The sequence below is a fragment of the Bidens hawaiensis genome, unplaced genomic scaffold, assembly GCF_021521415.1.
Source record: "Bidens hawaiensis isolate Kalapana, Puna unplaced genomic scaffold, B.hawaiensis_p1.1 tig00014142_1, whole genome shotgun sequence".
Taxonomy (NCBI): domain Eukaryota; kingdom Viridiplantae; phylum Streptophyta; class Magnoliopsida; order Asterales; family Asteraceae; genus Bidens; species Bidens hawaiensis.
Window position 1 is genome coordinate 62,803 of NW_027492218.1, and position 72,089 is coordinate 134,891.

General features: G+C 37.3%; 4 protein-coding genes and 1 pseudogene across 5 annotated transcripts; 3 read left to right on the plus strand and 2 right to left on the minus strand.

Moving 5' to 3' along the window:
* The first annotated feature begins 27,002 nt into the window (after positions 1-27,002).
* Positions 27,003-28,649, plus strand: LOC143546005 (uncharacterized). Its single transcript, XM_077037762.1, has 4 exons — positions 27,003-27,464; positions 27,756-28,162; positions 28,254-28,352; positions 28,419-28,649. Exons 1-4 carry the CDS (start codon positions 27,036-27,038, stop codon positions 28,630-28,632), a joined length of 1,149 nt encoding a protein of 382 aa, XP_076893877.1. The 5' UTR covers positions 27,003-27,035; the 3' UTR covers positions 28,633-28,649.
* A 3,155-nt stretch (positions 28,650-31,804) lies between these two features.
* LOC143546011 (methyl-CpG-binding domain protein 4-like protein) lies at positions 31,805-32,976 on the minus strand. The gene is made up of 4 exons (XM_077037768.1): positions 32,911-32,976; positions 32,287-32,772; positions 32,011-32,207; positions 31,805-31,925 (listed from the first exon to the last, which is right to left on the minus strand). The coding sequence occupies exons 1-4, from the start codon at positions 32,974-32,976 to the stop codon at positions 31,805-31,807; spliced, it is 870 nt and encodes a 289-aa protein (XP_076893883.1).
* Positions 32,977-35,425: 2,449 nt separating this feature from the next.
* On the plus strand, positions 35,426-49,586 carry LOC143546012 (uncharacterized; annotated as a pseudogene). Its single transcript, XR_013137539.1, has 14 exons — positions 35,426-35,438; positions 38,861-38,915; positions 39,018-39,197; positions 40,236-40,347; positions 40,432-40,474; positions 40,556-40,611; positions 40,697-40,746; positions 40,916-41,068; positions 41,160-41,335; positions 42,374-43,594; positions 43,734-44,501; positions 48,855-49,113; positions 49,182-49,229; positions 49,342-49,586. The product of XR_013137539.1 is annotated as an uncharacterized LOC143546012 (transcript).
* Positions 49,587-53,905: 4,319 nt separating this feature from the next.
* Positions 53,906-54,379, plus strand: LOC143546013 (uncharacterized). The gene has a single exon (XM_077037769.1). It carries the CDS (start codon positions 53,906-53,908, stop codon positions 54,377-54,379), a length of 474 nt encoding a protein of 157 aa, XP_076893884.1.
* An 11,230-nt stretch (positions 54,380-65,609) lies between these two features.
* On the minus strand, positions 65,610-68,907 carry LOC143546007 (uncharacterized). The gene is made up of 6 exons (XM_077037764.1): positions 68,794-68,907; positions 68,582-68,698; positions 68,032-68,068; positions 66,461-67,922; positions 65,851-65,959; positions 65,610-65,692 (listed from the first exon to the last, which is right to left on the minus strand). Exons 1-6 carry the CDS (start codon positions 68,805-68,807, stop codon positions 65,668-65,670), a joined length of 1,764 nt encoding a protein of 587 aa, XP_076893879.1. The 5' UTR covers positions 68,808-68,907; the 3' UTR covers positions 65,610-65,667.
* Between the last annotated feature and the right edge of the window lie 3,182 nt (positions 68,908-72,089).

The following is a 72,089-nucleotide window of genomic DNA, read 5'->3' on the forward strand; positions in this document are numbered from 1 at the left end:
TGGGAGGCGTTAATTGAAGTGTATGAAGGAAATGAAGACATGAAGAGAAGTCGCCAAGATTTGCTGCGACAGAAATTCAATATGTTCAATCATGTGTTGGAAGAATCGCTGGACTGAGATGAGATCCGCAAGCATCTATCTGGCAACTTCTGAGATAAACAACAAGTTGGTGAACTCATTGCCCAAAAGCTGGGATATGAATGTTGCGGTTATCAAGAAGACAAAAGATCTCAACAGGATGTCTATCTCTGAGATAATGGCCACCATCAAGGCATGTGACATGGATGACAAGCAACGTGTAATAAACCATGAAAACTCCTACAGTGCTGCTGGTTACAACGTCGCTTCCAACAATGCCCTTATCTCACAAGACAGCTTTTCTATGTTTAAAGCCACTCAACAACTTCCACCTCAAGGAAACTTCAAAATGTTCAAGTCCACTCATAGCCAACCGTCCTCCATTCCATCTCAACAAGCTCCAGTTTTCTTCACTAAACCTGCTCAAAGTGGTCAACCTCAATCATCTGGTGCTGCTCCCAATCAGAATTCCAGTCAGATTCCCTCTATCTCAAAGGAAACTCAAGAGAACATAGCTTTAATGTCAGGATTCATGAACTGCTACAATGCATTCCTGGCTGGAGATTTGGTTCAACCTGTAGTTGCTGCTGAGCTTGATCAAATCCATCCAGATGATGTTGAAGAAATGGATATCTGGCAATTCGCCATGGCAGTGTTTCGGGCCAAGAAGTTCGCTCAGAGAACGGGAAGGAACAATTGGAACATGCCAAACAACCAGAAGGTGGGTTTTAACAAGGATACTCTGAGATGCTACAACTGTCACGAGCCGGGTCATTTTGCTTATGAATATACCAACCCAGCAAAGGAAGGAAACACCGAAAGGGCGCTGGTTCCAGTGGGAAATGTTAGAGAAGTTGGGGGGAGCTCGGGAAATGGTGAAAGAGGTTTGGTTGCTCAACAATTTTCTTGGGATGATCAGATGACTGCTCTCAACATTGGCAATCAGACTGCAAATTATGCTCATTTTAAGGATGCTGAGGAAGAACACGCTGCTGAGGAGCAGATCAGGGAACTTCAATTTGCGTTCATGGCCTTCACTTCTTCCAGCACATCTGAGGTAAATTTTCAACCACGCTCTCAAGATTGTGTTGATAAAATTAATTTATACAAACTCCACAATGATAACTTGCTTAGAGATATGGAGAGAGTGAAATATGAAAACTTTAAACTTAAGAAAAATGAAAAAGCCTTTTTAGATAAAATTGAAACAAATCAGAAGGATTTTTCTAAGCTTAAATCTGAATTCAGCATAAAGTGTTGTCACCATCTAGATGCCAAGCAGGAGATTGCTGAATTAACCGCTAAACTGGAAGCCTCCAAAATTGAAATTTTAAATCTAACTGCTAAATTTGAAAGAGCTGAGCTTGATTTTAAAAAATTCGAGAGTTCTAGTAAAATAGTTAGCTCAATGATTGATAATCAGCTATAGTGGAAAGAAAATGAAGGTAGGGGTATAGGTTATAGTCAGGTACCCCCACCTTACAATAACAACTATGTTCAACTTCCTGTCACCAAAGAACAGGAAGAAAAGGTACAGGGCATGAAGTACGGTAAACAAGATGAGAATGACAAGTCTGATATTGTGAATACAGATGTATCCACTTCAGGAGTGAACGATTCTAACGTGTTTACTTCATGTGCAGAAAAGGTAGTTGTTGAGGATTAGACTGATGAGGATGATGACTCCTGTGTTTCGTTTAATAAAGACATTAACTCTGATGTTTCTTTAAAACTGCCTATATTGAATTCTGTTATGTCGACGGCTTGTGTGGGCTCTGGTGTTAAGGGCAAAGACAATTGTGTGGTAGATTCTGTTAAAACTGTGAAATCTGATGATGTGGTTTTTGATAAGAAAACTAAAAATAAAAGTTTAACTAAAAACTGCTCACCACCCAAGTTCATTAAAGAGGGATGCTCAAATGAACTAAAGGAGGTCGAACCGAACAATGTGTCAAACGATAAATATTAAGCAAAACGTACTGACCCACACAATAGGTCAAGAGAAAAGGTTCACCATAATGTTTTTTATTTAAAACGTCAAACTTGTTTTAACTGTGGGGTTCCTGGTCATATTGCTAGAAATTGTCCACATCGTCCATATGTGCCTTACTATGCATTTTTCCAGAGGAATATGCCTCGTGATACCTATCAACGAAATTTTTAGTATCACAAGCCAAATCCTTCTGACGGTGATTGGAACAGGAACAAAACTGGTAGGTTTAGTCCTCAACAGACCAAGCCTAACATGTCTAGTAAAAGGAATAGAAACTATGTTTCTACTTCAAAAACGAACTCGATTTCCAAGCCTCGGCCTGTCGGGAGAACAAATTCATTTGTTCCCTCTACACGCAAACCAGAGATTAAACCATCCATTCGTACAAACAACATTAAATCTTTCAATGGTAAATATAAATGGATGCCGAAGTCTCCGGTAAAGAAGGTTTCTTCTTCCATTTTAGATAATCGAGAAGATATGTCATGGTAGCCCGTAACCAGGATAGACGAGTCAGGAGTACCTAGTGTCACTATTGACTGGGTGCCAAAATCTAATTAATTCCACACTTTGTGCAGGAGCAGCTATGGAGGAATATCATCAGACCTTTGTATGTTGATAGTGGTTGTTCCAGGCACATGACAAGAGACATTTCCCAGCTACACGACATTCAAACTTTTAATGGTGGGTATGTGTCCTTTGCGGGTGGAGAAAAAGGGGAGATCGCACAGAAAGGTACTGTAAGTAACGGTGTTCTGAAATTTGAGAATGTTAGTTTTGTTCCAGAGCTGAAGCATAGTTTGTTGAGCGTGACACAAATCTGTGATAAAGGGTTTTCAACTCATTTTACTAAAAGGGAGTGTTTGATTTTGAAACCGGGTATCATTATACCTGAAGACTGGATTCTTGTTCGATCACAAAGAAAAGATAATGCTTACGTGATCGACATGAACAAAAATGTTCTTGATGAAATAACCTGTTTGTTCTCAAAAGTGTCTGAACATAATGCAATGCTTTGGTATCGTCGTCTGGGTCATGCTAATATGAAAAATCTGAATCGTCTTCCTAAAAATGATTTGGTACGTGGATTACCATTAAATATTTTGTTACCATTGAAAAATGTGTGGCCTGTGCTCTGGGCAAGTATCATCGAAAATCTCACAAGCCAAAACTGATTAATACCATCTCATCAGTTTTTCAGCTATTGCATATGGATCTTTTTGGTCCAGTTCATGTCTTAAGTCTTTCTCGCAGCTCTTATTGTTTGGTTATCACTGATGATTACTCACGTTTTACTTGTGTATTTTTCCTGTCAAATAAGAGTGAAACTGCAGAGCTGATCAAGAGGTTCGTGGTGCTGATGGAAAATCAGCTGAATCTGAAGCTGAAAGGAATTCGATGTGACAATCGTACGAAGTTCAAGAATGCTTCATTGAATTATTTTTGTTCATAAAAGGGGGTGCTTCGTCAGTACAGATCAGCTCGGACACCACAACAGAATGGTGTGGTGGAAAGGAGAAACAAAACTCTTATCGAGGCAGCAAGGACAATGATGTGTGACTCTAAATTGCCTCTGTTCTTCTGGGCTGAAGCCATCAACACGGCGTGCTATGTTCAGAATCGGGTGATAATCAACAAATCAAAAATGAAAACTCCGTATGAGATCGTCTATTGTCATAAGCCTACTGTTGCATACTTCAGAGCCTTTGGTTGTCCGTGTACTCTACTGAATCTTGAGTCTACTCCGAAGTTTGGTGCCAAAGCTGAAGATTGTTACTTTGTTGGGTATGCTGGTCATACCGCCTACAGAATTTACAATAAGTTAACTAAACAGATTCTTGAATCTTATGATGTTCGTTGGCTGGAAGAAAACTAGACTGATGCACGTGTTGGTCCGGACTGGCTGTTCGACTATAATGAACTCTTCAAGCCATTCAATGTAGTTCCGGTCATCAACACAGAAACTTCAGGTGGTGCCACTGCAGATACTGAGAGAGAAGGTTCACATACAGTATCTAACATATCTCCTCTGTTGGATGATGATATCACAGAATCACTTGATGACAAACCACCTGCGTCCGTCAGCCAATCGAAAGAAGTTACAGAAACCGTGCATATTCCAAACTCTTCAGTAAATGATTCAGCAATTGACGGGGAGAGTCCTATTCATCAAATCTTCGGGAGCACTTTGTTTCCCGATGTCATTCCGAATGAATACGTTGCCAGCACTTCGTACTCACATAGTACGACAGCTTCTGGATGGAAGAATCCACTCACTGATGTCGATGAAAATCTATCTAACTTATCTTCTGTTGGAGATGTTCCCGAACAGCCAATTCTGACAAGAACCCAACGAAATCATCCTATTGAGAATGTTATCGGCTCTCTTGAAGCAGGTGTGTCCACCAGAAGTCAGACAGGACACATAAACAGTTGTTTGTTTTCTTGCTTCATCTCTCAAATTGAACCGAAGTCGGTGGAAATGGCTCTTCAAGAACCAAGTTGGGTGGATGCCATGCATGAAGAGTTGAATCAGTTCGATAAACTGAAAGTGTGGAAGCTAGTTGAACTGCCAGAGGGAAAGAAAGCACTAGAACAAGATGGGTTTTCCGAAACAAGCAAGATAACACGAGAGTTATTGTTAGAAACAAGGCACGGTAAGTTGTTCGTGGTTTACGTCAGGTTAAAGGGTTAGATTACACCGAAGTCTATGCTCCGGTAGCTAGACTTGAGGCCATTCGGATTTTTCTGGCCTATGCGTCTTTCATGGGATTCACGGTATATCAGATGGATGTTAAGACCGCGTTTTTGTATGGTGAAGTTAAGGAAGAGATTTACGTGGATCAGCCACCGGGGTTTGTAGACCCTAAGAATCCTAATCATGTCTACAAGTTGGATAAAGCACTATATGGTCTTCACCAAGCTCCTCGGGCATGGTATGCTACGTTTTTGGCACATCTTCTGGGACATGGTTATGAAAGGGGACCATTGATCAAACTTTGTTCCTTAAAACAGTCGGAAAAGATTTGATTCTGGTGCAGATTTATGTGGATGACATTATTTTCGGTTCTACCAGTGCTGCGTTGTGTTCAGAGTTTGAAAAGGTTATGAAGAAGAGGTTCGAGATGAGCTCGTTGGGGGAGATGACAACATTGAGCTCGACGGGAATTTTGCTGCATCAAGGAAAGTACGTTAAAGATATGCTTGCAAAATTTGAATTTCAAGATTCCAAGAGTGCCGTCAACTCCAATGTTAGAAATGCCTCTTCTGACATCTGATCCTGAAGGGAGTCCCGTAGATCAAACGTACTATCGATCGATGATAGGGTCTCTGATGTATCTCACCGCAAGTCGTCCAGACATCATGTTTGCAGTCTGCCAATGTGCTCGCTTCCAAGCTAATCCTAAACTCTCTCATTTAATTGCTGTTAAATGTATATTTAGATATCTGAAAGGACAACCAAAGTTAGGTCTTTGGTATCCCAAAAACTAAAAATTTGATCTTTATGCTTTTGCTGATAGCAATTATGGTGGAGATGACATTGACAGGAAATCCACATCTACCGGATACCAGTTTCTAGGAGATCGTCTCATTTCATGGCAGTGCAAGAAACAACAAACGGTGTCCACTTCTACTGCCGAGGCGGAGTATGTTGCTGCGTCAGCTTGCTGTTCACAGGTTATATGGATGCAACATCAATTGCTGGATTACGGTTTGGAATTTCTTAACACTCCTATATTTTGTGATAATGATGCTGCTATTGCAATTGTTAAAAATCCCGTTCAGCATTCCAAAACCAAGCACATTGACATCAAGGTCCATTTTATTCGTGACTGTTACGACCGGAAACTGATTCAACTTGAACAGGTCCACACTGATAATAATGTGGCGGACCTATTTACAAAACCAGTCGGAATAGACAGATTTAATGTGCTTGTGGGATTTCTTAAGATGCTGCGTTTTGATGACTGAGTATTTTGAGGTGTAAATTGTGTACATAAATTTTTTTCCTTTATGTCATAATTTCTGTACAAATTTAGCGGGAGAAAAAAATACAAAAAAGTGTGTGTGTCAAATTAAAAAAAAATAGAAAATTTTGTTCCCTTGCTTAAAATCATGCCGGCCACTCAAGTTCAACGGACATATTTCATATGTTTGGTCCCGTCATCAATGTTTGACTCTAGGGATAGCCATTAACCTTAGGACTGAAAGTGACCGGGCCGACTGAACATTCATAAAATAAAAAAAAATTGTTTTGATTTATCTATCCCTTTAAATTCTCTCACTGAAAGTCATGTCGGCTGCCTAAAGTTTGAAGGACACATTTTATTATGTGTTTGGTCCTATCGTCTACCTGTAGACACATAGGATAGCCATTCACCTGAAAACTGAAGGCAGCTGGGGTGATTGAGTTTAAATCATCTTCGGGGTATCATCTGGGAAGTGATATTATTATTCAGCTAAAAGCTTTTCAGAAGCTTAACGTTTTTTTTTCAAATGAAAATTGATCCAACCTTTGAGAAATGATAGATAGAGTGATTTTGAGTGCCTATCGTGTGAAGTTATTAGGCTAAAAAGGCTTTTGATTAGTCAATGATGTGTATGGTAGCTTTCCATGATAATTAAAAGTTCAAAGTGATATAAACTAAATCTGTTAAACTTATTGTGGAGAGTCATTTTGAAGATATTTGTATGTCCCTAGATACATCTCTCGAATGATAGGCAGAAAAGCAATTACCCAGTCATACACGAGCCCGTTAGTGTCTTGATCACCAAAAAGATTATATTTCATTTGTGTTAAAAAAAATTATCATAAAAATGTTTTCTAAAAGCTTAAAGGGGTCCCAGGGAACTACATGGGTGGGGCATTCAAATAAGTCCTAAACATCCTGAATGTAAGGCTTGTAAGGCCGGATGACATGTAAGTCCAACGTTCAACCTTAAAGCTTAAAATCATTTTGTATAGAGAAAAGTATTTTGATCAAGTACTAAGAGGTTGGAGTCAAATTGGGGTGATCTGGGGAAAGCCAAATACGCCTTGAGAATAGATAAGGGGCATCAGAGGTCCATAAGTGATGTCCATGTAAGCTTTATGCCTAATCGAATATAATCATATCACTGGCGCAATGAAAATCATGAAAAATTTACCTGCTATCAACCTTTTCACTATGTCATAATAATGCTGAAAATGAATCATTGTGAAAGTACCCTAATCAATATGATTTCATGTTCGGATCTTTTCATAAAATGGTGGTTCGTTTTTTAAACAACTGAAATTTGATCCCAATATATGTTGATTTTCTAAAGACTGGATGGGTAAATTTTGTTTTAGTTTAAGTTTTATTTTAATCTTCCTATGTTTTTAATTTTGTTTTTTACCTCATGTTTACTCGTGTCGAAACAAATGTTTTAAGAAATCGTTTTTACATGAATCGGGTTAATTTTTTTTTGCACTGAGATATATTTTGTGTCTAAGAATAACCATTCTCGGTTAGTTCAAAATAACTGTTCTCGGTTATACATGTTCTCAGTTCTACACATGTTCTCGGTTTATCTGTTCTCGGCTCATATGTGTTTACTGCTCAAATGGAGGCGTCTTGGGAGTTTAAAAGGCACTCATTACCTTCGATTTATTACTCCTGATTTGTGTGTCTTCTAATAACTTCTAAATTCTTCCCACATCATATCCATCAAGTTCTCTCTCATCTACTCGCCGCCATCAGGTCTTTTCTTGTTCCCTCAAAATTTTCGAGCGACATCTTTGCAAGGTACAGTAAATCTTACTTGAGTGCTTGTATAATCAATATGGATGAAATATTTACTGTGATGATTAATTGGCATATTAGATACAATCGGTTCATGAGTTCGGTAAGCTTGGTCGTTTTTCTCTTCATGAAGTTACTGAATGTTGTGTTAGTTATCATATTTCAGTTATAGGTTTGGTCTTCAATGGTGATTGGTAATATGGAGATGACAATGAATAGTGTTTTCAAGTTTTCGGTGTGGACTGACCATATTCTTCTGATCAATCAAAGAGATCTTCGGCTCAAAGATGCTGTGAAGAATTCTCGGTCAAACCATGATCGAGGATTCGTTGGTTCTATCAAAGATACATTGTGTTTGACTTTTCTGTGTCAATCAAGCCTAATATTTGCTGCTTTTCATGATGATGAACATCATGTTTATCTATTTTATACGGATAGTAGCATGACCTGTGTTGGATTACTAGCCAGGTTTTAAATAAAGGCCCTAAATAAGACACTGAACCTCCAAGTGTTTATTTAGAAGCCACAGTATATACACCGAAAGGCCTAAATGAAGATATATATGTACGCTGATCGTCTACAGCAGAAGCAGTTTTGATCAAGCAGTAAACCAATGGGGAGAATGTTGGGCTATATTTTGTGGTTTATGATTGTATTTTTGGGCTTAGGTTAGGTGTATTATGTAAGCCGCTAACCTTATGGTTCTCGGTGGGCTTTGGGCTTTTGTTGGGCTGGTATGTTGGCTACCCTATATATAGATATATTGTATAGGGTTTAGGGAGTGGACGTATGTGTAATCTTGGCCGTCTAGTATCATAGATACATTAGACGAGTATTGTAAACATTGTGCTTAAGCACCCGACGTTAATCATAACGTGTGTTTTGAAGCAATATTTTGTGTTCTTTATACTTACTCTTGTATCATCTTATGTTGGATTTCCGCACCAATATTAAGATCAGTTGATATCATATTGAAAGATCCTCCACGGGACTTACTTCGTATTTTGGAGATAACATATGTTGACGAAAATTTATTTTGGACAGGGACTGGAACAACTATCCTCCTGCTTCAACGATCTGCATTATGAACTTCTTGATGCCAACACCCGCATAGCCGAGATGTTGAAGTCGCAAATGCCAAAACCAGCCTTCTTGACAAGAAGACAAAAGAGATTGAGGATTTGAAGCAGGAACTCTCGCTAGCCAAGAAGGAGCTCGTCCACCAAGAGGCGGATCGTTTGGTGCAGATCCAAGAGGTTACTGAGGGGGCGAAGAAGTCGGCTACTGTCTCCGTTTTCCAGTCCCGGCTCAGGATGGCTAAGGAGGCAAAAGATGCGGGACTGGAAACTCCTTTTTGGGATGTAGTTGCTTGGGAGAGAGTCTTGGCTGAGCTTAACGGTGAGAATATGGAGGATGTTGGTCCGAGTGGAGTGGAGAAGGCTGCGGAGGAGGCTGTGGACGTGGCGATCAAGGATCTGGTGAAGGCGGTTGGTGATGCCGATCAATTGGGCAGTGATGGCGGTAAAGAAAAAGCTTGAGCCCAATTTTTTAAGGTTTTTGGTGTTTGTTGGTTTGTGATGGCTTGTACTGGCTTGTTTGAACAATTTACTTTTCTGTTGTTTAACAATTATGCTTAAGATACATGGGTGGAGGGATCTTGGCTTTTCAAGAAGAAACCCGGGTGTTGCCTTTCTAATTTCCTGCACTTATGAATAGTAATAACATAATCTTTTGGTTTTAAGCATTGTGTTCAATATGTATGTTACTTTTACATAACTTATCTGAATAAGTTTTAATTGGAATATTACAAATCTTTCATTTTCTGAAACAAGTTATTTTAGGGACAACGTATTCTAAAAACATGCTTCTCAAACATTTTGAGGGTTATATATATATATATATTGTTAGAAAATATATCTTTAAGACTTATTATATATTGAAATAAAACATTTTAAGAATAACATATCATTATGCCTTGTGGTGGGTTGTCATGATCAAAGCAAAAGATCATGCCTTGAAACATAAATTGTGTGATAATACTAAGTGTAAAGGGTACCTTTGTGGAGATCATTCATAAATCAAGTTAGCTTACATATGATGTCCCCAACCGTTGATCTTTTTAAGCATCATGCTTCTGGGATTTTGCTAAGTTAAAAACAACTTAGTAACATTTCTGTTCTTAGCAATCTGGCCGATCTCTGACTTGTCAAGACAAAGTTAGATAATCCTGTCGATAAAGCCCATTTACTGGCGATAAAGCCTTTTCACTTGTGACTAGGCCTTTACTTGAGAGACATGAAAATGTCTAAACTTGAGATAAAACTGGGGAAAGTCCCAAACGTATGGACGTGATAATGCCGAAACTTTAGATAACATGAAAATGTTATAAACCTTAGATAACATGAAAATGTTATAAACCACATGTGTGACACGTATGCCACTTATCTTAAGGATTCGGTATATAGCCAACAACAAACGGATTATCAGCTGGTCTGGTCCGCCTGCCTCGAACTATATCCAAATCATCGTGCGCTCCAGGTGGCGTTAGAAAGGTGAAGACCTTTAAACCTTAGAAGATATCAAGGATGTCATATTCGTGCGCTCCAGGCGTTCGTTAGAAAGGTGAAGACCTTTAAACCTTAGAAGATATCAAGGATATCATATTCGTGCACTGCAGGCGTTCGTTAGAAAGGTGAAGACCTTTAAACCTTAGAAGATATCAAGGATATCATATTCGTGTGGGAGGTGATCAGCCTCTAACTGCTGTCGAGATAACATTTCCTTAGGATAACTGCAAAACACTAAACTCTTGATGAGGGGTGGGTGTTAGCTTGGCTAACACCCCTCCAATGCTTAAGTCAGTAAACTTGATTTAGAGATAATTAAGTTCAAAAATGTAAAAATAGATGAGGGAACATACCTTTATCCTGAGGATACGAACATACCAGTTAAGGATACTAACAAAAATATGCCTTAAGGTGAATAGCATTCCAAGCTCTTGGTATAGGAACACCTTCCATAGTGATTAACCTGTAGGCCCATTTTCCTGCTTCTGAATCAATCAAGTAAGGACCTTCCCACTTTGGAGCTAGCTTTCCATCTGCTGGGTTAGTGGTATTCTGAAATGCTTTCCTTAACACCATATCTCCTACTTAGAATCTTCGAATTCTGATATTCTTGTTATAGGACTTGGCTATTCTTTGTTGGTATGCTGCCATTCTGATCCTGGCGAGATCTCTGAGTTCATCAATGGTATCCAAGTCTTCAGTAAGGCTTTGGTTGTTGGACTCAGTATCTTGGATGCTGGTTCTTGTTGTAGGGATCACCATCTATGTAGGGATAACAGCTTTGACCCCAAACACCAAAGAGAAAGGTGTTTGTCCCTTTTTTGAAGTGGTCCTATCAGCCCAAAGAACAAATGGTAGTTCTTCAGCCCATTTTCCCTTCTTGGATCCCAATTTCTTCTTCAGATTGTTGATGTTGATCTTGTTACTAGATTCTGCTTGACCATTAGCTTGAGGATGTACTGGAGTTGAAGTTACCAGCTTGATTCTCCAACTTTCACAAAAGCTGGTTGTTCTACTACCAATGAACTGTGATCCATTGTCACAAACAATCTCTGTCAAGATACCAAATCTTGTCAGGATATTGCGTTTGATGAATGATATCACATCCTTTTCTTTAACTTAGACAAATGCCTCTGCTTCGATCCATTTGGAGAAGTAATCTGTCATGGCAAGCATAAAGACTTTTCCACCAGAAGCCTTGGGCAGTTTTCCCACAATATCCATTCCCCATTTCATAAATGGCCACGGGGATATGATAGGATATAATGGTTCAGCTGGTTGATGCAATATGTTGCTATGTCTTTGACAAGCATCACACTTCTTGGAAAAATCCATTGCATCTTTCTTCATTGTTGGCCAGAAGTAACATGTCCTCAATATTTTGGATACTAAGGCTATGTCCCCAGTGTGGTTTCCACAATCACCTTCATGTATATCCTTGAGAACTTCTTGTGCTTCATGATACTCCAAGCATCTCAAGTATGGACCTGCGAGTGACTTTCTATATAAAACATTATTTAGGATATTATACTGGGTTACCTTCATTCGAAAGGCTCTGGGATTTTCTCCTTCCGGGATCTTGTTATCCTGAAGATACCATATTATGGGATTGGTCCAGGATATTGGATTGTCTTCAGGTTTTGAAGTCTCCATCACTTCATGGTTTTCCTTTATTGCTGGAGTTAAAATATTATCTATGGGTATCTTGGTATCATCTGGTATCTTGAGAGCTGATGCTAAATTTGTTAAGGCATCTGCTTCAGTGTTCTCTTCTCTTGGTACATGTACTATATCAAATGTTTCGAAACACATAGCTAATTGCTTAACTATTTCTAAATATTTTGCTAAGTTTTCTGCATTTACTGCATAAGAGCCATTAAAATGGTTAGCTAATAATAATGAATCAACATAAACTTGAAGATACCTGACCTTTATATCCTTAGCTAATTGCAAACCAACAATTAAAGTTTCATATTCAGCCTCATTATTAGTAGCCTGAAATTCACAAGATATAGATAGAGGTAATATGTCCCCATGTAGCGATTTTAGCAGGATACCCAGACCTGTTCCTCTTATGTTGGACGCACCATCTGTATGCAAGGTCCAACTCTCCTTGACCTCCAATTGTTGAACTTCTTTTTCTACTTCTTTGAGTATATCCTGGCTAAATTCAGCCACAAAGTCGGCAAGTGCCTGTGATTTGATGGCTGTCATTGGTTCATACAGTATATCGTATGCACTAAGTTTCACAGCCCACTTTGTCATCCTTCCTGACATTTCTGGTTTTCTCAAAACAGCCTTAATAGGATAGTTAGTTTTTACATGAATAACATGAGTTTCAAAATAATTTCTTAATTTAGTAGAAGCAATTATAAGTGCCAAAATTAATTTTTCAAGATAAGAATACCTGGATTCAGCATCTAGTAGGCTTTTACTTACATAATATATCGGATGTTGTTGACCTTCGTGATCTTTGACTAAGACAACACTTATTGCACTTCCAGAAACAGCTAAGTACAAGGATAAAGGTTCACCATCAACTAGTTTCATCAGGAGTGGTGCTGAGGATAAGTATTCCTTCAAGGATACCAATGCCCTTTCTAGCTTTTTTCCCCATTCGAACTTTTGATTCTTCCTTAGGATATCATAAAAGTCTTTACACTTCTCTGAAGATCTTGAGATGAATCTGTTGAGAGCTGCTATTCTACCTGTCAATATTTGTACATCTTTAGCATTCCTTGGTGATTTGATATCCAGGATAGCCTTGATCTGCTCAGGGCTTACTTCTATCCCTCTCTTGGTGACCATGTATCCAAGAAACTTTCCTGCTTTGACACCAAAATGACACTTGGCTGGGTTCAGCTTCATGTTATACTCATCTAGGATGTCAAATGCTGTTGCCAAGTCTTTGAGATGATCCTCAGTCTTTCTTGACTTTACCACCATGTCGTCTATGTAGACTTCCATCGTGTCCCCAAGTTGGTCTTTGAACATCATGTTGACTAGCCTCTAATATGTTGCACCAGCATTTTTTAGTCCAAAAGGCATTGCAGTATAACAGTATATACCTGTGGGAGTCATGAAGGTTGTATATTCTTGATCCGAATGCTCCATTTGAATTTGTTGAAATCCTGATGATGCATCCATGAAGGTTAGTAGTTCATGGCCAGCAGTTGCATCCACCATTGAGTCAATGTGTGGGAGTGGAAATGGGTCTTTTGGACATGCCTTATTCAGGTCTATGAAGTCCACGCACACTCTCCACTTTCCGTTCTTCTTTTGGACCACAACTAGATTGGCCAACCATCTAGGATAATGGACCTCTCTTATCATTTTGGTCTTGAGCAGCTTCTGCACTTCTTCTTGTATGATAACATTTCTCTCAGGAGCAAACTTTCTTCGCTTTTGATGTACCGGCCTGAAAGATTTATCTATACCAAGTTTATGAGTAATTATGGATTTAGAGATACCTGACATATCTTCATGTTTCCAGGCGAAGGTGGAGGCTCTTTTCTTTAAGAAGGATATCAATCCTTGTTCGATATCCTCAGGAATACTTGATCCTAACAATACTTTGATCTCGGTATCTTGAGGATCCAGGGATACTTCTTTCATTTCTTGGTCACTAGCCTGCAGGACCTTCCCTGGTTGTTTCTGTAATTGCTATGCCTGAGTGGGCTTCGTAGTCCACTTCATTGATGAAGCATAGCATTCCTTGGCATCCTGCTGATCGCTTTTAATCTTGATGACCCCCCCCCCCCCATGGGCTTGGAAGTTTCACACATTGATGATAAGTTGTGGGTACTGCCTTCATGTTGTGGATCCAGGGCCTGCCTAATATCACATTACAACAAGACAATGAGTCAATAATACAAAAATTTTATAGGGAGTTAGTTCCTTCAATATATATTGGAAGTTTGATTTCCCTCAACGTATCCTTGGTCTTGCCACTGAATCCTACAAGGACTGAGGATTTTGGGATAATCTCCGTTTCCGGGATATCCATTTTCTTCAAAGCATCCATCTGGAAAATGTTCACAGAGCTTCCTCCATCAACGAGTATCCTGCGCACAAAACAGTTAGCTATACATAAAGTAATGACCAAACCGTCATGGTTGGGATCCACAAGATCACATCGATCCTCCTCATAGAAGGATATGATTCTTTGAGTTGTCAGAGTGGAAGTACGGAGAGGCCTTTCTCTGTTGTCCATCTTTGTTTCTTTGGAACGCTTCTTAGTTGCTGAATACGAGGTTCCGCAGATGTTAGATCCTCCCGAGATAAAGGATACAGCCTTAGCTCCAGGTGGTGGAGAAGGTGTCCTTTCAGGTATCTTGACAGGATCCTGATTCTTGTTATTGTTTCTTCCAAACAGTTCCTTTAGGTATCTTTTGCTGAGAAGGTATCCTATTTCTTTCCGAAGTGCTATGAAATCTTCAGTGCAATGGCCAAAGTCTTCATGGAATCCACACCATTTGGACTTGTCTTTGCTGGATCCGGGTTTTTCATTTTTCTTGGGTCATCTAGCCTTGTCACCTAAATCCTGCATGGCACATGTCACACCACCTATATCAATGTTAAAACAATAATCGGATATTTTAAGATACTATTCGTCTTCTTCCACAGCATTTATCCTGGGATTATCCTGCTTAGAATAAGGCTTGGGCCTAGAGAAATTCTATGGAGTGTCTGACTTTTTGTTGGTAGACTCATATTTCGGGATAACCAAGCTTACATGAGCCTTCTTGTCATTCTCTAGCCGAATGTATCTTAATGCCCTAATTCTGACTTCATCAAGATTCCTGCATGGAGTCATGACAAGGTCATCATAGAAAGGAGAATCCTTCCTTAGTCCCATCTTGAAGGCTTCGACAGCAGCTGCCATGTCAAGGTTGGGGATTTCCAAAGCTTCCCTACTAAATCTGGTTATGTAACCCTTAAGGATTCATTGTTATGCTGAACAATTCTATATAAATCACCTGTCATTTTCTCAAAAGATCTACTACAAGAAAATTGATTATTGAACAAGTTAATCAAATGAACAAATGAAGTAATAGTGTTGGAAGGAATACTTAATAACCATTTGAGGGTCGGTCCCGCCAATGTTGAACCGAACCCCTTGCATAGGCAAGCCTCTTTGATGTCAACGGGGATGGAGTTGATCTCCATCCTTTCTCTATACTGAGCTACGTGTTCCTCAGGATCTGTAGTGCCATCGTACAGCTTCATGTTGGGCGTCTGGAATTTCTTGGGGATCTCCACGTCACATATAGGCCAAGTGAACCTAGACAATCTGTGACTGCCTACCGGAACTTCAGCTATGGGACGGAATATCCCGGGGATATTGGAGATCATATCCTTCATTTTCTGCAATTCCCTGGCTATCTCGGGGGATATCCCCTTATCCTGCACAGATCCACGGTTAGTGTACAAATTAGCATTAAGTAAACTGTTACCGAGGTCGTGGTTAGGTCTCTGGTATACTGAGCCTCGGCGACTGGCATTTCCATTGAGGGTATCCTCAGGATAAGGTGATACATGCATAGGGATATCGTCCCCGATATGCACTTCTAAAAGGACAGCAGGGAGATCCTGACGAGAGTATGCCGGGTGGCATGGTTGAACGAGGCTGCATGTTGATGGATTCTGGCCTCGTTGGTCTGGGCAATTCCGAGGATACCGAAGGGTGAATTCCCCAATATCCTGATTGCTGATGAGATGGAGTCCTTGTTGATTGTGTCCCCAAGGATCCGGGATTCTAAAGGATAGATGATCCTAGAGAACCAAAATCAAGGACCCTGGGCATGATTGGAGTGGCCTCCTGCCCTGGTTTCTTTTTGATCCCTTCGATCTCCTTAAATAGCCTTGAGTTGGTCTTCTCTTGCTGCACCATGTGAGTTTTGACCTGTTTCATCAAAACAAAAATGTCACTGTTAGAGATTACCGGATCTACCCGTGTAAAGGATCCTGCGTATGATGGAAGTTCTCCTCTGGGCTGAGTGTTCTTCTTCAGCACTGGTGGAGGTCCTAGGTTCACACTTGAAGCAACAGTGACCACCGGAGCAAAGACAGAACTAGCTTTTGGTTGTGAGGCCATAATGGAGGGATGAAAGTGACGGCTGATGAAATAAACGGATCGGAAGGATTATAGCACCGTTAGCCCCACGGTGGGCGCCAAATTGTTTTGGTCAAAAATTAACAAATGTGATTTTACAACCAAATTTGTAAACGGGACCAGGTGCTTGCTTGAAATGAATGTAAAAAAGGCTTGAACACGAAGATTTGTTGTGAGGAAAAAACCCGTTATCCTGAGTATAACAAGAAAAAAACCCCGGGTGGTGAAAACTATCACCACCAGTTTATTAATAACAAAGAGTGGTTACAATTGGTGGAGCTCAACTGGATCGTGTTTACAATGAACGAGTACTGCTAACTCTCGAGTGTTAAAAAGTGTGTGTGAAATGATCAAGTGAGCTCTATTTATATAAGTAAATAGCTAACAATAAATCATATAAATAAGGAAATAATAGACTAAATCCTATTTAGCCGCCAATCACTCCATTAAGCACGTTCCCTTTCTCCTCACGTTCTATTAACGGAATGTCCGAGTCTTTAGGGAATCAAGGCAACGCCCATTGACCTGTTAAACAAGGAAAATAACGAACAATGTGTTATTTATATAACATATTTAGGATACCTGTCACCTTGGAGGATACCGTGTCCTGAAGTTATCCTAAACATAGTGCTTGCTGAGGATACTGAAAATCCAAGCCCTAACAGTTGACAGTGACGAAACTAGAACATGAGAACGATAGGTTCAACATATTGTATAAGTCAATAACATTCTTTAGCAATCAATGTAGTAATTGTAATATTTGGTTATCGCATCTTAAAATTATTGTAAACTATTTCATTTATTTATCTTACAAAAACATATTGTTTTGAGGTATGTAATATATAATTTTAGGACATCTTTGCATGAGCACAAAATAATATATCTTTTCAGTTATATATGTATATACTTTAAACAAAATAACTTAATATATAATAGCTTATGATTACACACTTGAAGCTACATAAACAATAAAAAACAAATTAGTATATATACAATTTTTAAACTTTACACTAGTATAATAAAGAAAAATTGGATACTATTAATCCAAACTATTGACTATTGGTCAATAATAATCCCAACTAACAATCTAACCGGTGACAATCCCAACTTTCAGTTTTGTTACCCACAACAATCCTAGTCTAACAAATAGTTAACCTCGTTAAGTTTTGTTGATCTGGTGGCCATTACATGGCAATGGTTTATTTATTTTAATGACGTGACAATGGAGTATATATTATTTTTATTAAAATAATTATATTTAATGAAATATTAAAAGAAATAACGTGGGACTCACTCACCACTAGCTTCATCTCACCCATCCACCATCATCTTCAACCATCTCCCTCTTCATCAACCACTATCACAACCACCGATCAACTTCTCCGGTGAAAATTGGCCTGCTCATACTTGCACCTGTAGAACAAAACCTTTCTTCTCTGCTAACCCGACATGTTCTCCAATAAACTCGCGGGGAAATCAAATATACCGTCACCACTACTACACCACATCGACCTAGCTCGAACTTACCGGAGCTCTGACCAGTTTATATATCGTCACTGCCACTGCATCATACCGGCCAACCTAGAACTTGCCGGAATCGGAGTTAAAACGAGATGGTTCATATGGCCGCCGGAAATTGACGATATCTCCAACCGGTCTTCAACGTAGGTTCGTTTATCAGATTTGGACATCTCCGGTCACCTCATTTTTCAGATCTGGACTTGCTTCCCTTCACTATATTCAAATCTGAACCAACGATAAGATGAGTTGGAGCTAACGTCGATTTCCGACGGAGATATGAACCACCTTGTTTAAACTAGTCCGATTCTGGCGAGGTCGAGGTTACCGGCGTCGTGGTGACGGTACATTCGATTTTCCGACGAGTTTGCCAGAGAACACCACCGGTTTAATAGAGAAGAAGGGGTTTCTCTACAATTGCACAAGAGAAGACGGTCAGGGTGATGGTGGTTGATGGAGAGGAGAGGAGGTTGAAGATGATTGTGAATAGATGGAGGTAGAAGATGAAGTTAGGGGTGAGTGAGTCCCACTTTATTTCTTTTAATATTTCATTAAATATAATTATTAATAAAAATAATATATACTCCATTGTCACGTCATTAAAATAAATAAACCATTGCCATGTAATCGCCACCACATCAACAAAACTTAACGAGGTTAACTATTTGTTAGACTAGGATTGTTGTGGGTAACAAAACTGAAAGTTGGGATTGTCACCGGTTAAATTGTTAGTTGGGATTATTTTTGACCAATAGTCAATAGTTTGGATTAATAGTATCTAATTTTCCTATAATAAATAATAACTTAAACAAAGAAATATAGTATATATACATTTTTATACTTTACAACTAATATAATAAATAACTTAAACAAAAAAATATTTACGTACCTAATTCGAATAATTTGAACAAAAAATAAAACTAAAAGAGGTAGAAAATGAAATACAAATATGTCTCGTAAATGGTATATACTATATAGAATTATACTAATAGGTTATCATAGAGTGGAATTTGAAATTAACCGTTGGATCAAAATCCAAGATTTAATATTAACCGTCTGATAAGGACATCCAAGATTGAATATGAACCGTCCGATAAGAAGATTGAATATTGACCGTTTAATAAGGATTAAAAACCTAACTCTTTTCTACACATGTTCAGTGTTCATGTTACATATTTTGTGGGAGATCATGGGTTATATGTGGTTATATGTAAAATGGGGTTAGTGGGTGCTAACATACGATTCAAATTTATGGGCGGCTATGCATAAATAATTCCTACACTTTAGACCCATGTGATAAATAACATACAATTCAAATTTTGCCTTATACTGTTTCTAGCTCCAAAAATTTAGCAAAACCTAACCTGCATATTTAACAACCATAGTGATTTAGTATTAATTAATTTTAAAATATACCATAGATCTTGCATAAAATATTATTAGATAGCATTTACAATTAAAAAATGCATATATATTAAACAGATAAACATCTAAAACTTTTGCAAATTTAAACCTAGAATCAATCAAAATATCCCATAAAAGATAAATTTTATATGAAACAGCTAATTTTTTCCACATTCTAATTATAGTAAATTAATAAATAGCATTATGACCATGTTTATCATTTTTCTTCTGAAAAATCAACTGCATATGTGAAAACTAAATTCATACACAATCTTTATACATTTTAAATATACTAAAATAAATGATAACATTAATACTATAAAAAAAAGTAATTTATAAAATAAACCACACAGTGGGTTATCTTTGAGTTATGCTTTATTTAAAATCTAAAAAATTTTATTTGCCTCCACTAAAAATGACGCAAAATTAGTGTTGCCACTCTTTAGTATAATTCAAAATTGAAGAGTAATGGGTTAGTGGATTAACACATTACTTCACTTCATTTGTTAAACATCACTATATATATATATATATATATATATATATATAGCATTGCTAGCAGTAAAAACAGCACACATGCATTTGTCTGAATCTGCTACAATGAAGATCACCAACAAAAACACACAATCAGATCTCACGATAATTTCTTAACCAACTTACATTTGGTAACTTCATTTTTTAAATTTGGTCGTTATGCTTAAGAGTGTTTTTGTTCATCTTCTATGTTAGCGTAAGCCTATCCACACAGCCTCAAACCAGGAAGCAGAAAAAAATAATGAGAAACTTAAAGAAGGAAAGAAAATCATACCCGGATCACCTTCTATAAGTTAACTTTTTAGACTTTTAGTTTCTTCTACCTGCATTCCGCTCTTCCATCTCTACAAGTTTAGCTCAACTTAAGCTGCAATATGAAATGCCATACAGATAATTATTTCATGAATATAACATTTGAATATTCAATTGTTGTGCAGACTAATTCAGATAGTGTTCAGATAATTTCATTTGGACCTAATTTCAGTCCATATAAATCTCACCTTCAACGGGAGTTTAGCATTGAGGTATCCATATTTCGTTATATTAATTCTTTTTTGGTTTGCTAATTTCAAAATTTGATAAAATTACAAGATCGGGAATTTGAAAAAAAGGCCAAAAGAATGAAAAACCTTTCAAATTGGTGTTGGAGTGACGTTATTGAAGTCGATGACACTGATGATGATGACCTGGCCGATTCAGCTGACTCGGGGTTAAATCTCAACTTTATGCTTAACATACCCCGCGTCTCAGTTCATAAACGCAACCGACCTACGCGTGTTAACACTTAGATCTTCAAATCTTACTTCTTTGTTTTGTTTAGTTTTAAGTTATCATATGCAATGTTAGATTTATTACTTTGTTAGCTTCTTTTAAGTTTTGTTTGTAATGACTTTGTTTTAAGTTAGTTTGTTTTGAGTTAATCTACAAAGTATGATGCTAAGGTTATGTATGTTTTTACATACTTTTACATAGTTATTTGTTATACAATAAAAAAAATGTTTACATGTGAGCATGCCTCTTTGAATTTTAAACGAAAACAAATTAGTTGGAAGACCAAAATACAACTCGTCCAACTTGCAAGTAAACAAATTGACTTGCCACATTATAAAAAATGTAGAAACTTTGTGACAAAATAATTTAAATATCAAGTCTTCAACTACGTTAAAAGAAATTAATTAATATCTTACCTGCATACATTCAGAGTCTCTGATGACTATGAAATGATCAGCTTTAAGTGCTTCAGTTGCTTCTTGCTTCTTAGCCGGCTTGGTGCTAAACACCGTAACTTCAGCCTCAAAAGTCTTGACCGCAACATGACCGAGCCCACAGAAACTAACCAGCCCGCCTTCATGCCAGGCTTGTCTAACCCAAAGTGTCTGAGCGAGCTGTAAGTTGTGATACCCGCACATAACAATGGTGCACCCGAATCAAGGGGCAAGTTCTCTGGCCACCTCAGCACAAAATGCTCATCCGTTGACAATGACATCAACTTTATTTTTTGCATTCTAAGCGATATTAGCATATGTTTAACATACAAGAACAATAGAGTTAGGTAAAGTACAATCCTATTCAATCATTGTGTATCTCCCAAATTTATCCAGCATCTAGAAACCTAGAAAAATATAACATTCATAAACAGTATGCATCACCTAATAAAGGTTAACATAAAAAATAAAATAGTTCATTGAGTTTTTTATATTTAATAACCCTTAAAAAATTAATATAAAAGCCTAATAACATTTTTTTTAATAAAAAATCATAAAACATCTTTATAAAATCATATAACTTTAATATAAAAGAAGTTTTTTTCAGCAATAAAAAAACTATACGGTTACACTTTAAACTTTAAAAAATGTCTTTATTTCCTATTTACAAGGAAACAAAGTTGGAGGTTATCACATCATGGGGTGCTGAGACTCCCTATATATAGTGATTAATTACCTCATTTGTCATATTATGTTCTTCAGTTCATTTACATCATCAGAAAATTTGATGAGGTGCGCTCTATTTAAATAAATACATATATTTATATTTTTTTTTGCCTTTCAAGCTTCTTATCTAATATATTGTTAAACTGATTATCATTTTTACAAGGTTTTAATATAAATCCGGTGACAAAAATTCGAGAATTTCTGTTGAGCTGCTTTGAAGAGGTGAGGTACGTTCTTTATTTGTTTTAATAGGTTAAATATTACAACATTTATTAACTTTAAGCATAACAAACATTTAAAGCTAACAACAGATACAATCCCAGCAAACAACCACTAGAATAATTAATCTTTTGCAACACAATTATTAGAATAAATTTACCTTGATTAACCCTCAATCGTTGAGCAAGAACTTCATCTCACCACTTGAAATACACCTATTTGTATGTATAAACGCACAACATCATTAGACACAGAATTAGAGTTTTGGATTTAATAATCGACGAACGAACATACCGACTAACACTAACAACGAACACGGCCATCGACTTACAAATCAAAGACCTCCCATTGTTTATCTGATGGATTCGCTAATATGGAGAGAGAAGAGGGGCCTGCCACCAAATGTTTAGGGTTTGTGTAAAACCTTTACTTACTTTGTGTTATTTATTTGAACCTGATTAACTCTTCCTGGGCAATTTGCTATCTCTGCTTAGTTAATCAAATTTTACAAAGCACAATTTTTTTATCACAACAATTATTATATAACACTATTGAACTATATTTTAAAATTTAAATTATACAATAGCCTTATCATTTTGTTACTTTAAAATTTTAACTTTAACATAAAACACATTATATGATACTTTAAAAATTTGCATTCAATGTTATTATGTTAAGATGTTAGTAAGACCGTATTCATTTGATGTACTTTCATATTTAAATGTTATAAGTTGCCCCTGTTATCTTTTTGATTATTATCACTATGTGCCATATATACATTAAACTATATGTATATTTGTCACCGACCGCACAACAGACGCGATTATGACTACTCTGGTATAGTTTTTATTTTTTTTGCCATATTCGTTTGTTTGCTGCGTTATATTTATGGTTGTCTAAGTCAAATGTTTTTTTTTTCATAATAAACAGTCAGCGAATCAACGTGACGAGTGTATAAACGAGCCTTTGAAGGATGATGTCACCGACAGCACAACATACGTGATTATGACTACTTTGGTATAGTTTTTATTTTTGTTTTCATATTCGTTTGTTCGCTGCGTTATATTTTTGGTTGTCTAAGTCAAATGCTTTTTTTCATAATAAATAGTCAGACGACAACACTACACAAGATCAAGATTCTCACATCACTTCACATCATGACGTCAATGTTGATGCCCCTGGTAGCACTACAACGACTGATGAAAGTCCTACAGTTGATTCTCCTCATCAACCAAGGCCCAAGAGAACAAGTCGAATGCCACAACATTTGAATGTGTAGAATAGCAGCATTTTTTTTATCAATGCTTTATTTATCTTTCATATATGTTGGATCTTCATGTTGCTTGCATCGTGGTTTTCTCTTCTTTTCTTTTTATGTTTTTCTTTGTGTGTTTGTTTTATCAGTTGTAATCGCCAAGGACCATTTTTGTTGGTGTCTTATCAGTTTTCATAAACCATTTGATGTTTTGTGTTTGTTTGTTGGCTTCTTACCTTGTGTTATGTGCTAAGTTATAAGTTTTACTTTATCGGCCCATTCTGTAACATGATTAGTACTAAAAAAATGTTTAGCCCATGACTTACAATCGGTTATACTTTATATTAGCCTATAATCACAATTGTTTTGATATATATATATATATATATATATATATATATATATTATATATATATATATGGGAGGGTTCAAATGAGAACCACCTCCTAAGTTAAAAACTATGAAAACCGATGTAAACCAATCACATAATTTTGTTTTTTTCTTTTTTATTTTAACTAAAAAGGGCATGTAGGTAATTTGCCAACCAATATTTTTAAAATATTTTATATCTCCACATCCATCTTTTTCTCTCATTATACCTCTCTTTTAGCAACAAGATCAAAACCCAAAAAAAAAAAAAAACCAGATGCAATTACACGTCGATACCGTCCCTCCCACCCTTTACGCCCCCATCATATTTCCGGCGTACCCGTAACACCCTCATCATATTTCCGGAGACGGTACGTGAGTTTGGATGTTTAGCCGCCCTAGGGTTCCTATCTATCTATCTATCTATCTATCTTATCTTCAATTTCTTTTGTAATATAAATGGGGTATGTGTTCCTTTGAAATCATGTGATCTAAATTGTCATCTGAAGTATCTATGCACATGGCTTTGTACGGTATAGTTTATTGGTGGTTTAACATATAGTTATTTAGTTATGAGTTTGACATATTTTTTTGTGATTCTTTTTTTTTTTGGTTTTTAGATTGCTGTGGCTAAACCAGTTATGGAAGAAGGAAGTATGATACCTCTTCCTAATTCATACTTTGAAAAGGTCAATTTCTCTTTACTATGCTCAATTGATTAATTGTTTCCATATTTTTGTTTCTTTTGTTCATGCAAATTCAAGATGTTAATAAAATATGACATTTTATTCATCACTGATATGAGATACTTTCTAAATTATTAATTACTAATATGTGATTCAAGAATTTATAAGTCGGTGAAAGTTTCAAATGAGAACCAGAAGACGATCGGTTATCTTGAGTCACATATATGTAACACCCTTACATTTTTTTTATCACAGTGTTATCCATATATGTATTTTAAGTAACGTGTATATATATATCTTGTGTTGCATATGTGTAGCTCATAATTGTTCACTACATAATATTCATGGTGTTATCCATATGTTATTACTATATTACATATATGTATTTTGTATTTGACGATTTTATATTATTTCATTTTTTTTCTTATTACATATATGTATATAAAGATTTTATATTATATTATTTTTTTTCTTATTACATATATGTATATCCTGTATTGCATATACGTAACTCATATTGTTTTATACATCCAATTGATAGTGTCATCCATATATGTCTTTGTGTTGTTTCATATCGTTTTTACTATTATAACATATATGTATTTTGTATATGACGATTTTTTTTATTTCATTTTCTCTTATTACATATATGTATATAACTTATGCTTATGTTACTTACATGATGTGGTATAATAAAAATTTTTCAGTATTTTATTATAAGGAGCCACTTGTTACGTATATGTATTCTGTTATAATGCATTTTATTTTTTCTTTTAAAAGGTTCACTACATGGTGAATAAAGATGAAGATGAACAAGTTATAAGAAAGATGAGAGAGAAGAGTAATTTTAGGAATTTTAGAAGAGATTAAGAGAGAAAAATGAATATAGTTTACCAAATTTGTCCTTTTACTCTTTAATTAATATTTTTTTAACTTATATTTATTTACAAGATTGCATTGTGATCCTAACCATTGATCTAATAGATCAATGGTCCATATTTAGTTGGATGGTTTTCAAAAAAACCATGGTTTTCATTTGAACATTCCCATATATATATATATATATCAAAGTTTAAACATGTTACGAGTAGTTAAACGAGTGTGTTAATTTCCTGTCATAACTAATGTAAAATATATTTATGTTTATTTACATGAATCTCTTAATCTGAAACATAGGTTGACAAATGTCTAAAATCGGTGTATCAAAAAATGTGGGCGCTCTTTTGTTCCAACACATAAATATATAAATAGGCATGAAGTAATACCCTTCTATTTGCAATTCCTGTGAATCCGTCTCTCTCAAAATGTATTGTACCACAACCAAACCGTTGCATATGTTATTGACTTAATGTTAGTATCACATTACTGTGTTTATATTCCCGTCCACTGGATGGGTAAACTGCTAGTTGAATGTAGGAATAGAAAAGTTAGCCCACGTCATCTACCTTCCTCACATTTCAAATAGCTATGTACAGTGCGTACCGTTTCATCGTCGAAAAATCCGCTGGCGAAGCTATTTCTTTTACTTCTCTCTAGACTCTCCTTTCCTTTCGTCGACCGACATGGTCCGACAGTGTGGACTAAGTAATTTTCGACAGTGGGCACTAACCAATTGTTGGCTCGTCGGATATTAACGAGTACCCGTAAATATGACACTCCGGGCAGGTGGACAGTGGGCACCGTCCCCTACTAGCTAAGGTGTGAATCCGTCGCTGACACCCCATCCGTGCTAGGGCTAACATGTTACTTATATAGTAATTCAGAATTCAATGTGTCAAGTCCATTAATGACAAAGACATTACATTTTACAATGAATACAAAAAAAGTGGTACAATTTACAATAAATGGACACATTAAACATTAAGATCAGTGGGTTCAATTTTCAAAATGGATAATTAGTTTCGGTTATGGCAGGAAACATTAAAATGAAATGATTTGTCATATATTATTGGTTTAAATGGTAACAAGGACTAACTAATTTCTTTATTTAAAGCTTTCATATTTTTAGTCATTCACATTTTTCTTCATAATAAGCCACGTAACAAGGACTAAACTAAATACTAATCTTTATATGAAGATAACATTTTATAAAATTTTGAAAAATAAATATTGTGTAATACAAGTCTTGAACCCAAGACCTCATGTTTCAAACTAAAGATGCTTACTAACTCCACTTAAATAGTTATTGTGTTAAATTTCTTGACTTCTAAATGATATATTGTTAATTCACTTATAATTAATGTATTACATATAACAAATTTTTTATTTTTATTATATTTTTCACCCTTGTAGAACACGGGCTCTAACCTAGTTTGCATTATTTCAATTTTAAATAATGTTGATAACCAATATAATGGCTAATTATATTTTTAGTCATTCACATTTTTCTTCATAATAAGCCACGATTAATGCCTATTATTTTACTTGATTTTATATATATTTAGTAGTTATATGACTTTCCCTTTCAAACAAAATTCAACCTACAATTAATTTTGTCATGGATTGATATGAGAATTTTGAATTAAAATTAACAAACATAGTAGTCATTATATATATGTGTCAAAGCGTATGATAGAGGCATAGCTTAATTAAGTCTTGAGCATGGCCCCTAGAAAAAAGCTAAAAACATACTCTGAAGAAATTGGTTTCAAAAAGTCACCAAGAGATATAGGAGACATTGCCATGAAAGCTTTATCTAGCAGTTGTCTAGTGGATGACAAAAGGTTGGCAACAAAGATCATGGGAATGAAGAGCAATGATTCTTTAGAGACTAACTCCTCACATTCGGTTGATGTGAAGTCGATGAAAATTGACGAAAAGAACGCTGCGAGAGTCTTGTCAGGGGCGATAATGGAGGTTGAGTTCTTCCCAACAAAAGATACGAGGATGGTGGCTGTTGGAAACACCTATGGAAATGTTGGGTTTTGGAACATAGATTCGGATGAAGATGATGATAATGGGATCTACGTCTATTACCCTCATACAGGATGTGTTTCCGGGATTTCTATTCATCCTTATTCATTGTCCAAGGTATTATTGTTACTTATTTGTTTGTTGAAACATATAGTGTCATACTCATTTTGATTGTTCATATACATATATTTTTAGTGCTTTATTATATTAATTTTGATCTATTCACATAAGCTAGTAATTGGAAAAAATGAAAAATATAGTAATTTTATGTAAGTTATGTGATAATATGAGATTATGACATCAAGATCAAGATCAGAATTATAGAATGATTAGAGTCAAAATAAAAAGAATATATACGTTATATTTAATTTATATCTAACTGATCTGTGATTATATATGTGTGTGTAGATAATTACTAGTTGTTACGATGGATTTGTTCGTTTACTAGATGTTGAAAAGGAGAGTTTTGGTCTAGCATACACAAGCGAGCATCCAATTTTCTCCATATGCAGACCGTATGACAATATGAACTCTTTATTTATCGGGGAGGAGCATGGAAGTGTTGGTAGTTTGGATATACGGTCTTCGAAACCTAATTCGTCATGGAAATTGCATAAGGAAAAGATCTACACCATCGATTTCAACTCACAGAACACAAAATTAATGGCCACCAGTTCGAAAGACAAAACTGCATGTATATGGGATTTGAGAAAACTTGACCATCTTAATCCGCAGCCCCTTAAGCTTGTTAATCACAATGGCGCCGTCAATTTGGCTTACTTCTCTCCTTCTGGGAACCTACTGGCAACCACAAGGTACACGCCTACACTTACCTCATTCATTCGATCACTACTTATCAATATTATCAACTTTCATGTGAATGCGCGCACGTATGTATATATATAGTAAGGATGATAAAATTGGGCTCATGAGCGGAGCAAATTATGATGTGGAGTGCATGATAAACCACCCCAACTACACATCCAGATTCATTTCTTCATTCAGGTAAGTAATCGACTTATTGAATTCGTATATGATATACGCGTGTGCATGATTTTTGATATTTTGTAGAGGCATATGGGGTTGGGATGATGGTTTCATCATGGTCGGGAATACGAAGCTGAAAGGGGTGGATGTAATATGTGCGGAGGAGAAGAAACTTACATATACGATGACTAATCGTGACATCAATGCAATCCCATGTCGTTTTGATACTCATCCGATGTTGCCTGGGGTGCTTGCTATATCTACCGCCGGAGGTCGAGTCTATGTATGGGACATATGAATATGTTTTCTACTATGAATGAAAGCTTTAGTTTTGTGGGAGGTTAATTGTTGGACTATAATCATTATCAATAAACAACTGAATGACTTGTTTTAATTTTGCACTTATATAATGTATGATAAATTACTATTATTATGCTTAGGCTAGCTTGAAGCACATCAAATACAATTAAATTTGTTGCATACTAACAAAAACATAGGGCTCATGCCTATATTTATATAAATGTCTTCTATTCCCTTGTTTAAAAAAAAAAAGAAAGACTTGTTGATTAACTAACCTTGTTTAAGGTATCAGAAAGCAAGTTTAGTTCAAGTTTCTCAATATGGTTGACAACGTCAAGAAACTTAGGTTCTTGTATACCAAATTGCCAATGATCACTTTGAAATAAAAACAAAACAAATACATTCTCATATTAAAGTATTAAATCTACATTGAAACTTTTTTAATATTTACCTTAACAAAACTAAGTTTTGGAAGACCTCAAGGAAATTAATTATTTTTCAAATTCTTGTAACGTAAATAATAGTGACTAGAAAGAAACCTTTTCACACTGAAACTGATGGAAAGAATTTCTCATAACATGTTGTCTGTAAATTGGCCTTTAGTGTGTCTCATGAAGTTCAATACTAAGTAGTAACTCAGCCTGAAAGTACGTCTGACCAGTAGCGAATGAACATATCCCCCCAGCGCTTGTTCTCCTAGCAAAATGAGCCTAAAACAATAGTTGGTTGCATCTTTTCTCCAAGTACACCGGGAGTGCTTGAGAATTAGAACCAGGTTGATGATGTCTTTCGGTCTTCCCACCGTATGCATGAATTCAATTATATGAAAAGTATCTGGTGTGAGAAGCCCTCACCAGTCCAACTTCAACAAATTTTTCAATATCCTAACCAACTTATAAACAAGATTTTGCATTCGTGTTGCGGTGGAACATCAGCCTGTGCTGGCCCAAAAATTAATAAAGAAAGAAAACATTACATAAGGTTAACGAAAAGATCATAACATTAATGTAAATCATAACTTTCAACTCGATTATTAAGTTATAATAATGTTCCCCTTTTAGCTATTCTACTTCACTTAACACATTTGATGTTAAATTTGACCTGAAGTTATGCATTTGAGTGCAAATAACAATAAAAGATATACACGGTGTAGAGCATCATATATGCAGCACATGAGTAGTTGGTAATCAACTCCTCTTTTGTGTTCTCATAAAAAAGATTTGTAGAGACCACAAAGGTACATAAAACCAAGGCTGCAAATAAAATTCGTTCTCAACGCCATCTTCTAAATTATCGGTTGCACCATGTTCATTTTAATGTTTAAAAAGAACACTAAATACTGTTAGGAGAAAAAATAACAAATATGCGGAGTAAAACACAACGTAGGTCAAAACAAAGAATAAAATGTATTTAACTTATAAAGGTAGGCCTGAGTAATTCAAATTCTCTAATAACACTATCCATTTTGAGAATCCTTCATTTTATAAAAAGATTAATAATTATATAAAATCAAATATTAACTTTTAACAACTTTGACACTTTTACCGATAATGCTTACTTGGTTTGCAAACCGAGAATCCTTTCGTGATTCAGCCTTGGTAGATTCTTCAAGCTTTTTTAAAACGCGTTCATATGAAGATGTTGACAAAACCCTCATTCGCTAAAAACTGCTGAAACAACTGCACAAAATAACATCAGCCCGTAGTTAGTCAAAAGTATGGGTTAAGACGACAATACTAAAAACCAAACACACAAACATGATTTCATACAATTGCCACATGGGACTCGAGACTAATAATTCCTTGATTTGCAGTTGTTCGCGAGTCCAAAACCCTATAGTTAAACTCATGTCCTGATTAACACGAACAAGTTGCTCTCCAGCCTGCATGATAATAATAATAATAATAATAATAATAATAATAATAATAATAATAATATACAAGAATGCATAAGTTGCAGTTAATACGAAACAATGTAAAGTTGCAAAATATACTTTTTACATATCAAGTTTGAATTCCTGATATCATACCTTTAAAGCCCTCTCAATTCCAGCTTCGTGTCTAGAGGCATCTTCAATATTTATAGGAATCACTGTCTACGGTATGAATCTTCCTCACTCACTAAAAGTATTATTTTTGACATACAAATAAAACAATTTCAAGTTAATATTTACTACATACACAACAATAAAAAACAGGGAATTCACATAATTACCATTTGATTTGCTGATTGCTAAAATTGAAGATTTGGACTTGGAGATCAGGCCACGTCTTTTGGGGTTTTGAAAGAGCATGTCCAAATATATTGTTGGAAAGAAGCAAAAGACGAAGAAATACCCGGAACGAAGAAAACAGATATAGAGAATGTGGGAGGTGAAAGGTGCAAATATGTACTATAATGTATAAGATAGATATAGATGGTAATATACTACAAAGTTCGTTTATTGTTTGTGTTATTTGTAATCTATTGTGCGTGGTCAATTGATTCATGAAAAGACCATCAATAATCTATAATCTTCCATAATAGAGAAAGTTGCTGATGTGATCAACTGCTTATTGTAAGTATTTACTTGGTAGAAGAATTTTAAAAGTTTTATGTAGCCATATATGAAAAAAAATTTGATATTTTCCGTTACAAATTTTGTTTTCGAATTTTTCTTATTTAAGTGCGCTTCGTTTTAGGCCCGTGCTTTTTTGTTTTTGCGCCTTAAGTGCGCCTAACGCATTTACCATCAGTAGTAAATTTAATCCTTCAACAATAACAGTTATAATCCTTATCAGTAATAATCCCCCACAGCAATAACACACTATTAGCAGCAACTTTCCTGCTCATTCCTAGTAGTTACTTTAACATAGTTCATGTTGAGCACCCACATCCTACAATCCACATAATTCATGCAGACATTAACTTTTGTTTCACTGTAGCACTATTTTCAACAATCTGCATCTTGGTGCAAAATCCTCCCATGCATAATATTCGCAAAAAAAGAAATAATAATAATTATGAATGTATACCACATATTATATTAGCATATGAAAACATCATACTTAGCCCAAAATTTTACACCAGACCTGACTACTAAATTGGTCACTGGCAGATCAAACACTCGCTACCATGCCCAAAACAACCAAAAATTGACACCGCACTTGTCATCATAACTTATCTGTTTGTCACGTTAATAAATGAGCATTCTGATGAAGAAAATCCCAGTACTTGTTTAGCATATGATCTGTGGGTATCACACGCCTCCACTGCCCTGTAACAAATATTGCATATGCATCTGCAGCATACCTAAACGAGACATACATATAAGACCGACGACCAATGCGGTGGTATCACAAGTCAAACAGGTTGAGGATTCAATTCAATCACTTACTTCCCAACGCCATGGAGTTGAGTGATGTGTGTCCAGTCATCCCATAAATATCCTAAAGAAAATCTATGGATCCGTTGGGACTTCACTTTTTGCAGTCCAAGTGATGTTATAAGCCTCTCGATAGTCTCTTGCGGGACCTCTGTAGCGGTCTTTGCATCTGGGCATAAGTCAAAGAAATCCGATATCACCCCTCTCACCTACATACAATACATACCACACACATTATTCATATATTTCAAATGTTGAAACAAGAATGACACAAACATAAAGAGCGACCTGAACACCCTGTGTCATGTTTAGTAGAATACATATGCAAACCACCCTCCAAGGGTCATGAACATGATCCTCCTGGATGAGATTATGATGAGACCGCGGAGGCTTCCACGTGTTATCTGGAGTCTTCCTTTTGTAGGCCTCGTCTTGCTTTTGTTTAGCAGTAAGTTGATCTTTCTTCTTCTTCTTTTTTTTCTTGACGATTATATACTCTTCTGTGTCGGTTCCCGGTTTGCTTGGGAAGTAAGGTGACACTATTTTGATTTTGACCATGACACTTTCAACAACAGGTTGAGGTTGAGGTTGAGGTTGTTCGTTTTCGTTTTCTTTTAGCGCCAGATGATCATCCGAGGCTGTTAGTTCTTTGACGGTGGTTTTGCAATGAGGGTTAGGTTTGTAGACAAATTGAGAAAAGGGATTATTAGCATCAATGGGATTGGTATTTTGGGGGCTAATTTTGGTCTTCTTAACATCATGAATGGGAGGAGTCTGTATGTATATGTGATGGTAAGTAAGTAAGTAATAAATAACCAACGAAGAAGAAGATAATAATAATAATAGGATGACACCTGTGAAGAAGGAGGTTGATTGTTGATGGCAGGAAGAGCCAGTATAAATTTTAACTACTTCTTCTTCTTCTTCTTCTTCTTCTTCTTCTTCATGGAAACCTTCGCTGGTTGTCTGCTCTGCCATGCTTTCCCACCAAGTTCAATGTTTAAGTTTTAAATAAGGAAATATTGGTGATAGCCGTAACACCCTGTTAATAATTAGCATAATTCTATGACTAATGTAACTATGCTTATGTAAATAATATAATATCATAAATATAGTTATATTATTTAGTCCAAAATCTCCAAACATATTTGAGATATATTTAATTACGTTCGAAAAGTTCAAATTTTGACGCGTAGGGAACATGCGTGAAACGACCGCTGGCGACGACTTAAAAACTGATAGAAGTCCAAACGTGTCAGGAGCAACTTGAAAAGTTAATTTTTTTATGAAAATATTAGCGATAATATATAAAATTATTTTCTGGAAGACTTGAATCGCGAAATTCAGAAAATAAGAGAATAAAAGCCAGTGTATGACACCGTATGAGCCTGAAACCAACCATTTCCAAAAATTGGTTTCTTAGGCTTGTATTATCTAGAATTCAATATTGGATCAAACCTGATAAAAATTATTAGAAACGAGATTTGTTTGATCTGTTAAAGTACGTTAGATGTTAAAACGGAAACTTAAGATTGTTGTTCAAACACCACTAACCAACCCAACCCATCCCTTCCCCACTCAAAATCAACGCCCAACCCACTCATGTCATTTGTAATCATCACCATAACACATGCATGAAAGCTTCTCTTTTTGACAAATCAACTCAAACACACACATAACCGAAAATTCAAAATGGGTCTGGTTTTTGGGTTTAAAAAGTAACGAATGTTACAAAAAGGGACCCCCTATCCGAGTACGTTGGTTGTTACCAACTGGAAAGGACATTGCATGCGCTTTAGTTACACTTTTTCATGGAATTGCATAGTTTTTACGTACTTATATAAAACTTGTGTGAACGCACCAACTATTCATTTAGTTGACTGTATTTTATATATATGCTACAGGTACGATTATTAGAGGATGAGACGGGTGAAGACACTAGAATGTTTAAATAATGGACAAGTTGATGTTCGTTTTTATTTCCTTTTAATGTATTTGTTTATATGAGCACTCGTGTATTTGCGATTTAAATGAATTAATGGTAATATTGTCACGTAATAGTGTCACATGTGTTTTGAGTAATTTGTACGTCACACTCGGGCATTTTCGCTTTAGCCAGGGTGTTACATGATACACGACAACTTGGGGAGCGATGAATATTACATATGCATTGAACACTCTGTCACTAATCAAATAGACAATATCCCTCGTGCCACCCATTTTCCCATGCAAATTGGTGATTCTTTTAACACCATCTTTTCGAATAAAAAGCACATAATTTTTATAAAGCAAATTGTTTCACTGATACCCCTTAAACAAATCTGGGTGCCACACACCTTGCTGACTTTATTGCCATCTCTATTTGCTTATGTCGTTGCTAACAATCGTGTGTAATACTCATTTTCATTGTAAAATTCACAAAAATTTGCGATTTTGTATGGGTATAGTATGATTTTCTTGAACATGCTGTTCTTCATGCATATGATGTCACCATCAGTTTATCAACGAGGCAAAATTTCTTTTTGAGGACCACAATGTTGGTTTCCTTGCTAGTCATAATGCTCAAAATGATTTTAAGGATGGGTATTTGTCGGTCACACATGTAGGACCATTGTTGAAGCAAACCATCCACACCAAGGTTTCAAGTTAATGATCCACAAATATCTAGTATAAAACTTAGGCTAGGTAGCAATGTGTGACATCCCTCGATTTAGGGTCAAATTGTATTTATTTTGTATTCGTTTTTATGTTGTAAACCGACCTGATTTATATCCCGAACATTTCAAATATATAAAATATTGGATTTTATGTTACTAAAACATTCCCGCTTTTCTGATTTGAAAAACCCCTTTGACGAATTCGAAAACGGACTTAAAACGCTCAAGATACATCAAAAACGAACTTCCGGACGCGAACCGACGTGCAGACCAGCAGCAGACCAGCAGCCCCATCTTTTTTTTTTGTTGTTTTGTGACCTGTCTTGACCCCTCTTGCATGCAAACCTTGATATCACACCCCATGCTTGACCCTTTCAACCCACCCTATATATACACTCATATCCCCTTCATTAATCCCTGCTCATTCATCTCTCTCTTCAAATTCTCAAGCATTCAAAGGTGTTCTTCATATTTTTTTGGCAGTTTGACTTTTCAAAGTCTTTAAAGCTACATGGAGATTGTTATACAACTATTTAAACAAACTAGTAAACAAGAGTTCGGCTTCCGGTTTGGAGCTATTTATGGAATAACCGAGGCTAGTCTCTACAAACCCATAACCATGGAACTCAAAATGAAGATGAGCAGAAGTTAAACAAGTATAACAAGTTTGATGGTTAGATGCGAAAAATATATATAATCAAGGGCTACTACGAGTCCTCCATGTAGCTTTGTCTTATGGGCCGAACACTTAACCAACCAAGACCGGAGAAATGCCCACCGAAGGTACAAAGGGTGCTATTATATATATGTTGTATAACAATCTTCAAGTATAAATAAGTGTCCAAAGTCAAACTGACCATAGTCTTACATTATAATCAACTTGTTAACACTTATTTATACTTGAAGATTGTTATACAACTATATATAATAGCACCCTTTGTACCTTCGGTGGGCATTTCTCCGGTCTCGGTTGGTTAAGTGTCCGGCCCATAAGACAAAGCTACATGGAGGACTCGTAGTAGTCCTTGATTATATATATTTTCCGCATCTAACCATCAAACTTGTTATACTTGTTTAACTTCTGCTCATCTTCATTTTGAGTTCCATGGTTATGGGTTTGTAGAGACTAGCCTCGGTTATTCCATAAATAGCTCCAAACCGGAAGCCGAACTCTTGTTTACTAGTTTGTTTAAATAGTTGTATAAACATGTTTTATGTAAGATTTGAGTTTCTAAAATCATTTTAATTAGTTCCATGGTTATGGGTTTGTAGAATCTAACCTCGGTCTTATCCCGAAACAAGATCCAAACCGGAAACCGAACTTTCGTTTAAAGATTTTGTTGTTGACTTTTTGTATGTAAAACTTTGGTATTATTATTTATAAATTATTTTACAAGTTCTATGATGTCTGGACATGTGGTAACTATTCTTGGCCTTATTCCAAGATAAAAACCGATCCAAACCGAACTAAACCAAGTTTACTCACTTAAGACACACAAGTGTGTTTTTAACCATTAAAGCTTATATATTTATTTAAAAATACTTTATAAACTGATTTTAATTATTTTCACAAAGTACTCGGAATGTTGAATCCAACTTGATCTTATAACAAAGTTTGGACCGATTAAACCGAACACTCGCTTAACGGACGTTGTTAGTTCTAAAACAATAGAACTACATACTTGGTTAAGTCTCTTTAAGATTTATTGAGTTACCTCATACATTTATTATTTTGGGAAAGTTGACTTTGGGTTTGGTTAAGTCACCAAGACCCGAACCGACCACCCGAACACTCGTTAAAACCCGTTTTAGTATCTATATTATAAAGGGTCTTGCTTTCTTGTATTTTTACCCACCTTATTACTTAACATAGGTTGAGTAAAATTAAGGGCTAGATACTTTAACCCGGTTTCGAGCAAACTTACATTTTTAAAAGGACTATTATTATAATTTCTTAAATATTTACATTTTAAACCTTAAACTTTAAATTGTTTACATTTCTTATCATTTATTTTCGTTTAAAGACTTCCAAGACAACTTTTCTAATACAAGACTTCTTCTTCTTTAGGCTTCGTTCGTTAAACTCATCGTTCCGGTTAATCTACAAATCATCAAATCTTTCAAGTTTATTACTTGAACGTGAGTACTTTCATCCCCCGTTTTCACTCTTTTATATTTTGGGGGGTGACATTGCAAACTTATTCAAATCCAAATGATTTATACTTGAGTTTTAAACCACAAACTTTATTGTATACTTTACTTAAATAAATGCTCGATTTAGTGTTATATGCTTATATGCTTAAGTGCTAATGTGTTTACCGCTTTTGGATGGTTGATTCACAAAATCCGAGTATATCTGGCATCCCCTTATAGAAAGGTGTCGTTAATGTATTCTTATTAACGATTTCATACAAAATCCGAGTACATTTGGCATCCCCTTATAGAAAGGTATCGTTAATGTATTCTTATTAACGATTTCATTTATCTCAATTGTTGCTATTTTTATTTATTGTTTTGTATACAAGTTGTGGAATTTCATATTATATATCTACTGTTCAAAAATTATGAAATTGCTCACCAACCTTTGTGTGGACAAAATATATTTATGCAATGTTACAGGTTTGACTTTAGGTTGACTCGAGGACTTGAAGAAAAAAAAACGTTATCGAGACTATTAGGATATTAGCAAAACGAACAATATATTATTTACTATGATTTGAATTCGGTTATTGTATGAACAAGTTATGTGGCTCTTTGTGTTTTTATGAATTTAAATGAGTTGATTAAATATTGTCATTTAATAGTGTCGTGTGCGATGAACAATCGGTTGCGCCCCGACGTTTCCGTCATGGTCAGGGTGTGACACAATGGCTTATGCAAAACAAAACATTGGTAGCCTCATCACACCGAAATGGTGTTTCCTCATGCGACCACACATTAAATGCTTTCTGATCCGGGGTGAGTAATAATGTTGTGCCGGACTTGATGGTTCGATCTACCAGTTCGAGGGACGTTCGCTTGTTTCTTAGACCAGTTGTGCAATCCAAATACAGTAAATGATTTATTAGTTGGTGACCATGTTTCACCGATCAAATTAGATTAGGTTGGATTTTAAAGTATGTTATTGTATCTCTTCCAAAAATTATTGAAACTTTGTCTATCATAAACAATTATTAAATAATTTAATTTTAAATTATTTTATTAATTCTCATCCAAAAATTATTGATCATAAATAATACAATACATAATATCCAATTATGAAAACAGTGAATAATTTAAAATTATGTTCTTTGTTTAAAAAATGATGCCGTTACAAATATAACCCTACATCTCTATCGATGTGGATAATTGCCTCTAGTCAATTATCATACTTGATTTCAATTAACTAATTTTTCTTTCATCCGATCAAAAACATGTTATTCATCTCAGTTTTGACTGTTTGTTTATTTATTTCTAACTGTGTGTATGCATGTGAGTGAAGGAATGAAATCAAAGACTCCGTTTGGATTCCGCCGACGCCTACGCGTACACGGTAATCAAATCAAATATTAATTCCTTCTAGTAGTTTCACTACACAAGTATGTGTTTGTTAGGGCATGCACTTCACCGGCTCGAATTGATATTATTATTAATAATAATGTTTGCTCGATTTATTGTTATTAATTTTGTTAAGTATTTGAAAACCTAGAAAATGAACTAACAAACAGATGCTAAACCTAAAAGGAGTTTATTGAGAACTGGTGTATTTGATTGGAAAATGGATTCAATTTTGTCTAATTTTTTGTTAATTAGGTCAGAAGTAAAAATGGATTTGAATTGCATCTAGCGAGGGCGGTGGTTTATTTATTATTGAATTAACAAATTACAAGTTTAATTATAATAACACAATAGATTTAGGCTAGGTTACTAGTTAAATACGAAACTAAGTATATTTGTTGGTATTCACAAGTCGGTGAATATGGAACAAGTTGGTTTAGTTTCCTAATTGCAATATGATTAATATGGTAATGTGTTGCTAGTCCGTTTTCTCTTGCAGCATAAAGTGTTTGGTCGATCATGTACTTTCAATATGACTTTAGAAGCCTGTGGCCGGCCCTTATTCCCTTTTATTTTAGCCCGTTTTGTTTTGTTGTTCTCTATTTATATTCTTTCTTGTACTTCCACACGAGAGTGAGAGGCATAGCAATAATACGTCCTGGTTGCAGCCCATGGACGTAGATTACACACAGTAATTGAACCACACAAATACTTTTCTGCAGTGTGTGTGTGCAACCTGAATCCCTAACAAATTTTGTATGCTTAATGGTTGATATTTTGTGAATGCTCGTTTTTGAAGTATTTTTGACGGTTACAACCTATCAGGTGTGATTTATACATCATTGCAAATGGGAAGAAAGAGAAAATAGCTTCTGGTTTGCTGAAACCATTTATTGCACACCTAAAGACGGCTCAAGACCAGATTGCAGCAGGTGGATATTCAGTATTGCTTGCACCAGAAGCTGGAACTAATGCAACATGGTTTACAAAGTGTACTGTCAAAAGGTTTGTGTTATTATTCTTTGGTTCTCTAATAGTTTAATGTCTTTTGCGCTACCAAACTTGCTATATTCATTCTGAATCTTGTCGAAAACGATTCAATTGTTTCGATGCAAGTAAAAACAGTAGTTTGAAAGAAGTCCTGAACATGCTCACACTGTTAATTAGTAGATAGAAATGAACTATGGTTGAGTATGCACTTTTGTTTCTTTTCTGTAGTTGGTTTTAGTTTATCACGTAAGTAATCGGAAATGCACATATTAGATCCTTAAGTAATATAAAACTGATTGTAAAGGGGCATGCTCTAAGCAGGTCATTTCTAGGTTCTTTTATCGTGTTATTGCTTGGTGTCTGCAACGTGTATATGTTTCTCATCTATGTAAAGTATATTCAAGCATGTGCCAAATTTTAAAAATGTATCTGTTGTTTCTAGCTTAAAAATGTTGAAAGGATGTAGTAGTGAATCCTTGTCTTATGGATTGTTAAATATAGATTCTTACCAGTCATTATTATTTATCAGGATTTAGCTGTCTTTAGCCCACGGGCCCATTGTAGGTTTGTTTAGGGGTTTCGGGTGTCCTATATATTGAGGGTTCCCCTCTATTGTAATTACAGTTCAGATATATTATATTCCAGTCTCTTGTACTTGGACGAAAAGAATAAAATTATTAGATGGTGTCTGTTGTTTCTACTCTGGGTTGTTATCGCAATATCGGGATCGTAAGATCCTACTTCATTGTCATAGTCTCTTTTATATGTGTTGTATTTCATATTAAACAACAAGTGAATTGCATGTTCATCATGAATTCAAAGTTCAAACATGTTATTATTAGTGTAATAAGATTCAATGGTTTAAGTAACAAATTTAGGTTATTAAGGATATAGATTTTAAGCTGTTGACATGTTGCTGGCGTTTTTGCATTTTGGTTTAAACGACTGGAAAGTAGTATAAATCGTGCCATTTTTGCTCATTGTATTATTTTAAGGGAATTACTATTGTGTTTTTTTTAAACCTTTGGCCTGAAAGCTATATGTTGTTTATAGCTTTGTTCGCTTTGTGAGCACTCCAGAGATTCTGGAACGTGTCTACACCATAGAATCTGAAATCTTACAGATAGAAGAAGCAATTGCCATTCAAGGAAACAATAATATTTCGGTGAGCATTACTATATATACGTGTATAAAATAATATTATGTTAGGAGTAAACTTTTATCTTAATCCAAATGTTCTCCATTGCAGATAAAAGAAGACCAATACGTAAAGCCTGTGGCAAGCAATGAAGGTAGATGACTTGGACCACGTGCCATTTGACATTTCCAATAATCCTAGTTTTTAATATCTTGGTATTCAATTCGTTCCATAGGAAACAAACCTGCAGGTGATGTTGATGGGGAGGAGAAGGCAATTGTTCTATACAAGGTACACATCACCAAGTTGATATTCTCGTTATCTAGTGTAACATATATAATCCATTATTAATTCTAATTTTCTTTTCTTCTGTCAGCCTGGAGCCCATGAGCTTGCCAGCCCGAGTGCTAAAGAGAGAAATTCAAAGTATTGTTTCTTCCTTCTTACTTCCCATTTTTCTAGAATGTGGTCCTAATTTGATTTTCACTGCAAAAGTCCCAAATTTCTAGTATTATTTTTATGTTTCTAACACGGCCTTTTGTTCGTTACAAGTGTGTTGAGTTTAATAGTTGTATTCTTATGGATGTATCTTCAGAGTCCAGCTGATAAATGTTCTTGAGACACGTAAAACAGTGCTGAAAAAAGAACAAGGGATGGCGTTTGCACGCGCTGTGGCAGCTGGATTTGAAATTAATCAAGTGGCAAATTTGTTATCATTTGCTGAATGCTTTGGTGCATCACGTCTAATGTAAGCAAAAACCTCTGTTGTCTTGCTGTTTATATCCAACTTATCTATCAACTTTTTTATTAATTTATTATTTTGGTGCGCATACATTCAGGAATGGTTGCTTGAGGTTCATGGATTTGTGGAAGCAGAAACACGAGTCCGGACAATGGATTGAAATAGTAGCAGAAGAGACAATGTCAGATTGTTCTGCATCAGGAATTGTGCTTTCAAGCATGACCAGTGAACCTAGGGCTTCAGAAACAGCAGGCAGCAATACAATTACTGCTGGTAAAGAACTTTACTTGACCGTGGATCCTTGTATTAGTTTCTCTACCATTTACATCGCCACTTTCTAATGCATAATACATGTTATATACATATTCTATTAACAAAATGCTAACTGTTTTGTTATCATTTGCAAAACAGGAATGGTTGTTATCATTTGCTGAATGCTTTGGTGCATCACGTCTAATGTAAGCAAAAATCTCTGTTGTCTTGCTGTTTATATCCAACTTATCTATCAACTTTTTTATTAATTTATTATTTTGGTGCGCATACATTCAGGAATGGTTGCTTGAGGTTCATGGATTTGTGGAAGCAGAAACATGAGTCCGGACAATGGATTGAAATAGTAGCAGAAGAGACAATGTCAGATTGTTCTGCATCAGGAATTGTGCTTTCAAGCATGACCAGTGAACCTAGGGCTTCAGAAACAGCAGGCAGCAATACAATTACTGCTGGTAAAGAACTTTACTTGACCGTGGATCCTTGTATTAGTTTCTCTACCATTTACATCGCCACTTTCTAATGCATAATACATGTTATATACATATTCTATTAACAAAATGCTAACTGTTTTGTTATCATTTGCAAAACAGGAATGGTTGTTATCATTTGCTGAATGCTTTGGTGCATCACGTCTAATGTAAGCAAAAACCTCTGTTGTCTTGCTGTTTATATCCAACTTATCTATCAACTTTTTTATTAATTTATTATTTTGGTGCGCATACATTCAGGAATGGTTGCTTGAGGTTCATGGATTTGTGGAAGCAGAAACACGAGTCCGGACAATGGATTGAAATAGTAGCAGAAGAGACAATGTCAGATTGTTCTGCATCAGGAATTGTGCTTTCAAGCATGACCAGTGAACCTAGGGCTTCAGAAACAGCAGGCAGCAATACAATTACTGCTGGTAAAGAACTTTACTTGACCGTGGATCCTTGTATTAGTTTCTCTACCATTTACATCGCCACTTTCTAATGCATAATACATGTTATATACATATTCTATTAACAAAATGCTAACTGTTTTCATTTTATGTTGCAGGTGGTGAACAATATCATCCAGGTTTCCCGCCCTGGGGTATGCATTCGTCGCCCCAGGGTCAGGGTGGTGTACCTGTGTATCAAGCATATCCGATACCCTACTATCCTGGATTTTATCCTCCACCACCACCTTACCCGTCATCATCGCCCAATGAAGATCCTTCTTATTTTCATAAGAGACAATCCATGGATAATAATAATAATAATAATAGATCTGAAGATGAGAGCCCAGAACACCGTAAAAGTTCTGGTAAAAAGAAATCAGGCAGGGTGGTTATTCGTAACATCAACTTTATTAACTCGAAAAGCGAGACTTCCTCTGAATCAGCTTCTTCTGACACCGACACAGGTGATCATACACAACAACGTAAGAGAAACTTAAGATCCCCAAAGAGAAAAGGCAACCGTAAAGATTCAGAATCCGAAACTTTTAATGGAAAGGAAACAGATGGCGGCCACTGGGACGCATTCCAAACTTATTTACTCAAAAGCGCCGAAGAAGGTGATCGTGAAGATATGTTTGCAATGGAAAAGGATTCAAAAGCAAAAAGACGGCAAAAAACCATGGCTGATGGCTCAAAAAACCATGGCTGATGGTGATCGTACAAAACACAATGACGACGGTGAAGAGCGGCACATGCAATCCTATGATACAAGTGGAAGAAAGATCATTCACAGGAGTTCAACCGGTGATGATTTTATGATGGTAGGTAGAAGAGAACAAACGAGTATAAGGGATGGTAACGGGTTTGAGGAGGTCAATTTGGACAAAAGTAACGGGTTGCAGCACGACGAAGCGGCTATGGTTTCGTTGCGCTCAACTTCAGGTGTAAACGACTACAATATTACAAAAGGGTTGAAAATGTTTGACCTCTCAGAAAATAAATCTAAGAAGCCTGCACATGTTGTTAAATACGAGCCCGATCCATTAAGCTTGATGCCTGAACGAGATGTTGAAAATAGTGGGTATGATCCTGCTATAGACTATGACATGCAGTTGGCTGCGAATGCTTCAAATGAGAAAACGAGCAAGCAAGATAAGAAAGGATCTAAAAGTGCTGCAGAAAAACACCAACTCTCCAAACCTAACCAAAGTGTGGCGAGGAAAGGAAGACCATCGAAGGTGAACAATTATAATAAAAGTACCCTAGAGGATGCACGCGCACGTGCTGACAAACTAAGATCCTATAAAGCTGAACTCCAGAAAATGAAGAAAGAACAGGTACTCTGCTGTTGCTCATTTCTTTATAGATCATTTTTAGTTATTATTAGTTATCACTTATCAATCACTGTGTAAGTACTATAATATATCTTTTTCTTTTTTTTTTTTGTTTTGTTTGTTTGTTTGTTTTTTTTTGCAGCAAGATGCAGAGCAAAAAAGGCTTGAAGCTTTAAAGATGGAGAGGCAAAAGAGAATATCCGCGAGGACCACTACTTCCAGCCGAAAACAGTTACCATCACCAACATCATCATCATCTAAACCTTTACCCATATCCCACATCCGTGGGTCCACCAAGTTTACGGATTCAGAGCCCGGATCGTCATCTCCTCTCCAAAGGTCCAAAATAAGACCTTCCATCAACGGATCAAAAAAACCGTCAACAAGCAGCAAATTAACTGATAAGAATAATTCAGCAGCAGGGAATAGGATGACTAGATCATTGTCATCCATGTCGGATACAAAAAAGGATTTAAGTTCTGTTGCTGATTCACACAAGGCTTCTTCATCTATGACTCGCATTAGAAGGCTATCTGAGCCTAAAAAGATCAGCACCACTCATACCACTACTAATACCAAGACAAGGAGTGCAGAGTCTGTTTCAAAACCAAAATCTTCCACCGGGCCAACTGAGACCAAAAAGATTGAACCAAATACAATAAGCCAAAAGGTGAAGGTGATGGTGGAAACTACTTCTGAAGCTGGTAAAGTGAATTTAAACAGCCGATTTAGTGAGGCTAAAGACAGCCCTGTTATTGACAAGACTGTTATGGTTGAAGATAATAAGCAGCCAACTACTAAGGAAGTCAACAGTAATCATAGAACAGAGGTCAATATTCAAGAAGCGCCAACTGTTGATAAGGGGACCATTTCAGTCCACCCACAAAAGCATCCTACTACATCTTCTGAGGTTACTTTTTTTTTTTAAATGGATTAATTTCATATAGAGTTAATTGCAAATATGGTCCCTGTGGTGGACCTCCAAACGCAGTTTGCAACCCTGTGGTGCCATTTTTGCATATATGAGCCCTGTGGTGGCACTTCTTTTTGCAATCGGGACCCCGCCATGAACCTAACTTTTTTTTCTATGAAAAGATCATTCTACCCTTGCAATTGCAACCCTGTGATTTTAAACACATGCAATTTGGACCCTCGGTGTGATAAAATATTTTTCATCCAATAGCTTAAACCAACCGAATGTTGACCTTTTCTGGTTGACTATCTATGACTGGTTGACTCAAATTCAGACACAATGTTTGACCCCTAATCTTGATTATGTATATGGTTAACCAATTGAAACACAACGTTTGACTTTCCTAAGTCAAAACTATGACTCTGCACAACATTAACCAATTGAAACACAACGCTTGACTTTCCTAAGTCAAACTATGACTTTGCACAACATTAACCAATTGAAACACAACGCTTGATTTTCCTAATTCAAAATGTGCCTTTGCACAACATTAACCAATTCAAACACATGTTTGACCTTACTAAGTCAAATTGTATACACATATACTCAAATGCAGCCTAATACACTCAAATGCATAATACACCACATACACAAATACACCTACATACAGACACACACACACACATGCATGCATGCATGCATACATGCATGTCATTTATGTGTGTTTATGTGTGTGTGTGTCATTTGTATGCATTTGTGTCTATGTATATCAAAGTTTAAAAGAATGGAATCGTGCCTCGAGGCGTTTCCCCTTAGCCTCACGAGGCGTAAACCCGAGGCGGAATTAAAAAATAAATATAAAAAATTATATATCCTTTAAAAATAAAAAATGATACATCTTAAAAAATAATTTCTAGTTTATTATATATATTCACACATATTAATATGTAGTTTTATGAAATATGCGAAGTTTTTATACACTATCTTATCTTTTAAGATACAAGTTTGAGTAGTAAAGAAAGGCTACTAAAGTCTAGGGTTATAAGATGTAAATTTGAGGGTGAAAAGTGAAGTTTTATTGAAGACAATGGGTAAAAATGAACGTATGTGCTACCATTTTTATTTACCATTTTTATTTAGTAGTTAAAAATTAGGGTTTCTATGATAAATACTAGGCAGCGACCCTAAACAAAAACTAGGGTTTCTCCACTATGCGCCGCTTGAAGAATTTCACAAGCATTGAACTCAGGTACACTTCTGGCAACGTCTATCCCTAAAAACGGCTCTACATTTCTTCTTCAGTTGCCGGATTTTGGCCGGAATTTCCAGTTTTTCCCTTTGACCGCCTTGGCCAATCTTCCCGCCTCACCGTTTTTTCACCGCCTTGGACCTCCGAGGCGTACGTATAATTTAAGCACTAGAGGCGCCGCCTCATATACGGTTTGTTGCCGCCTCGTTCTGAGGCGCGTCTCGAGGCACCGCCTCAAAACGCCTTTTTAAACCATGATGTATATGTATGTATTGGTGTGTGTGTGTGTGTGTATGTATGTGTGTTTGTGCATATAGTTAACACATATACAGACACAAATGCATATAAATGACACTTATGCCCCTGCACAAATACTAACTAATTATTCATAGAATTTAATTCTAAATATAAACACTGGCTTTTACATATTGTGTGTATGTACTAAGTGTTTTATACTACAAAAGGCAAACATATCATTCACATATCATTCAGATTCATAACCATTGACCTATATACCTGCATACATACCACATTGCTATTCAAACCATTGCAGCTATATATACATCATAAAGTAGCTTAATATTTATACCAAAAGCATATATTTACACAGTTACTAGTTCATAGGTTTCCAAAATGCTAATTAGCATAATACAAAACACCTAATTAGTAGTTATTAAGCTTTTATAATACCTATATACAAATACATAGTTATTCATAATACTTAAAAGCAACTTGAAACTAATTAAAAGCAGCTATTCTAACTGATCAAGGCCTCCTGCATTTAAGTGGATGGTGTAGATCTGGTTTGGGTATGGCTTGATCAATACAACCAAATCCCCCTTGAATCCAGTCCAAGCGGCGTTAGCCCACATCACCGCTACAAAATGATAAACAGAACTGATTTAGCTGCGATTAATAGTCGGATTATTCGATTAACAACTTCTAATTCAAGACTCAAACCAACAATTATGAAAATGACAGTCACCTGAGAGAGCGGCGTTATCCACAAACAACTCGAGTATCCATGCCATTGAGTTGATGATGATGATCGACGGGGGATGACGGAGCTGAAGATGATGGTTACGGGGGATGATGGCTGGCTAAGGTTGTAAACTGTTAAGTTTGGGGGGGGGGGTTAATATCGACGGGGAAGGGATATGGAGCAAATAGACGGATTTGCCCCTCTGCTTAACATAACAAACTAACAGGGATCTGACGGAAAACCAAAACTGAAATAAAGTGCCACCACAGGGCCCATATATGCAAAAATGGCACCACGGGGTTGCAACCTGCGTTTGGGGTTCCACCACAGGGACCATATTTGCAATTAACTCTTTCATATATATCTTTAAAAATTTAAAAATTTTAGTATGTACCGAACCAAAACTAAAATTATCATATATACCCAACTCTAATGAGTTGTTAATGACCATTCTACCCCTTTCCCTTATACTTTTTTAAACCCTATTTTCAATTTCAATTTTGATCAACGACGACGATAAGAAAGTGAATCAAGGCGCCGTCTCTCCTCTATCTTTCTCTCAAAGGCAGATAATCGATGAATCTGTATGTTCGAATCTGATAATCGAACCAAGCATAATCACATGATAATCGAGAAATTTAACATTTGAGAAAGTTGTTTTGAGTGAAAATAAAAAATTAAGTTAAAAATGGGTTAAAAAAAGTTATGTTAAAAATGGGTATATAAAAAAATTTGAAGTTATATGTATGAAATTCTAAAGTTATTTAAAAAACTAAGGGTAAAATATTATTTGTTAACTTGTTTAGAATGAATTGGGTACATATGATATTTTAACCACTTTTCTATAAATAGGGATTAATAGCTAATAGGGAGGGGAGAGTATATTTATGTTTAGGATGGCATTGCCATGGCTCCTGCTTATGCATTGAGAGAGGGCTCGGCCCGGGAATCTATTGTAATCTTTCTATACATTTTCAATAATACTATCGTTCGGTTCTTGTCTTCGTCGTTGTCATCGGAAGCGGTTTTTCCAGCAGTGGAGTGTGCACCATTCAAGCCGTCACTAAACCCTAATTCTTCGTTACCTTCCTTAATCGATTCAGATGTGGATCTTGTTGTTTCCCCACATGTTACCATCATTCTAACCCACCTACTACACCACAATCAATTGATGTTTGCTCAATTGAATGCTTTGCTTCCTTCCTCAGAATATAAGGATTTAGATTCTGAACAAGTTACAATCAATTATGGTGCCTCTGTTCCCAAATCCGCAGCTCCTGTTCAAGTTCAACTCAAAACTCAGATTCAGATCTTCGTTTTCGATCCTGGTCCGAATTTTATTATTTTAGTCAAATTATTTGCATCTATCATCGTGTTTATGCGGTTTTGTCAGAGTTTGGTCTTTCGGTTTTGGGCTATAAACTTGTTTTCACTCAGATTGTGCACCATTTTGACCAACCTGTGGTGATTACGTTTACTTTCTAGCCATCAAGTGATAGTTTGTAGATAACTGAGACGATATTATTTTATCTTTGAACCTTAGGTCCCATGTACCATATACGTATAAAATAGTTTTAACGGTGCTAGTTGATACGAAATGTGAATCACATTGCAAAACCTAACCAAGAGAAAAGAAAGTCCACACAAGAAAAAGCTGAGTCTAGTTTAAACCCTAACCAAGAAAAATGATGTCCAAACAACAATACAGAAAACCTAAAAAAGAATAAAAGGACGCCTTTCAAGGGCATGCACATACTTAGGAAAAAGAAGGCTTCTGCTTAGAAAATAAAGAAATAATAAAAAGGGACTGCTGCTACATATGTGAGGCACCAATATTCTTAGTTTATTCTATGTAACATTTTCTGTCTTGTAAATCCTTAAAACACACAAAAGGATGATAAACGAAATCAGAAACAATTCACTAATATAGAAAGCGTGAGTAATCCTATTTGTCTCTATGCACATACAACCAAATACACTCCATGAACGCCCGGAAAAGTTTCCATGTTCTTTTATTGTTTCAAGTGTCTGTCTTTTCACTTTGGAAGTAAAGTACCAAAAAAGCTGCAACACTATATATGCATTATGTATATATGTTTGATTACTTTGAAACTCTCAGGATGAAGTTGGAAGGAAGTACGAAGCTCCGTATGCACGCATATCATCTTTTGAAGACCAATCTACTAGGAATTCAGAATATGCAAAAGCAGTACCTCATCATCAGGCGTTTAGTGGGAATGGAACAAGTGCAGCATATGTCGTTAGCAACCTCAAGATGGAAAAGATCCCTGAAAAGCCGCAATCGAAAGGAGGATTTAGACGACTTATTAAACTTGGAAAGAAAACTCACACCACTTCAGTTCAACCTCCTCCTCAAGGTATATCCATCATGTTTTATCACTTTCATTACTACTACTAATAATATCATCTTATGTTCTTCTTACAGTTGATACCTTGAAGTCCTTAATCTCTGAAGATGACCATGCTCAAAAGTGCGAGTCACCCTACACTTTCTACTTCTAAATTCTAATAAATAAATATTTGTTGTAGAATTTTTTTTCCATTATTTTTTTGTTATATTAATTTGTTAACTTGTACTTGACTGACAGCTTCAAAGCGTTTATTCTCGTTCCCATTTCGTGGTGAAAAGAAGCCCACCGGTTTTGGATCCTAAAGGCACATGGAGATTCAAAATCTATCTGCATGGGTTTGGGTTTGTAGCTACAGTTCAATTGTAAACATTTGTTCTAAAACTTAATATTTAGGCTAATCATTTTCATCCTCAACTATATCACTATGATCTTTCATGCATAAACCATCTTAAACAACACTCTATTTTACCCTTCCTAATCAATCAATACTTCTATGTAGGGGCGCAGTTGTTGAGATGACCCGAAACACAACCCAAACCTGACTTAAAAAAATAGGTTTTGGGTCAACTAACACGAACCGTTTAAGAAAACGAGTCGGGTTCGGGTTGACCAGTTTAAGTATTTAAAAAAATTAGGAAATTTGGAATTTAATAATCCCAACTTTCTGTTATTGGCCAATAATAATAATCCCAACTTTGTTTATTTCTACCAGTGGTCCCAAATTTAAAAAAGTTCGCTCTCAATGGTTTCCTGTTAAAAAAAAACCTAACGACGTTAAGCTTTTTACGAATTTTAAACTGATTTATTAGGATTTTGATTGGAAGGAGGATGCAAGTTGATTGGCGTAAAACTTAGCTCGAAATGATGTTTCAAATCGCTTGATTAGTGCTTCAAATCGGGTGTTTGAATTTAAAATTAACAAAATTTTAAGCTGTTTGGAGTATCGTTTCGAGCTAAGTTTTACATCAATCGACTCGTATCTTTCTTCCAGTTAAAAGCCCTAAAAAATCAGTTTGAAATTCAGAAAAAATTAACACCGTTAGGTTTTTTTAACGGGGGACCATTGAGAGCCAACTTTTTTAAATTTGGGACCACTGGTAGGAATAAACAAAGTTGGGATTATTATCGGCCAATAACAGAAAGTTGCGATTATTAAAATCCAATTTTCAAGATTATTATAATTATATTTTATTTGTGTTTGTTCCATTTTCCATTTTTATGAAGATAATACATTTTCAAGATTTTTTACAATACATTTTCAATACTCATTTTTATGAAGATACTCATATTACGATACATTTTCAAGATTTTTAAATAATTGTTAAAAAAATTACTCCTATTACTAATTTACTCAAGGAATAATAATATGGGTCAGGTTTGTGTTGCACGTTTCAAGATTTTCCTTTTTCTTATAAATGGGTTAACGAATTGTGTTTGGGTTGCCTGAACTCATGTGTGTCCAGGTTAGAGTCAAAATCTTTACATGAGTAATAATATGGGTTAGGCTCAGGTTGCACATTTCAACCTGGCAATATCGGCCAACTTGCAACCCGTTAACCCACCAACCAAATACGATTTGCACCCCATACTTTTATGGTTCTAACAACATATTTCAGTTTAATTCTCATTTATCCAAAATCTTGATTTTCAAAATAATATCCAATCCAGAATGTTACTTCTACAAAACTTGTGTTTTAGTTGTATATCTTTGAATTGAAGTCTTACAAACAACTAACTAAACTTGTATAGACAAAGTATTTTTTTCATCTTGTACAAAACTTGGTTGAAATATAATGTTTATTAAACACCAACATTTTCATAAAAGGATGTCTAGGGCTGTTAACGAACCAAACAAACACGAATAAGGCCTTGTTCATGTTTGTTTGTTAAGGAAATAATGTGTTCACGAACGGTTCACGGGCACTTACCGATGAGATTTTATGTTCGTGTTCGTTCATGAAGGAAATGAATGTGTTCACGAACGGTTTACGAACACAAATGAAATCGGCACAACCTATAGAATGAGACCGATATATCATCAATGTGAAAAATGAAAGCCTGTAAATAAATCGAACAAACACGAGCAAGGGCATGCTTGTGTTTGTTCATTTAACTTTAAACGAGCACGAACACTTAATCGAACAAATAGTTATGTTCGTTTGTTTAAAATCTAAACGAACATAACTGAGCAAAGATAAACGAATATAAATGAACATATATGAACAAATGTAAATGAACACAAGCAAACATAAACGAATATAAATGAAAACACTTAAATGAACACAAATTAACAAATATAAAACCACGCATTTAGATATTATTTAATTATTTTCTATTGATACATAAACAAACATAAAAAAACAGACATAAACGAACATTCATGAACATAAATAAACGAACGGAACATGTTCTCATGTTCGTTCGTTTAATTAAACAAACACAAATTTTTTGTTTACGTTCGTTCGTTTATTAAATAAACGAACATAATCAAACTTCCCGCCGAACGGTTTACGATGCCTACAAATTTTGCTTCATGTTTACAAATTTTAGAGTAAACTATATAAAGATTTCGCATTTGGTACTTTATTTTGGAAAATTACAAATATGGTCTTTACTTTATACCAAGTGCGCTTTTGTTCTTTTTTGAAACAAAATATATGTGTTACATTTATTGCTCAAAATATAGACTACTCAACTCCACTTTATTTGGCGAGGCCAATGACACCCCTTACGCGTGATGCGACTTCCACCACCGTCACCTTACATGTCTTTTGTCTCGCCCTCGTATGTTTCTTTCGGGATTTTGATTTCTCTATCAACACTCTTCTCATCCAATGACATGTCTCACAAACAATGAATTTCTCTTTGCCATCGCTCTGCTTAGGCTTTCAGTCGCTGCGATCACACCGTCAACGAGGAACCGCACATAGACGTCACTTGCATGTCCAGACCTTTAGCCATTTATTTCTAGTAGAAACTTGAATTATTAGTAGAGATCGTCAGTCCTAAATTTTGATGTAATGTATGTGAAATATATATATTTTTGTATTATATTAATAGATTCTTATTAGTGTTGTAAAATTGGAACAAAATATCATATATTATCAAAATGAGGGTTAAAAGGGTTAATATCATTTCCGTAGCTAAAGCAAATAAGAATAGTTGAAGGACCAATGGGGACCATCAAGTTTGTTTTTTTATTCTTTTTTGAGTGAACCGAGGTTTCGTCATTGTGGTTTATTCAAATTTGCTATTTTAGTCCAAAAGTTTAAAGGTTTCATTTTCATTGCAATTTTTGTCCTTCTCGTTAACAATTAACATATTTTGGACGGAAGTAGCAGATTTTAACAAACCACATGGACAAAAATTGCAACGAAAATGAAACCTTATGGACTGAAATTACAACGTAAATGAAACCTTAGTGATGAAAATAGCATACTTTAAACTCTTAGACTGAAATAGCAAATTTGAACAAAACATAGAGACGAAAACCACAACTTTCACTCTATGCTTTTTTTAACGGCCTTCATCTATCAAGTAGACCAAGCAACTCTAGCTACATATTAAGGACTCAAATGAGTTTTCAAATTTTCTAATAATCTTTTAATTGCCTAGAATCATTAAGGATTCATTTGGTAATTTGATAAGTTGTTTATTTTCAAGTAAAATATGAATGGATACGAAAATTGTAGAAGTTGGTGGTGCATATTGTCACGGAGTTATCTTTTAGGCTTCGTGTGGCGCCCGAAGGCCAGCCAATCGGTCCACTCATGATACGGGTCTGCTGGTTTCGTCCTGCCTCGGACTCATCAGGCGAGCGGCAACAGCTCGCAACTAGCGATGAGTTCGTCGTGCAAGCACGACTAGGCATGTACGCCTTCCTTCCCGCCGAGGCCGTGCCCAAAGAAGTCCGGGACGACCAACAAACCCAAGCGTTTCAACAGAAACTAAGCATCTCGATCTTCAAATATTTGGTCCGTGACACTCTCTCACCACCATAACCATGCACGTCCTCGTGCATGCACATGTCGTCCCATACCGACGTGCAAGACTTAGACGTAGTGGTCCTTCCCTATGCCATGCATGTCTGAAGGGCAAGCTCGCCGTCCCATACCAGCTTACAAGCCGAAGCCATGCGTTTTGAGAATGATTCACGTTGATAAATGGGACACCCAATAGTTCAGCCAAAATGTGAGTTAGCCGTGTCGGTTAATTATGCCGCCGAATTATGTGGCGCCGAGCTATCTAAGTTCCCTTAAGCAATCTTGTGTTCCCTTTTCAAGTCGCTGAATCGTTACTGCGTTTTGGTGATCAAGGCTGATCTTAGAAGGTGTCTAAGAGCCACATGTGAGTCTAAGGGTTAACTCTGTGACAAGTGGTATCAGAGCATGTCGATTCAACTGGGAGATGGCTGATTCGGGAAAGGTTGTTGGCTTGGGAATTGCAATGGGTGAAGGAGAACGTGGGCGAGACGACTCCTCGCACCATGGAAGCAAGAAAGGTCATGGGCTCATCCAAGGATAAGTCCTTGGACAAACGGATGACAGAAATGGAGAATTCTGCATCCGGGCTGGAGGCTAAACTCGATGACGCTGTCCAGCAAGTTGAAGCGTTGGAGACCGATCTAAGTGACCTTCGTGTGGATATGAAGGCTACTTTTGATGCCATAAAGGAAGAGATGCAGCTGATGATCAAGGATGCTATCATTCAGGTGCGCCAAGAGATGGATAGGTAATTAGTGTACGTTCATCGAACTATACTTGGGCTGGAGACCAAGATCAACATTTGGACTAATGCCATGGTGAACACTGCTGCTGGTGGAAACGTCTTATCTTTAGCACCAAAGGTAGACGTTCTAAAACCATCTCCTTTCATGGGTAAACGAGAAGCAAAGGCTGTGGATAGCTTCTTGTGGGAGATGGAGCAATACTTTAAAGGGATCGGTATCGTAGACGATCAAGGGAAGATCAATACAGCTTTGGTCTACTTGAAGGATACCGCGGGATTATGGTGGAGATGCAACACAAAGGAGATCGAAAGAGGTACGTGTCTTATGAACACTTGGGCTGATTGCGTTCGAGAAATCAAGAAGCAATTCTATCTAGAGAATGCTGAAGAGGAAGCAAGGCTTCGTCTCCGGAAGATAAGACACGCCGATTTCATTAAGGACTACATCGAAGAATACACTTCCATCATCCTTGAGATACCGGATCTGACGGAGAAATATCTTCTCTTTAACTTTCTCGCTGGCTTAAAGCTTGGGCTAGAGTAAAAGATCAAACGAAGGGTGTGCAAGATCTCTCTTCAGCCATTGCTATAGCTGAAGGGCTTAATGACTACCCCCGAAAAGAAGTAGAGAATAAGAAGCCAAAGGATCAGAAGCCTAGCCACGAGAAATGTGGGGGAGATAAATCACATCAGCCCAACGAGTGTAAGCCTATGCCGCAATGGAAGTCCCGCGATAAAAGGCCCATGAAGAGAGATGACTGTTGCTTTATTTGTGATGGGCTTGGACATAGCTAGGGATTGTCCAAAGAAGGCTAGCTTACATGCCATGATCGCCGCAAGGAATGTTGTAAGGAGGATCATGATGCTTGCATGGGGTCGATGCAAGTGCTTAATGCGATCAAGGCACAAGTTGAATGCCAATCCACGCCGAATAAAGGGTTGTAGTTTGTTCGTGCAAGAATAACGGGAAATCAGGTCCGTGCTATGGTTGACACGGGCGCTACTCATAATTTCATGGTTGTTGAGGAGGCTAAGCGACTTGGTGTTAGCATCGTTCAAGGAAGTGGTGCCATCAAAACTGTTAACACCAACGCAAGGCCAATACGTGGGGAAGCAAGGAACGTTCATGTTCACATTGGAGATTGGGCTGTGCAAATAAATTTCACCATCGTTGAAATGGATGACTTCAAGGTGGTGCTTGGCATGGAGTTCTTTGATCAGTTTCAAGCCATTCTCTTTTCATCCGCCAACTCTATTTGCATTCCTTGTGAGGGGAAGAATTGTATGGTGAACACGGAGCGCGGGTCGAAGGAAGGGTCGAAGACCATTTCAGCCATACAATTCAGAAAAGGATGCAACAAGAAAGAGCCATGCTACTTGGCTGTAGCAAGGATGGAAGATCAAGAAGATAAGCTAGTTGCCGTGCCAACTGTGATCAAAGGAGTTCTGGAGGAGTTCAAGGATGTTATGCCCGCTGATCTGCCCAAGAAGCTTCCTCCACGAAGGGAAGTTGATCATGAGATCGAGCTGGAACCAGGTTCCAAGCCCCCGTCCAAGGCTCCCTATCGCATGCCACCACCTGAATTGGAAGAGTTACGTAAACAACTCCAGGAATTGTTGGATGCTGGGTACATTCGCCCCACAAAAGCCCCAAATGGTGCCCTGGTACTATTCCAAAAGAAGAAGGATGGGTCGCTCCGAATGTGCATCGATTACCGGGCACTCAACAAGATAATGGTGAAAAACAAGTACCCTATACCTCTAATCGCTGATTTATTCGATCAACTTGAAAATGCCAAGTACTTTTCAAAGCTGGATTTGCGTTCGGGTTATTACCAAGTAAGAATTGCTGAAGGGGATGAGGCCAAGACAACATGTATCACAAGGTATGACTCATTTGAATTCCTCGTGATGCCCTTTGGTCTCACGAATGCACCAGCCACATTATACACTCTCATGAACAAAGTCTTGCATCCGTTTTTGGATAAATTTGTGGTGGTGTACTTGGACGATATCGTAGTATATAGCCGCACCATGGAGGATCATGTGGCACATTTGCGGCATGTATTCCAAATACTACGAGAGAACGAGCTGTATGTTAAGTTGGAGAAATTCTCGTTCACCCAAGAAGAGGTGGAATTCTTGGGTCATAAAATCAGAGAAGGTCGACTCATGATGGATGAGGCAAAGATTAAGGCCATTCAAGAATGGGAAGCGCCAACCAAGGTTCCGGAGTTACGCTCTTTCCTTGGGTTGGTTAATTACTATCGTCTCTTCATCATGGTTTATTCCGCGAAAGCTGCACCATTAACGGATCTGCTCAAGAAAAACAAGCCGTGGGTATGGGACGAGCAATGCCAGGGAGCTTTCAAAGAGTTGAATGAGGCAGTGATGTCGGAACCTGTCTTAGCACTCCCCTACATAACAAAGCCATTTGAAGTACACACCGACGCATCGGATTTTGCCATTATGCAAGAAGGACATCCGATTGCGTACGAGAGCCGAAAGCTTAACGACACCAAGAAGAAGTACACGGTGCAAGAGAAGGAAATGACTATTATCTTGCGTACGTACGTGGAGACATTATCTTCTCGGGTCGTTATCAAAATTGATAACATTGCCACAAGCTATTTTCAAACTCAGAAGAAGTTAAGCCCTATGGCAAGACTTATTAGCTGAGTTTGACTATGTCTTGGAGTATAAGCTGGGGAAAGCAACCGGGGTAGCGGATGCACTAAGTCGAAAAGCTGAACTTGCTGCCATCACTAGACCAACATTTGATCTCCAAGACCAGATTAAAGAAGGGCTAAAAGAAGATTCGTTTGCGAAACATCTCTTCAGTTTAACCCAAGAAGGCAAGACAACTCGTTTTTGGGTGAAAGGCGAGTTGTTATTCACTAAGGGGAACCGGCTCTTTGTGCCAAGATAGGGTGATCTTAGGCGCAAGATTAAGGAGTGCCATGATTCGTTATGGGCTGGTCATCCTAGAGTAAAGAGGACGGTGGCACTAATCGAAGGTACATTCTATTGGCCACGATTAAGAGATGACGTTGAGGCGTATGTTCGAACTTGCCTAGTTGGACAACAAGATAAGATCGAACAACGTCAACCTGCAGGTTTGTTGGAGCCTTTACCCATTCCAAAGGGGCCATGGGAAAGTATTTCCATGGACTTCATCACTTGCCTGCCCAAGCCTGAAGGCTTCGGAAGTATTATAGTGGTGGTCGATAGGTTCTCAAAGTATGGAACCTTCATCCCTGCACCTGCCGATGTTACTGCTGCTGAAACGGCAAGGTTATTCTTCAAACACGTGGTCAAGTATTGGGGATTCCGCACGTTATTGTTAGTGATCAAGACCCGCGATTCACTGGGAAGTTTTTGTGTGAGTTGTTCAAGATAATGGGGACAGATTTAAACTTCTCAACCAGCTTCCACCCCCAAACTGATGGACAGACCGAGAGGGTAAATGCTTTGTTGGAGTTGTATCTCTGACATTATGTTAGTGCGAATCAAAAGGATTGAGCAAAGCTTCTTGATGTCGCACAGTTTTCCTATAATATGCAGAGGAGTGAAGTCACGGGGATAAGTCCTTTTGAGCTGGTCACGGGGCGCAAGCCACTTAGCCCAAATGCCTTAGCGGCATCTTACGATGGAAACAGTCCAGCTGCTTATAAAAGTCTGAAGGAGTGGCATGAGCAGGCTGATTTAGGTCGAGCATCCCTCAACAAAGCAGCTAAGAAAATGAAGAAATGGGCCGACGAGAAACGAAGGCTTGTGGAGTTCCAAGTGGGTGATCAAGTCATGGTAAAACTCGTACCAAATTAGTTCAAGTCCCTAAGGAAGGTGCACAAGGTACTAGTTCGTAAATACGAGGGCCCATTTCCGGTAGTTTCCCGAGTTGGAAATGTTTCCTACGGTCTTCAACTGCCGTCTAAGTTGAAAATTCATCCTGTCTTCCATGTAAGTTTCCTCAAGCCTTATCATGCACCCTTGGAACATGGAGTATCTAAGTGGGCACCAACCGTTGTTGTAACGTCGTTCGATTAGGAGGTTTCTGAGATTTTGTCCGATCGAACCGTGAGCCGTAGAGGTGTGCCAAAGCACAAGGAGTAGTTGGTCAAGTGGAAGGACTTGCCGGACACCGAAGCAAGTTGGGAGGCATAGGATACGGTGTGGCAGTTCCGAGACAAGATCAAGGAATACCATGAAGTTGGCACGACGAGGATTTTGCGAGTTTAGGTGGGGGAGAATGTCACGACCCGCCTAATTTCATATTGCAGTGGCTAGTTTTTCCGGAAAATTCCAGCAGCTTCAAGGCCTTTAAGACTTGACTTAGAAAATATCTGGGATATTTTCTGAATATTTTCTAAAGAAAAGTCTAGATTTTTCCTTAGTTACAAGTTACTAGAAATCTCCATGTAAATATCTTAGATATTTTGTAATATTTTAATATTAGAAGGACCTAGAATGGAACTCTCTAGAACTAGAGGGAGAGTAGTATAAATACTTGAAATCAGCTCATTTGTAAATCACCTTTCAAGTTGTAATACAAAGCACTCTTTGTAAAACACTCTTGAGCTATCCAAGTTCCCTTAAGCAATCTTGTGTTCCCTTTTCAAGTCGCTGAATCGTTGCTGCGTTTTGGTGATCAAGGCTGATCTTAGAAGGTGTCTAAGAGCCGCACGTAAGATTGCTTAAGCGAACTTCGAGAGCTCAAGAGTGTTTTACAAAGAGTTCTTTGTATTACGACTTGAAAGATAATTTACAAATGAGCCGATTACAAGTATTTATACTACTCTCCCTCTAGTTCTAGAGAGTTCCATTCTAGGTCTTTCTAATATTAAAATATTACAAAATATCTAAGATATTTACATGGAGATTTCTAGTAACTTGTAACCAGATTTTTCTAAGGAAAAATGTAGGCTTTTCCTTAGAAAATATCCAAAGTCTTGAAGGCCTTGAAGCTGCTGGAATTTTCCGGAAAAACAAGCCACTGCGATTTTTGAAATTAGGCGGGTCGTAACATTCTCCCCCACCTAAACTCGCGACGTCCTCGTCATGCCAACTTTAGGGTATTCCTTGATCTTGTCTCGGAACTGCCACAACGTATCCTCTGCCTCCCAAGTTGCTTCGGTGTCCGGCAAGTCCTTCCACTTGACCAAGTGCTCCTTGTGCTTTGGCACACCTCTACAGCTCACGGTTCGATCGGACAGAATCTCAGAAACCTCTCGATCGAACGACGTTACAACAGCGGTTGGTGCCCGCTTATATACTCCGTGTTCCAAGTCTTCCAAGTCTGCATGATAAGGCTTGAGGAAACTTATATGGAAGACGTGATGAATCTTCAACTTAGACGGCAGTTGAAGACGGTAGGAAACATTTCCAACTCGGGCAACTACCGGAAATGGTCCCTCGTATTTGCGAACTAGTCCCTTGTGCACCTTCCTTAGGGACTTGAACTGATTTGGTACGAGTTTTACCATGACTTGATCACCCACTTGGAACTCCACAAGCCCTCGTCGGCCCATTTCTTCATTTTCTTAGCTGCTTTGTTGAGGGATGCTCGACCTAAATCAGCCTGCTCATGCCACTCCTTCAGACTTTTATAAGTAGCTGGACTGTTTCCATCGTAAGATGCCGCTAAGGCATTTGGGGTAAGTGGCTGGCGCCCCGTGACCGGCTTAAAAGGACTTTTCCCCATGGCTTCATTCCTCTGCATATTATAGGAAAACTGTGCGACATCAAGGAGCTTTGCCCAATCCTTTTGATTCACACTAACATAATGTCGCAGATACAACTCCAACAAAGCTTTTACCCTTTCAGTCTGTCCATCAGTTTGGGGGTGGAAGCTGGTTGAGAAATTTAAATCTGTCCCCATTATCTTGAAAAACTCACACAAAAACTTCCCAGTGAATTGCGGGTCTCGATCACTAACAATAACGTAGGGAATCCCCCAATACTTGACCACGTGTTTGAAGAATAACCTTGTCGTTTCAGCAGCAGTAACATCGGCAAATGCAGGGATGAAGGTTCCATACTTTGAGAACCTATCGACCACCACTACAATACTTCCGGAGCCTTCAGACTTGGGCAGGCAAGTGATGAAGTCCATGGAAATACTTTCCCATGGCCCCTTTGGAATGGTAAAGGCTCCAACAAACCTGCAGGTTGACGTTGTTCAATCTTGTCTTGTTGGCAAACTAGGAAAGTTCGAACATATGCCTCAACATCATCCCTTAATCGTGGCCAATAGAATGTACCTTCGATTAGTGCCACCGTCCTCTTTACTCCAGGATGACCAGCCCATAACGAATCATGGCACTCCTTCATAATCTTGCGCCTAAGATCACCCTATCTTGGCACAAAGAGTCGGTTCCTCTTAGTGAATAACAACTCGCCTTTCACCCAAAAACGAGTTGTCTTGCCTTTTTGAGCTAAAGTGAAGAGATGTTTCGCAAACGAATCTTCTTTTAGCCCCTCCTTAATCTGGTCTTGGAGATCAAATGTTGGTCTAGTGATGGCAGCAAGTTCAGCTTTTCGACTTAGTGCCCGCTACCCCGGTTGATTTCCCCGGCTTATACTCCAAGACATTGTCAAACTCAGGTAAGAAGTCTTACCATCGGGATTGCTTAGGGCTTAACTTCTTCTTAGTTTGAAAATAGCTGGTGGCAACGTTATCAGTTTTGATAACGAACCTCGACCCGAGAAGATAGTGTCTCAAGGTACGCAGGCAATGTACTACAGCGGTCATTTCCTTTTCTTGTACCGTGTACCTATTCTCGGTGTCGTTAAGCTTTATACTTTCGTATGCAATCGGATGTCCTTCTTGCATAAGGACCCCTCCAATGGCAAAATCTGATGCGTCAGTGTGTACTTCAAACGACTTTGTTATGTCGGGGAGTGCTAAGACAGGTTCCGACATCACCGCCTCCTTCAACTCTTTGAAAGGTAATTGGCATTGCTCGTCCCAAACCCACGGCTTGTTTTTTCTTGAGCAGATCCGTTAACGGTGCAGCTTTCGTGGAGTAACCCATGACGAAGCGCCGATAGTAATTAACCAACCCAAAGAAAGTCGTCCCTCTTTGATTCTATGACCCAAGAATTCCACCTCTTCTTGGGCGAACGAGCATTTCTCCAACTTAACGTACAGCTCGTTCCCTCGTAGTATTTAGAATACCTGCCGCAAATGAGCCACATGATCCTCCATGTTGCGGCTATATACTACGATGGCGTCCAAGTACACCACCACAAACTTATCCAAAACGAATGGAAGAGTTTGTTCATGAGGGTACAAAACGTGGCTGGTGCGTTTGTAAGACCAAAAGGCATCACGAGGAATTCATACGAACCATACCTTGTGATGCATGTTGTCTTGGCTTCGTCATCTTCAGCGATTCTTACTTGATAATAACTCGACCACAAGTCTAGCTTTGAAAAGTACTTGGCATTTCCAAGTTGATCAAACAAATCAGCAATGAGCGGTATAGGGTACTTGTTTTTTACTGTTATCTTGTTGAGTGCCCGGTAATCGATGCACATTCAGAGTGCTCATCCTTCTTCTTTTGGAACAGCACAGGGGCACCATATGGGGCTTTTGAGGGACGAATGTACCCAGCATCCAGCAATTCTTGGAGTTGTTTATGTAACTCTTCCAATTCGGGTGGTTGCATGCGATAGGGAGCCTTGGACTGGGGCTTGGAACCTGGTTCCATCTCGATCTCATGATCGACTTCCCTTCGTGGAGGAAGCTTTTTGGGCAAGTCAGCGGGCATAACATCCTTGAACTCCTTTTGAACTTCTTTGATCACGGTTGGCACGACAACCAGCTTATCTTCTTGATGTTCCATCCTTGCTACATCCAAGTAGCATGGCTCTTTCTTGTTGCATCCTTTTCTGAATTGTATGGCTGAAATGGCCTTTGGCCCTTCCTTCGACCCACGCTCCGTGTTCACCATACAAGTATTCCCCTCACAAGGAATGCAAATAGAGTTGGTGGATGGCAAGAGAATGGCTCACACCTGATGAAAGAACTCCATGTCAAGCACCACCTTGAAGTAATCCATTTCAACGATGGTGAAATTTATTTGCCCAGCCCAATATCCAATGTGAACATGAACGTTCCTTGTTTCCCCACGTATTGGCCTTGCGTTGGTGTCAACAGTTTTGATGGCACCACTTCCTTGAACGATGTTAACACCAAGTCGCTTAGCCTCATCAACAGCCATGAAATTATGAGTAGCGCCCGTGTCAACCATAGCACGGACCTGATTTCCCGTTATTCTTGCACGAACAAACTGCAACCCTTTATTCGGCGTGGATTGGCATTCAACTTGTGCCTTGATCGCATTAAGCACTTGCATCGACCCCATGCAAGCATCATGATCCTCCTTACAACATTCCTCGCGAGCGATCATGGCATGTAAGCTAGCCTTCTTTGGACAATCCCTAGCTATGTCCAAGCCCGTCACAAATAAAGCAACGGTCATCTCTCTTCAAGGGCCTTTTGTCGCATGACTTCCATTGCGGCATAGGCTTACGCTCGTTGGATGATGTGATTTATCTCCCCCACCTTTCTCGGGGCTTGGCTTTCGATCCTTGGGCTTCTTATTCTCCACTTCTTTTCGGGAGTAGTCATTGAGTTAAAGAAAAGATCTTTCTCCGTCAGATCCGATATCTCAAGGACAATGGAAGTGTATTCTTCGATGTAGTCCTTGATGGAACCGGCATGTCTTATCTTCCGGAGACGAAGCCTTGCTTCCTCTTCAGTTTTCCGGATAGCATTGCTTCTTGATTTCTCGAATGAAATCAACCCAAGTGTTCATAAGACACGACCTCTTTCGATTTCCGTTGTCTTGCGTTTCCACCATAATTCCGCGGTATCCTTCAAGTAGACCGAAGCTGTATTGATCTTCCCTTGATCGTCTACGATACCAATCCCTTTAAAGTATTGCTCCATCTCCTACAAGAAGCTATCCACAGCCTTTGCTTCTCGTTTACCCATGAATGGAGATGGTTTTTGAACGTCTACCTTTGGTGCTAAAGATAAGACGTTTCCACCAGCAGCAGTGTTCACCATGGCATCGGTTCAATTGTTGATCTTGGTCTCCAGCCCAAGTATAGTTTGATGAACGTCCACCAATTGCCTATCCATCTCTTGGCGCACCTGAATGATAGCATCATTGATCATCAGCTGCATCTCTTCCTTTATGGCATCAAAAGTAGCCTTCATATCCACACGAAGGTCACTTAGATCGGTCTCCAACGCTTCCACTCGCTGGACAGTGTCATCAAGTTTAGCCTCCAGCCTGGATGCAGAATTCTCCATTTCTGTCATCCGTTTGTCCAAGGACTTATCCTTGGATGACCCACAACCTTTCTTGCTTCCATGGTGCGAGGAGTCGTCTCGCCCACGTTCTTCTTCACCCATAGCAATTCCCAAGCCAACAACCTTTCCCGAATCAGCCATCTCCTAATCGAATCGACGTGCTCTGATACCACTTGTCACAGAGTTATCTTTTAGGCTCCGTGTGGCGCCCGAAGGCCAGCCAATCGGTCCGCTCATGATCCGGGTCTGCTGGTTTCGTCCTGCCTTGGACTCATCAGGCGAGTGGCAACAGCTCGCAACCAACGATGCGTTCGTCGTGCAAGCACGACTAGGCATGTACGTCTTCCTTTCCGCTGGGGACGTGCCCAATGAAGTCCGGGATGAGACAACAAACCCAAGCGTTTCAACACAAACTAAGCATCTCGATCTTCAAATATTTGGTCCGTAACAATATGGTGTCTAACGGCTTGGAATCATCGTAGGTGATGACTTAACTTGTTAGAAACCATTCTTGACGGGTTTTGAGCTATGGTAACTATCGCATTTATTAGGCGTAGAAGTGTGACATATCATATTATAACTTATGCTCTTGCTCTTGGTGAATTTTGATCAACTTTTGACATAAAGTTGGATTTTAAACTAGTATTCTAATCATCACTAATAGAGGAATTAATTAAAATCGTTATTGGAATTATTCCAAACCAAATTAGTTGGTTGGATTATAAAATTGGTGAATTCTGTTGAACACTTGGTTAGGACCAGTGTTTTGAAACCCGGCCTGACCCGGCCGGTCGGACCAGTTCGACCAGGACCCAGTCCCTATAACGGGCCGGGTCAATGTATTTTGGACGTTTCTAAAAACCCGGCCGGGTTTTACGGGTGGCGGTTGGCCCGGACTGGTCGGACCGGTAAAACACATTTTTTATTAAATCCAAAATGAAATGTGTATGCCGGGATTCGAACTTGGCTCATTTAAGAGATAGAAGCTTTAATAATTACCCCATAAGCCAACCAACCAAGCTTCATTGATGTCTCTAGTGATCAAACATAAATCAAATATATTTAAAAAACATAAATAAACATTAAAGTTGTTATTATTATTATTTTTGGTTATTATTATTTTTTATATGTATATGAATTATATATATATATGTAAATATATATTTAAATTATTTATTACGTCATCCGGGTCAAACACTGGTCCGCCCTCTCGGGTTGGTCCGACCTTTGACCAGGTAAGGCGTCCGGATCGACGTCCGGGCCGGGGCTGAAAACATTGGTTAGGATGTCTAAAGTCAGTGTTTGAACTCGGTCAAATGGACGCCGTGCGTTTAGTTAGAGTTAGGTTTAGTGATAAAATTGGTTAAATTCGCAAATGAATCGAGTTTGTGGTTAATTAGAATTAGGTTTGTGGTTAATATTTGAACAGCAAATTAGAATTCAAATTTGGGTATGTTCGAATCAAATCCTTATACAAGTCGAATTCGAATTTAAATATCTCTTACTGAATGAGCTTATGTAAGTGTTCTAAATATTTTTATGGGTCAAAAGAAGAAAACCTAATAATCTAAGTATCTAATTACTAATCTAAATATTTTTATCAGTCGACACTATTTTGTAGTTTTTTTGTAAACCCGGAATCTGAATTCGAATATAGTTCTCAAATCTTCAAATTCGAATAACACGAAATTCGACCATTCAACTCGATGAACACCCCTGACTTCAGCGCATCAAAACAATGCTCAGTTTGCTAAAGGTCATTCTCACCAAGCTAAAGCTTTTAGCAAACTTCATCCTTGAAGAGAGGCGGATGAGCTGAAGCAATATCATATACGAAAGTCCTAAACTATGCATAATATATAAGTGATCCCTAGACAAGCAAACCATCTCCTCTTGTAGCCAACTCTAGCAGCTAGAGGTGGGCAAAAAAAAAAATGGTTCCGGACTTGACCCGACGGTTCCAACCCAGAACAAGAATTGACCCTACCTAGCCTGCCAATACGGACCAGGTTTCGGTTCCTCAGAAAGTTCGTATCTGGACCCGCCGGAACCAGCTCCGCCTTTACCTGGGGATGACCAGGCCAAAACCCGACCATTCCCGGAACCCGTTCCTACTTGGTTCTGGTTCTTGAAAATACCCAATTTGTGCACCACTACCGGCAACTCCCAAAACTTCTTCCCAAAATAGTTGCTTATCTCGATATAAATCACTCACTAGAGCGTAATAGGGTGTTCCCTAGTCTTTGGGCCCGGGTCACCTTTTAACAAGTTACTAATGTGTTGCAGTCTGGATCTAAGATCAAAATACATTATGCTTTAATATAAAATATAGATATTAGTATAACCTTAGAAACTCCAAAAAAAAAGCATCAAAATTTGAACATTATCTAATGTTCTTGAAGTGAGGTGAGAAAACAAAAAGGTTGTGTAAACTTGAACAAAAAAAAATGCAAAATCAGCTAACTCTTCGGATGGTTTTAATGGCTATACCTTTTCACTTTTTATCTTCACTTCAACTTCTGTAGTCCTTCACTGCAACAACACAGTCATACAATTTTAGATAAGATAGGTAATTTTTCATTAATCACAAGCATATTATTATTAGCATGTTCCAAAATAAATTTAAAAAAAAAAGAAAAGAAAAAACAAACGCATTCTTTGCAAGAATAAATCTAAGAACGCGTATGTACCATTTTTTAGCAATTGAAGGTAATAACTCTTCAACCGCCTTAAAAAGATCTAAAGAACCAGAACCATCATCTTCCTCTTCCTCTTCCTCTTCATCTTCCTCGTGAGTAGCTGCCAATAACAATCTACAATTAGTACCACACAATAACGAGCTTGAGCTCGACTCGTGAGTTTTTTTCAAGCTCGAGCTCCGCTAGTTTATTCTTTATTAAATAATTTACACACATTTATAACTAATTGTATATTTTTTTTTCAATAATAATTTTTATATATAACAACATATATTATTCAGTTATTTTTATCATAATTATATATATATATATATATAATAATTTTATTATATAAATATGTATTTGATATATTAAATAAAAATTAATAAAATAATAGGTGGTTTGTTTAGGCTCAAAAGCCAAGTCAAGCTCGGGCTCAGGCTCGCTTATTAAACAAACTTGTTTTAAAGCTCAGCTTGAGCTCGTTTAAGCTCGGCTTGATTCGAGCTTTCGATGAGCTGATCTTGAGTAGTTCATGAGCCGGCTTGGCTCGTTTATACCTGACTGCTCACTCAGTTACACCTAATGACACCAAAACATACAAAGAACAGCAAGTAAGTACCTTTACGCTTTTTTTTCTTGCACCTTCCCTCCTCGATGCCAACAGAAGACTCATCCAGCCGCTTAGGTTCTTGTATTTGTTCAGAATCATTCAACATATGCTCAATCAAACGATACGCCACAACACTCGCCTCATCAGTAGCAGCTTGGACCGTAAGGTACTTGCTATTTTTACACACACTCTTTTGTCCATCAAACGTCACATGACGCCTCTCTTGTTGTTGTGGCATCTTCACACTCACCAAGTGGTGTCGCATCAATTGCATACGCTGCGACAAGTCAACTTTCTTGTTGCCTGCACTAGCTATTAAAATGTTACCTTCATCTTCATTGTCTTCTTCTTCATCATCATCATCATCATCATCATCATCATAACTATCTTCTAGATCCTCCATGTATGCATCAGCAAACTCTCGGTCTAGTTTTTTTTCTTCTTCAGGAGGAGTCAAGTCCCACACAAGTTGTTTCATACAAGCACTCACACTCAAAACCGACTCTATATCTTCATCTACTTTCGTTTTATCCGTGTCTTGAGGAACATGATCTTTACAACTTCTCTTTATAATAGCAAGAACTTGACGTAAACATTCTGGAATAATCTCCATGTCACTACACTCACAAAGATACTCGATCAACAAGTTCCTTATTAGCACTTTTAAACTCCTATCAGCTATATTTTCATTAGCAGCATTCAACGCATGCTGAATGTCTTTCAGCACATGTAACTCAACCCTCTCATCAAGCAGTTTTATACACTTTGAAATCTCGTTTTGCAAAGCATTCGTGTGTGATGAAGGTTGTATTACAAAGTTGGTTGCGAACTCACATCCCTGAATCATCTTCAAACTCAACCCTGCAATATCCATTGCTTTTGCGAGCGGTTCTCGTAACGGTTCGTCTTCTTTTTGCTTTGAAACCAGTTTCAAAGCTTTCTTACTTATGTGATTGATCAATGCGTCTCGGCCCCACCCGGATTTCTTAGGTGGGATTAACCGAGGCGTGTAATCTTTAACGCCATTGAGTTTCCTATGCATTGCCAAAAGAGTTTGAGTCGGTAAATCTTTAAGTACACCGAGTGTTTTATAAACAGCAGCACGGTAAGAACTAGAGTCTGCAGGAATGAAACGGGACCCGCTACTCCAACGGTAATTATGAGGGTTGTTCAGCACTGCAGATTGATTTTCAGATAACTTTATCTTACTGCATTTTCTCATGGAAGAAGATAAGAGTTGTTTTATAGTCTGAGTCATCTTCCAACGCGTTTTTGCAAAATCAGCCGAACCAATCAGAGCCTCGGTGAAATGAGCTAGTCCTTGACTGGTCATATCTTTAACTAGGCGCAAAACACCTCTCACATCTTTAGGTGTCTGAACAAGTTGCATCTCATCCTCATTGATATGATATCTGCTTTTACTGCTATGTACACTCTTTTCTACTATAGACTTTATAATCTCGTACGAAATCTGAAAACAGAAGATAATATAATTCAGAACATATTATACTTCAGTAACTATAAAATCCAAAAAAATAATAATTATTATTATTAAAAAAAAAATTTAAAAGGGAACTAACATCATCCTCCCTAAGCAGAGATTCAGGTATGGGGCTCCTGCACACAGTCACCACAAAATACATCATAACTGAGTGACCAACAAATAGAGGAGCAAACGGGCCAAGCCGCTTGCGAGCTACTCGAGATCAAATCGATAAAAAGCTCGAACAAGCCGAGTCTTATCAAGCCCAAGCTAGAGCCTTGTGTACTTTAAGTTTTAACCCTTTTGGACTTCTATGCATTAGTTTCACATGGTACAGCCGAGTTAAGCCAAGGTTTGGTTAAGGTACTAGTACTACACACGAGCTCGACCCGAGCTTAGGCTCGTTTACAGTTTATCTCAAATATATAAAAATAATTAAAAAATTATATTAATCAATTGATAAATAATGAACGAGCCGAGCTCGAGCTTAAAAAAACAACTTAGTAGCCAAGCTTGAGCTTTTGAAAAAGATTTCAAAACGAGCCGAGCTCGTGCTCGGCCCGTTTACACCAATAGGCAACAAGCAGTTTATAAGAAAAATAGCTGCTGCACATTAAAAAAGCAAAAAAAAAAAATCTATTGCATACATTCTTTTATCAACATTAGATCCTTTTACATCTTCGTCTTCATCCCCGTCATCTTCATCTTCATCCTCATCTTCATCTCCGTCGTCATCTTCAGATGCTTGTAATCCAAGCAACCACCTTGTTATCGAAAGTAATAAGATTTTACAACTTTTATTTCAAAAAGAAGTGTAAAATGGATGACCCGTATTATTATCATTATTATTATTACATACCTTCTCCTATTCATAAGTTCCTTCTCCTCATCATTTGCTTGTTCCAGCAAAGATTTGCAATCTTCAACCGCATATTGCTTCTCAATTTAATCTCAAAATAAGAAACAAGTAAATCCAAAACTCATGATTTGTACAAACTAATTGCTTGATAAATAACCACGAACCTGGCTAGAAACAGGTTACATGACGACACGATAAATATGACATATGCAGTGAAACAAAAGTTGATAAAAGCCTTGATGAATACATAATCCTTACCATATTTGAAACAAAAATCCACTAACTCCACTAAGCAAGGCATATATATATTATTTATAAGAAAAAATTGAAAAATATGACAGGTGGTTAACCTGTCTAGACAGGAATATCAACATGTCTTATATGTGTGTAAAACACAAACCAAAACTTGTTAGACTCAGTGTGGTTTCGTGTCATGTTTACAGGTCCGTGTCTGACCTAAAGAAAACAAGAGTATTGACTGTCCACAGTCCATGGTTGTAAAAACCCCGCCTAGGCGCCGATTAATACCTAATAAATCGCTAGTCGGTACTCGACCAACTAGTGGCCGGTTAATGGTCAAAATTGAAAATTTCCTATACAAAATGTGGCACATATTTAAAAAAATTACAACCCGTTTAATCCCAACTAATGAGGAATTAATCGACTAGGGAGTTGTGCAACACGTGAAAATAGGTGTGAATGAAACCTCTTATCCATAAGTTCCAACTGGTCGGCATTGAGTCGATCAAAGAAAGCAGTAGCATTCAGCTGTTCCAACGACATCTTCATCGTCATATTCAAAATCCATCCAAACGAACGATTACAATAAACAAGCAACAACTATTGGATAGTTTTGGTTCCGAAAAATAAATACTCGGGAGCTAAGAAACCAAAAAGTGCATAAATAAAGATTGAAACAAACAAGCAGGTCAATAGTATTAATGGTAAAAAGAAACTTGAAATAATAATAATAATAATAATAATAATAATAATAATTAGGTTAAAAGGAAGGAATTTGCAGCGATTGAGCATAGGGCGGGGCTTATGAACACAAAACAAGCAAAATGTTTTTTATTTTTATTTAAATTCAAATCTTAAATAAGGATGAGCAAATTTGGTACCGGTACCGACTGATTTTGGTACCATAGGTATAGATTCGGTATCAAAGTTTTGAGTTGCCGTATCGGTATGGTATTTCCCGAATTTTACCTTGAATACCGGTACCGTTCTGATAATGTACCAAGAATTTATGTTTTTCGGGTTCGGGATTTTTGGTACCGGTACCGATCTTATCCCTACTGATGTATATGCTTGCAGATATTGTATTGTTGGTCCTTAGCGTTTAATTGTCTTTATAGCCCTCTATACGACGGTCAAATTCGTCGAAAACTGACGCGATTGGCTAGTGGTGATGGCGTGGTGTTGGGTGGCATCAGAAAAGGAGGAGGGGGTGGTGCATAGGAGGACATAGGGTTTAACGTGAATGCCACTAGCATCTAATCCATAGCGTAGTACCAATCCATAGCGTAGTAATAGCTTAATTTTCTTATTTTAGTTCAAGTGTCGTCCCTACAAAATCCCAAGCTCAAAGACCTAACTTTATTATTTTAGTTCAAGTGTTCACTGGTGTCTTAGTATTACTCATATTTATAGTGTACAGTAGCAACTCTATAAAATAATAGATTTGGGACCACCAAAATTTATTAATTAAAAGAGTTATTAATTAATCGATAAATTAATAATTATTAATTTATATATAAAGATGATATCGATGAAGAAGATGATGAAAGTTTTACAATGGAGCCCCCTTCGCGAAACGAAGCTATTAAAGCGGCAATCACATTGAACAATTTCTTGTTGAGCTATGAGAAAACAACACCAGAAGTTCTTACCATGCTAAGGAAAATTAGAGACGAGATTCAAGGGAAAATTGATTTCAACAAAAAACAAAAGACAATTGAGTCATTTTTCAAGAAACCTTCATAAATCATTTATGTAATATGCTACATATAAGGAATTATTAATTTATATTTTATATGGGGTCTAAAGAAATTATCAAAAATGTATTATCTTATAATTTTAACGAATTATTAATTTAGCACCATATCCCCGAGTCGGGACCGGCAAAAAATATTATCTTAGAGAGTTTATTAAATAATCGAGTATTAATTTATCGAGTTTCTACTGTAGTTAACAGTCCAATTTTCTTATTTTAGTTAAGCATCCAACCCAACCGTTTTTCTTCCCCTACCCCCACCTACAAAACACCAAAGCTTAAGACCCAAATTAGTCAAATGTTTGATGGATCTATTAAATCAGGTGAGGCATGCACGATATGTGTTCAGATTTTATTTTCTCTTTTTTTTTTTATCATTTTTTATGTAATCCTTGTTCATGTTATTGGTTTTTTTAAGTCAAGTTTTATTTCTTTTTTTTTAATCATTTACCTGTTTAGTGAATTGGTGATTTTTTCACAAGTAAAAAAAAATGACATGCCTATTTTTTTTATTCTCTTATATAATCTGCTGATCATTTATAATAATGAAATCAAGAATCACTATGCTTTTGGCCTCCAGAATGATACGTTCGGCCTTGTCCTCATACCCAATCCATTTTATGCTCCCATGGCAAATATTCATGGATCCACCTATGTTTTGTTGCAGGATGGAAGTGGATGGTGGGGGTAGGGGAAGAAAAAAGGTTGGGTTGGGGCCTACTTATAATTATTATTATTACTGTTAAGGATAGTTTGGTCATTTTATATTGACTTAACTAGAAAACTTAACGGCGTTAACGGGTAAGGACTATTTTATTTTACACGAACAATAACTTGCAAAGTCCACCTAAGGTGTAGGAGAATCTAAGCCCCCAACTCCCCAAGACAAAGCTAAAACACAAAAGTATCATCCCTTAAAAATCGTTAACCTTAATTTTGTGTCTACAAGAACTCCTATACTGGACCATATCACAGAACGATACAACTCTAGCAAATCCTACCTAATCCGCTCATCCCAAATCAATTTGGGCTGCCTTGATACCTCCTCCCTTCTACAGTGCTCTAATTGGTATTGTTGGCTGCCACCTCTTTACGTGCCCAAACCATCTCAATCTCCTTATCGTATTTGTTATACTAGCCACTCCTAGCCTTTCCCTAAAGACCTCATTTATGATATAACCTTGTATGCCCATACATCCACCTCGGCATCCTCATCTACCTCCATATTATGTGCATGTGTTTTTTTTATAGCCCAAGGTTCTATCCCATATAACATAGTAGGTTTAAATGCAACCCGGTA

Bases quoted from the DNA above. Each gene is read 5' to 3' on its own strand.
- LOC143546005 (XM_077037762.1), top strand. From the start codon at position 27,036: ATGGCCCCTAGAAAAAAGCTAAAAACATACTCTGAAGAAATTGGTTTC. The intron at 27,465-27,755 runs GTATTATTGTTA...ATGTGTGTGTAG, and splicing joins ATCCTTATTCATTGTCCAAG to ATAATTACTAGTTGTTACGA. The intron at 28,163-28,253 runs GTACACGCCTAC...GTATATATATAG, and splicing joins AACCTACTGGCAACCACAAG to TAAGGATGATAAAATTGGGC.
- LOC143546011 (XM_077037768.1), bottom strand. From the start codon at position 32,976: ATGGCAGAGCAGACAACCAGCGAAGGTTTCCATGAAGAAGAAGAAGAA. The intron at 32,773-32,910 runs GTAGTTAAAATT...ATATACATACAG, and splicing joins AAGAAGAAGAAGAAGAAGAA to ACTCCTCCCATTCATGATGT. The intron at 31,926-32,010 runs GTAAGTGATTGA...TGTCTCGTTTAG, and splicing joins CAACTCCATGGCGTTGGGAA to GTATGCTGCAGATGCATATG.
- LOC143546013 (XM_077037769.1), top strand. From the start codon at position 53,906: ATGGTGAACACTGCTGCTGGTGGAAACGTCTTATCTTTAGCACCAAAG.
- LOC143546007 (XM_077037764.1), bottom strand. The intron at 68,069-68,581 runs GTATGCAATAGA...GACTGTGTGCAG, and splicing joins TCTAATGTTGATAAAAGAAT to GAGCCCCATACCTGAATCTC. The intron at 67,923-68,031 runs GTTAGTTCCCTT...TTCTGTTTTCAG, and splicing joins CTCTGCTTAGGGAGGATGAT to ATTTCGTACGAGATTATAAA.